The sequence below is a fragment of the Setaria italica genome, chromosome II (assembly GCF_000263155.2).
Source record: "Setaria italica strain Yugu1 chromosome II, Setaria_italica_v2.0, whole genome shotgun sequence".
Lineage (NCBI taxonomy): Eukaryota > Viridiplantae > Streptophyta > Magnoliopsida > Poales > Poaceae > Setaria > Setaria italica.
The window spans coordinates 27,476,366-27,548,454 of record NC_028451.1 but is presented as its reverse complement, the minus strand read 5'-3'; the positions used below and the strand labels follow the sequence as shown (position 1 = coordinate 27,548,454).

The window sequence follows — 72,089 nt, the reverse complement described above, 5'->3', positions numbered from 1 at the left end:
CCTTCGCCGAGTGCCTGGGGCACTCGGCGAACGTTCTGTTTCCGGTAGTGTTATCGGCATTTAACAGAGTGACAATGATAGGGGCAGGCATCCTGGCCAGTTGTGTAACTGGAAGGAAAAGGCGTTATCCAAACAGGTTGTAAATGAGAGCCAGTTTGGATAGCCAACGTATCACTATTCCCTCTAATTAACATAGAACTGGTACAGATAGCATACCAAGCGTAACCATGAACTGGTAGGAGTACCGGTGGCAAAGCTACAAAGAAAAGAATGGTTTCACAACAACATTAGGTTAATTTTAAATGCAGTTCCTATACTTGGTCTAAATGAACGGCAGAAAACCCATTGTATTCATTTGAAGATGAATGCACATTCATTTGAAGGTGAAATGATGCATATTTTGCATTCATTCATGCAATAAGTATGAAGTAACAGATCTTGGAATGTGTAACGCCCGTGGAACTTACCAAACTAAATCACTCGTTAAAATGCATTCCAAAATTCTTTCCGACCGTTGAGCCCCGTTAAATCTTTTCCTTCCCGTCGGATTCGCCGTCCCGGCCCCGACGTCATCAACCCTCTTTTTCCGTTCCCCGTAATTTTCGCGGCGTGCCGTCAAATCCCGCAACTTTCGCCGAACCGCCCCTCCCTTTTCCTCCTCATTTTCCTTCTTCTTTTCCCCCTCTTTTCTCTCTTTTTCCTTCTTTTTCCTTCTTGCCTTTTCTCCCTCTTTCTCCTTCCTGCTGCCGCCCCTTTTCTTCTCTCTGGCATAGGGCGCCTGGCCGCTTGCCGCCAGGGCGCCGCGCACGCGCGCCGGGCCGCGCGCTACGCCGCTTGGCCGTGCCCACGCGCCTGGCCGCGCCACGCCGCGCCGCTCAGCTCGCCACCGCTCGCCCGCGCCGCCTCCTGCCGTGCCGGCCCCACGCCACGAGCGCCTGCTTGCCCACGCGCACGTCCGAGCCGGGTCAACCGCGCCGCGCCGCCAGCTCCGCGCCAAGCCGCCGTCCCATCGCCGCTCCTGTGCACCGGCCCGCCCGCCGGTCACCGCACGCCGCCCCCTCCCAGCGCGCCTCCCCACGCCAGTCACCGCCCCTGTGCCCTCGTCGAACGAGCCGCGCCCCCCACCACGCCATCCACGAGCTGCACTACTCCAGCACGCCACCGGCCGAAGGACCGTCCGCCATCATTGCCCGGCCGCACACCACCCCTCCCGTCGCCTATAAAAGAGGGCCAAGGCCCAGCCATCCTCGTCACCATCTCGCCGTGCCCCAGCTCACCGCCCCTCTCTCCGCCCCTGCGCCACCCGCCGCCGCCGCCAGGAACTCCGCCGCCGCCTCCCTGCCGCCGCTGGCCCCCCTCGCTCCGGCCACCAATCGCCCGAGGTGACCCCTCAAATGGGTTCCCCATCCTCTCCTTCCCCTTCCCCACCGCTCGGCCTCGCCACCGGCAGGCCAAGCTGGCCGGCCCGCCGCCGGCTGTGCGCCTCCCCCCACCTCTGTTCTGAAGCAGAGGAAGGAAGAAGGAAGAAAAGAACTCGATTTTTCGATCTGCCCCTCTATTTTCCTTTATTTACAACCCGGTCCTTCCCCCTCTCTCCAGGGATTCTCACAGCTGAGCCCTTCCACTTTTTAGAATATTTACAAATAGGTCCTCGGTTGTCACAATTCAGTCCTAAACCTTGTTCTAAAGCCCCTAACATCTCTTTAACCCGTCATTTCATGCGCCAAACTTCCTCCAATCAATCCCAAATTCGACCACGGCCTCCTCTCATATATTTCCGCCGAGGCATATCCAAATTTCATGAAAATACCTTTCCTACCTATTTTCCGTTCACATTTCCTGTTCAGAGCTCAACGGGTAAAATCTTATTTCCTTTTTATTTATTGTGTGCTCGTTTGTGTGTGCCGTAGATCGCGGAGTACCCGAGGAGGAGCACGAGGAGGAGTTCGACCGTGAGCCCGAGCCCGAGGACCAGTACCGCGAGCAGGAGCTCCCGGAGGGCTTTGAGAACGGCAAGTCCAACCTTATCCTTTGATGCATATTTAATACCTAGTTTTTCAAACACAACCTATTGGCCTGTTTTCTAAAATGCATATTGTTTTATTGCGAGACATGGTTGGATAGCCACCCCTTGATTGTTGTGATTATTCCTTGTTAACCTATATTTGTCTCTAAATATGAGTTGCTCTGTTTAGATGATAAATACTGCTAGAATGCTTAGGAACTCGTTACTCATATTCAATCATGACTACACTTGCTTCTTCGGAAAATAAATGTGTGAGTGTGTTAAACTGAGAAGATGGGTTTCCGGGTGTAAAGAGAAGTGGTGCTTGGATGAGATGGATGGGCGTTTCTTGTGTGAAATGCCGGGTTGATGAGCTCGTACCTTAGTGGTTGAGCAAAGTTGGGAGATATCCATCTTGTCATGACTAAGGACCGAGTTGATGTGTCATCTTGCCTAATTCAACCATCGTGCAACCACTCGACCGTTGTATGGGCAACGGCTTAGCATAAACCCCACTAGCTAAACTGCTAGGCTTCAGGTGTGCTGGGGAGTGACGGAAGCCCATGGAAAAGGATTAAGCTCTTGGTGACTTAGGTCCCAGTTTCGGCCTCGTGGATGGGTCGTTAACCCCTTGGGTGCTTCCGGGTTGACTAGTCAGTTTTAGCTAAGGTGGGTAATGGCTTTGTTAGGATCCGCATCGGCACTAGGGTGATTCGTGGTGCGGTACCCTACTTGTGGGAAAAGTGTACAACCTCTGCAGAGTTAAAATCTATCTGGGTAGCCGTGTCCACGGCATTGGACGAGTTACGGCTTGGTCACATAACTAGCTTTTGGGGATGGTTGATTTATTCGGTGTGTGTTGAATTTTGGAAGTGTCCGGCAGGTGTGCCATGTGCTATGGCGGACGGGGAGTCCGGTAGCGATAAAACTTGGATCCTTTGTGTAGGGTCAACCCCACTTAATGTTTCGGTTATTAAAATAAAATACTTGTGAAAACTCTTGGAAAATGAACCCTTGCATAAAAATCTAGCTTTGTTGCAAATAAACCATAACCTTATCCTTGTTGTATCCCATGCATATTCTTGTTGTATCCCCCTCCGTGGATGGGGCTGGACTTGTTGAGTACTTTTGTACTCACCCCTGTTTTGTTGCTTCAGAGGAGGATCCGGACTACGTCGCCGAGGACTTCGAGTAGGAGGTCGCGTCTGCACCCAACGCTGCCTGCGGTGTTGGCCCTTTTGCAGGATGCTTCCGCTGACGCATAGTTTCGATTGCAGCCCAGAGTCCGACTGGACTGCAACTTGGATTTGTATTGTTATCGCTTTAGTTTTACTTTGGGTGTGGCTTCTCCGCCCGCTCCTTCGAGAGTTGTACGGTTTCTGAACTATCTATTGAATAAATGTATTATCAGCCTCCTGGGACTGATAATTGGATCACATTTAGTCTCTACTTATGTGGGGACGCTTCAGAATGCATGCAATGTCATCATTTGCTAGTGTAAGCAAGAACAAGAACAACAGCAAGGAACAACATCCCGGTGGACCCATCCATCGTAGAAAGGCTCCCCGCGTCACTCCCTCTCGGGTGGCACGGATGGAAACACAGCCTCGACATCACCAACCCCCTCCCCACTCCTCTACTTTGCCGCCGCTAGAGTGCTCTATCAAAAGCCCATGTGGGCGCAAGGAAGGCAGTGGCGAGGCCATTCCTTGTGATGTGATTTGATGCAACAAATCGATGGCGCCGGTGGGCATAATGACGGCAGTAGCTCGGGCAACATATCTAGTGCTTTGGAGACTGGATCTGGCGCTCCCATGGCCTGTTCTGCGTGGAGAGTCGGCAAGCGGTGTGCGGAAACCGTGGGCTACACGGGCAAGTGAGTGCGGCTGCGTGCAAGGGCTGGGCCGCTTGTAGGCATGGGAACATGTTGTGGCTGTGGGGCACGTGTGAGCACAGTGGTGAGGTGCTGCCGTGCGGACCAGTTCCAGCCACTTTTACACGAAGAGACGAGCTAACATAGTGGCTATGTGCGAGGAGGCGCGGAGGCCATGCACGCGATGAGCGGCTACGCGTGTGATTGCGTGGAGGCCATGCACGTGAGGAGTGGCCGCGCATGTGATGGTGTAGAGGACGTATCCATCAAGGCCAAATGGTGTGAAGGCTGTGTGCGTGAGGCACCATAGTGTGTTTGGTACCCACGGTGGCTGCCTCGTTTTCGTGCAGTTACTGTACGACGGTCGTGGTGCCATGGTGGCAGGTTGGCAACAATAGTGGCATGGGGAGGATGGAGCTATGACAAAGAATCGTGTCATTCCTGGCAAAAGCTTCACCTGGTTTCGAGCTGGGCTGACAGCAACGACATTCTCTAACAACGTAATTCCTCTTTGGGGGCGTTGTTGAGGCACTACCATCCTTCTTGGCAGTTCAACCATTGAAAACCTTGCCTATGATCTCCTAGGAGGGTGGCGGTTATGGCACCTTTTGGCATCACTTTTCCTTCTTGATGGCATCACTTTGGGGGTCTACTTGCGGGTCTGCATGCGTCCTCTCCATCTTGCTAGCGGCTCTTCCTTGACAGCGGTGGTACTCTTGGTCTTTGACACCAACGTGTTCATGCGAGAGGGATAAGTGGATTCTTTTTCTTTCTTGTCCTCTCCATGTGCACTCGCCTGTGCGAACTAGTTGCACACGAAGAGGCAAGCCGACACAGTGGTCGTGCGTGAGAAGGCATGGAGGACATGCGCATAAGGAGTGGCCATACATGTGATGGCGTGGAGGCCGTGTGCATCGAGGCATGGTGGTGTGGAGGCCACGTAGGCACGGTGGCGTGTTTGGTGTCTGTGGTGGCTACCTTGTTTTCGTGCAGCTTTTACACAACGGGTGGTGCCATGCTTGCAGGTTGGCAGCAGCGGTGACCTGAGGGGATGGAGTTACGACAAAGAATGATATCTTTTGTGGCTAAAGCTTCGCCCGGCTTTGAGCCGGGTCGACAGCGGTGGTGTTCTCTAACATTATATTTCTTATTTGGGGGTGTTGTTGAGGTGGTACCATTCTTCTTGGCGGTTCTCCCCTTGAAAACCTTGCCCATGATCTCCTAGGAGGGTGGCGGCGGCGGCGGCGCCTTTTTGGCATCGCTTTTCCTTCTTGATGGCATCATTTTGTTGGGGGTTCTGCTTCCAGCCTCTTCATCTTGCTAGCGGCTCATCCATCGGCGGAGCTACAGGGTATGCTGGGTGGGCCCTAGCATACCCTGGGACCCATCACTTTACCGTGAGAAATCAAGCTGCAAAAATTGATTCTCAGGCCCAGCAGACGATGCAAGGCAAATGATGCCCAGGCCCAGCTTTTGGCCCCCGCTGGTTGTGACTTGCTTGCGTGGATACGACGTGCTGTGTGCGGACTGCTTGCTTTGCTTGTCTCTAGTACAAGATTGGCCCACGATTTGACGCATCAGACCACATCTCGACGATTACAACTTCTCCGCCCGCTAGGACTCCTCCTGTCCTCTCACGGCTCCGCCGCAGCGCCGCCGGCCGCCGCACCAGGCCACCAGGGATAGCGCGTCTGCGCAAGTGCGCAACTGCGTGGGGGATTTTGTGCCCGAAAACTTCTAATGGTCCATAAGGAAAACTTCTCATCGTCCACAAACCACAAGGAGGTTTAAGATGAATCTATCTTCTATTTTTTTTCTTATTTGAAAAGACATATATTCTTAAATATTTTTATTTATTTATGTATGAGTGCTTTTTTTATTTCAGTTCGTGAGTTTATTGAACAGACCGTCAATCCATCAACATTCTTAACTTAATATCGTGTGAGGTTGTGATTTGTAAGTTTTCTATCCGAAAATTTAAAACATGATTCTATCGTTACATGTTTGTTTTGCTATAATGTCTAGTTAGTTATTGTACTTACATTACATAGACATTGTTTTTTCAGAACAGTTGGATTATGAAGAGAGGCGGAGATATTGCATCTCTTTTTCAGAAACATGCAGCAAAGAAGGCAACAGCTGCTTCAAACACTATCCCATCTCCAGTTGAAACTTTTGTGGAAGAACAGAATTAGGAGCATGATAGAGTGGTAGTTGAAGAAATCGCGGATCCTGTGCCCTTGCCTCCGCCACTGCAACCACCCACATCACAGCCGCCGGTTTATGACATCAATCGCCTTCCACATGATCCAGGTGAAAGGCAGCCCATTGAAAGTTATCATGTTAATGATCAAGATGCAATTCGAAGAGCATATATTATTAAAGTCGATTCAAACCTGTTAATCATGATTTTCCATCAAGAAAAATTGGAGGTAGGGATCGCCAATTCAATTATGTATGGATGTATAATCATGAGTGGCTTGAATATAGTATCAAGAAGGATTCTGCGTTTTGCTTTATATGCTACTTGTTCAAGAAGGGTGCTGGGTCAAATACATTTATTGTTGGAGGATGGAATAATTGGAATATAGGAAACAAAGCACTTCTCAAACATAGTGGTTCTATGGCACACAATGCAGCTCAGGAGAGATACATTGGTTTTATAAATCCCAAGGTAGCAATTGATTATCACATTGAGAAGTGGACTGATGAGGATCTTCGTCTTTATAAGAAAAGGTTGACATATTCACTTAGATGTATCAAGTTTCTTTTGCATCAAGGATTGGCATTTCGTGGACATGATGAAAATGAAGAATCTAGCAACAGAGGAAATTTCATTGAACTTTTGAAGTTTCTTGCAGGAAATAGTGATGAAGTGAACAAGTATATCTTGAATAATGCTCCAGGTAATTGCACCTTAACTAGCCCAGAGATACAAAAGCAAATTATTCATTGTTGTGCCATAGAAACTAGAAAGAAAATAATTGAAGAACTTGATGATGAGCCCTATGCAATTTTAGCTGATGAGTCCAGTGACATATCACATAAAGAACAACTAGCTCTTTGTTTACGTTATGTTGATAAACTTGGAAGGCCTTGTGAACACTTTATTGGAGTTGTTCATGTAGATGATACTACCTCTTTGTCACTTAAGGAAGCTATTGAGGGTTTACTTGTTAGTCATGGATTGACTATGACTCAAATTAGAGGTCAAGGTTATGATGGGGCCAGTAATATGAAAGGAGATATTAAAGGGCTAAAAACATTGATTATGCAAGAATCACCTTGTGCGTATTATATTCATTGCTTTGCACATCAACTCCAACTAGTTCTTGTTGCTGTTGCCAAGAGAAATACTGATTGTAAGAGCTTTTTTGATCAAGTATCTATCTTATTGAATATTATTGGAGTTTCTTGCAAGCGTCATGGTATGCTTCGAACTGCTAGGCTTGAGAATATTAAGAAAGCACTTGAGTGTGGTGAACTTGAATCAGGGAGTGGATTAAATCAAGAGATGAGTTTGCCTAGGCCTGGTGAAACTAGATGGGGCTCTCATTACAAAACTATATGCAGCATCATTACAATGTATTCCTCAATCCATGATGTGCTCATTGATCTTGGTGATGATATTTCACATAAGGATGATTGGACAAAGATACATTTTGTGCTTGGAGCATTTGAAACTTTTGAGTTCATTTTCTTTGTGCACTTAATGTTTGTTATTCTTGGATACACAAATGAGTTATCAGAGTGTTTGCAGAGAAGGGATCAAGATATTCTTAATGCAATCTCCCTTGTTAATGTGGCAAAGAACAAAATGCAACAGTTAAGGTCTGATGGTTGGGACCACTTCCTTGAGAGGGTCACTTCTTTTTGCATTAAACATGATGTTGAAGTTCCTGCTATGGATGGTGATTATGTGCCGTATGGAAAATCAGCAAGGTATGCCCGTGCTCGAAACCAAACAAATGATGATCATTTTAGAAGAGAAGTATATATTGGTGTTATTGATCAAATTAGGCAAGAGCTTGATAATCGGTTTGATGAGATCAATATGGAGCTACTTTCGTGTATGTCAGCCTTCAGTCCTTCCAATTCATTTGCTTCGTTTGATGCACAGAAGGTACGCAGATTGGCTGAATTTTATCCTAAGGACTTCTCTAACAATGATTTGCTAAAACTTGAATTACAACTTGATAATTATATTGATGACATGCGACGAGATGATAGCTTCAAGGGTCTAGACAGCATCGTTGATCTCTCAGTTAAACTTGTTCAAACATGGAGGCACAAAGTGTATGATATGGTTTACTTGCTTCTCAAATTGATATTGCTTTTACCAGTGGCAACAGCGAGTGTTGAAAGGGTATTTTCTGCCATGGTTAAAGTGAAAACAAAGTCAAGGAATAAGCTAAGTGACAGTGTTTGGGATGATTGTCTAGTCACATTCATTGAGCGGGATATTTTCTTCCAAGTGAATGAAGAAGATATAATCAAGACATTCATGTCATTCAAAAAGCGGCGGGTAAACAAAGGAGACAAGTAACATTGTAAGTTTCTTTTATGCTATATTTTGAACTATTTATATTGTGATTTGTTATTGTTTCTAGCTTAATCTTTGAATTTATCGAATTGTAAATGGTTTTATCGAATTGCATAAATTTTTTTTTTGGCATACCCTATGATAAAATTCTAGATCCGCCGCTGGGCTCATCCTGGACGGCGGTGGTACTCTTGGTCTTTGGCACCAACGGGTTTGTGCGAGAGGGATACGTGGATTCTTTTTCTTTCTCGTCCTCTCCCTGTGCACTCCTTGCCTATGCTGGAGTCCGGGTGTCCACGATGTTAGTAGTGTGCAGCTGCTCATATGGTTTGGCGCTTCGCTTGTGGCTCCTTTGTGGCTTGACGGTGATCGGTCATGCTTAACGGTAGCAAGTTCAGTGTCTAACTATGTTCCCTTGGCTGGGGTTGTGGCGGTGCTTCTTTCAGTGTGCGCCGTTTTATTTAGTTGTTTTCTGAGTTTCTTTCGGTTGTCTGGTTATGACCTCTAAGGGATATAATCTTGTATTCTACTATATCAATAGAAACACACTTAGCTTGTCAGAGTGTAGTTTGTTAAAAAAACAATAGCAAGGAACAGCTTTCGGCAATCATCAGGGACAATGTACTTCACTTGGGATTCACATCTCTATATTAGCCCCCTGCCCACACATTGGTAATCAAGATTTAGTATCAACAGAGAGCGTTATATTTTCAGTTGAGAGGATATTCCGGCACTGCTCGTTAATTTCGAAAATACAGGGAGCATGTGTGGAGGAAGCAGTGTAACCAACATAGCTACACCCCATGAGAAGATCATGCCATGCGTGCCCCTGCAGCAGGATAAGGGATGAAGGGAAGGAGTCATGACCATGCTGGTAAGCTGATATAATAGCACTAATGTGCGGTACAATAACAACAGAGCTACTGAAAATCTGCAGGTCATATCAAAGAAGAGAAAAACTGCAGATATTTAGATAATCGATCTGAGTTGTCTCGTATGCATTCTGCAATTTCATGCAGTATGAAAATAAAACGGGCTAATATCTCTGTTAACCCAGCATTCATTCAGTCGATCGTTACCTCCAGAACAAGCAAAAGCTCAGTCATCTTAGCATACTTTAACTAAGCCGACGAAGCCACTATAAGAGTCCAGACCAAAGCATCTGATCACCGTGAGTTCTTTTTTCGAATACTGAGATGACGCAGGCAAGCACAATCCCACACATTCTTAAATTCTTTTCTACAAATAGTGCACACCGAATTATTCCTGTCAAGTCATTACCACTGCGAAAGCTCCTGCTTGGCTCCTTCACACCAGCCTCTTCTTTATGTCCGCTCCATCCATTCTTATGTGCGAGGACCAGAGAGGGCCCACCAGCAAGTGGCAGTACAGAGGAAGTGACCGATTTAGCCCTAGCTTGAGTACAGGAATCACAAGGGGTCATGTTCACTCTAATAACTCTTTGTGCATCTTGCTCACGCTTGCAGAGGACATCATATTCATGATACATGTTCGTACACCGCGACCCTGTACCTGCAGCAGGATCCTGCTGGAAAGCTGATTGGCAGCACAAGGGGCGTGTAGTGGCCATTGGGATATGCAGTTTAATACTGTTTTGTTTATATTCTGAATAAAAGAAAAAACACATTCTTTTTTATGCCTGTACTTAGCTTAGCACAACGCTTTGACCAAGCCAGAGCATGTATTCCTGGCGAGTAACATTTCCTTGATCCCAAAATAAATGCTTTTTTAGAAAATTACAGATAAAATAGTAAGGATGCTAAATGTCCTACATGCCTCTAATCATTTATTTAGTTGGCTTTGATAGCCCTTATAAATTTTGGAAGCCATTTAATTTTGCATGCATATGATTAAGTAAGCACCCGCAATTAAAGTGAGGTTTGGTTCGGCTTCCAATGCACTTGTGACTCTTGATATCAAGAGGGTATCCTTTCATGATAAGGTCACTGGAGTTTCATTCTCATTAAATAGAGTTCCATGTCAGCGTTTTTGATAACATGTCAAAGAGTTAATGAAGACATATGTGAAATGAGTTTCATGATGATGAAACCATGTATACACTGTTTCGAACACTGTTTGTGTTCTGCATGTAGCCTAGGAAACAACAATGAACGAAACGATACATTGTATGAAACCATTTCAACTATGAATTAAATGTTTCATTGCTTATGTGGGCATTTTGGGAACATAAACATGAAATCCGTGAGTGAGAATAGCCTAATGAAAGAACGGCTGAGTGAAAACCTATCTACATCATGATAACTGAGACCTCCTTCTAAGCCATCATTAATAAGAGTTCTTATAGCAAGGTAAACGAGCATATTTGGAACCCGTAAATTTACAAGAATCTCGTATGTGACTAGTATTAGATAACATCTTGTCATAGCCAAGGTGCAATCCTTATCCTTGCCGATTTTCTAACCAGCATGAAATAAAATTACCTGGATATGACCCAAAAAAAAGAATTTTCTGTATATAGGTTGTAAATGAGAACCCCTGGTCTTGTAGCCTAATAAACCGGAAAACCAATCCGTTAATGGTTTTGAGGTCCAAACCGTCAAACCCCGGAGCTCACGTAGCGGCTATTCAATCATCTCGATGTTGACATGAACCCACCTCCATCAAAGCGCAGACGCCTTCAATTCTTTCACGCTTCCAACAACCTGCTACTTGAACTTATCATCATCACCTTTCTCTTGACTCGACCGATACCATCTTAAAAAAATATGCTCCTACACCTTCAATTGAACAACGTAAGTTCATCCCATAGCCTCGACGCCCCGCAAGGTCTGCTTGCTTCATCAGTTCAGCCACATTTCACCTTCATAGTACAAGTCAAGAGACAGATCAAAGCACATGTGTGTGGTTTGTTTCCGATTATGGAGACGGCGCACGCAAACCACACCCCTGAATAAGGAGATGGCGCATGCAATCACACCCCCACGTTCTTTTTATCGTATACAGAATAATGCCCATCGAGTTTCTTCCAACCAATTGTTACTGGGGTAGCGTAGCACGAGGACACACACAGTACGGGGCTCCAACAGTCATTGGCAGTATAGAAAAATGGACCGACGATTTACGAAGGTCATGTTCAGTTTATGATCTACAGTACTATATCAGTCCACTGCTGAAAAACTCGACATTTGTCCCGAGACCTAGTACCGGGTCTAACGGCTAGTTCCCTAGGAGCCCCCCGGCCCCCTTTAGTACCGGTTGAAGGCTCCTATAAATCAGGTGCCTTCTTCCTCCTACCCTAGCCATTTCTTCCAACTCGGGCTTCATCCATTAATGGCGAAATAGGGGAGGTGCTTCCGGATTTTTGAACATTTTGTGGAGATTTCACTCATTCAAGTGTTCTAAAGATTAGAAACTTCATCTTCCCTTTATATATGGTTAGTATACTAAGTTTTATGCTTTAGAGCAAGAGTAATTTGTGATTTTCAGAATAAGGTACAATGGAGAATTTTTTTTATTTATATGCATGCGTTATTTAGAGCTCATATTTGTGATTTTTAGAATAAGCTACAATTTTTTTGGATGCTATGTTTCGTATTAGACAAAGAAAATTGATATGAGGTTAGAGGAATAATTTCATAGTTTAGTCCTTCACAAATATGAGCTAAATAAATTATGGGAAAAATATAATTTATTCATATTTTAGTCATTTGCAAATATGAGCAAGATAAATTGTGGTACATAGAGATAATGAGATGAAATAGAGGTATGTAATTAGTCATTTTTAGAAAAAGCTACTATAGAGAAATTTTTCATTTATATGTTATGTTTAGCTAAATAAATTGTGGGAAAAAAATTTGTTCATAGTTTAGTCATTTGCAAATATGAGATAAATAAATTGTGATACATAGAGATGGCTACTGCTGCTAGAGGTAGTGGCGATGGTGGGGGCGATCGTCGTTCCTCTTGAGGTAAGAGGAAAACCATAGTTCGCCATCATGATAAGCCGAAGAAAATGAGCACGTGGAAGAGAGCAATGCTTCGTTATTTGGGAAGATGTCATGAAGATGCTGTTACAGGAGGTCACGAACCTCCTTTTGGTGGTCGTTATGCTCCACCGCTAGTCCCGGGGTTTCAGGTCCACTTAGTACTACTGTCACAGGAGGCATAAATAAACCACAGGATGAGGCTGGATCAGTGAAACCTTCATCTTCGCCGCCCAAGGATGCTTAAAGTCCTCCTAGATACTCCCTCCGTCCCAAATAACTATTCGTTTTGGCTTTTCTAGATACATAGCTTTTACTACGTATCTAGACATATTATATATCTAGGTGCATAGCAAAAGCTATGTATTTAGAAAAGCCAAAACGAATAGTAATTTGGGACCGAGGGAATAATACTCAGTGGATGATTTGTCGTAGTGTATCATTGTTTGGGTCTGAAATTTAAATTTGTGTATTTCTATCTAAACTTTCAGCAACATTTGAGTTTGTCGTAGTGTATCATGTTGTTTGGGTCTGAAATTTAATTTTGTGTATTTCTATCTAAACTTTCAGCAACATTTAAGTTTAGTGAAATTTATATCATGTTTGTTATGTTTCATGTATAATTCTATGGATGATCATAATATTTTTGGTTCGATAATACTTTGTAGATGGATCGATCATGGATGTACAACGCGAACAAATGCTCTATGGAATACATTAATGGCTTGCGTGATTTTCTCAATCTGGCAGAGTCCAACAAGCCGTTGTCTGGTTTCATTTGTTGTCTATGCCAAATTTGCAAAAATGGAAGGATTACTCATCAAGAAAGACTATTCGTGCCCACATATACAGTTCGGGATTCATGCCTAACTATTTCGTTGGACCAAGCACGGGGAAAGAGGAGTTATGATGGAAGATGATGATGATGATGAATATGATGATAACTACATTCCTGATTGGACTCAAGGAGGTGCCTTTGTAGATGCTGCAATGGGCGAGCCTGAAGAAGAGATGGTTGCAAAAGAAGGTCCTACCGATGATCTAGGTCAGGTGTTGCGAATTGCAAAGGAAGACTGCGAGAATATGAAGGAGTCAAAGAAGTTCGAGCGTATGCTAGAAGATCATAAGAACATGTTGTACCTAGATTGCAAATAGGAGCGCAAAAAAGTTGGGTATCACACTGGAAAGGCTGCAATGGAAGGCAAAAATGGATTTTCTGACAACGATTTTGATGATTTAATGAAAATCATAAAGAACATGCTTCCCGAGGGGAACGAATTGCCGTCCTCAATGTACAAAGCAAAAAGGTTGTTTTCCCTCTAGGTTTGGAGATACAAAAGATACATGCATGTCCTAATGATTGTATCCTCTATCGCAGTGTGGAATACAAGAAATTGAAGGTTTGTCCTGTGTGCGAAGCGCTGTGTTATAAGATCAGGTGAGATGAATCCAATGATGTTGAGGGGCAAACTAGCAAGAAGAAAGTTCCTACGAAGGTAACGTGGTATTTTCCTATAGTACCACCCTTGAAGCGTTTGTTCAGAAACAAGGCACATGCAAAGTTGATGCGTTGGTACAAAGAAGAATGTAAGCAAGATGAAATGATCAGACATCGTGCTGATGGGTCCCATGGAGAATAGTTGACAGAGAATTTCCCAAGTTTGAAAAGGATACAAGAAACACACGGTTTGGTTTAAGTACAGATGAATTCAATCCATTCGGTGAGTTCAGTAGTGGTTATAACACTTGGCCTGTGACCTTATATATTTTCAACCTTCTACCCTGGATGTACATGGAGCGGAAGTTCATTATGATGCCTATAATTATCCAAGGCTGGTTGGCAACAATATTGATGTTTACCTAAGACTGTTGGTTGATGAACTTTTACTGTTATGGAAGGAAGATGGTGTACGTGTGTGGGATGAGGACAAAAATGATACTTTTAATCGACAAGCATTGTTGTTCGTAACCATCGATGATGGGCCAGCGCTTGGTAATCTATCCGGACAGATAAACAAGGGATATCAAGCCTGCACACACTGTTTAGATGATACTTGCAGCATGTATTTGAAACACTGTAGGAAGGTCGTGTATACGGGCCATCGTCGATTTCTTCCTACTAAGCACCCGTTAAGAAAGAAAGGGAAGCATTTTGAAAGGGTGGAAAAAAAAACATACTAAGCCCATTCATCGTAATGATAAACGTGTATTTTTTATGATAAATGATGTGATGATAGTCTTTGGCAAGGGCTTTGATAGCCAACCTGTTCCGAACGATGAGGATGGACATGCATCCATGTGGAAGAAGAAATCCATATTTTGGGAGCTACTTTATTAGGAAGTCCTTGAGGTCTGTAATGCAATCGATGTGATGCACCTAACGAAAAATCTTTGCGTGAATGTGCCTGGCTTCCTGGGTACATATGGAAAGACAAAGGATACAATTGAAGCACGTCGGGACCTGAAACGTGTGAAATAACGAAATGACCTACATCCGAAAAAGAGAGATGATAGACATTACTTGCATCCTATCAGTTACACTCTCAATAAGGAAGAGAAGGAAAGCATGTTTAAGTGCTTGAATAGTATCAAGGTTCCATCGTGCTATACCTCGAATATAGAGGGGATAATAAATATTAAAGAGAAGAAATTAATAAACCTAAAGGCCCATGACTGCCACGTCCTGATGACACAATTGCTGCCTGTTGCACTGAGGGGTATTTTACATGAGAATGTGAGAATGGCAATCGTGAAATTATGTGCATTCCTCAACGTGATTTCTCAGAAGGCAATCCATCCAAACAATCTACTAAAGCTACAGAATGACGTGGTGCAATTACTTATCAGCTTTGAGATGGTCTTTCCACCTTCCTTCTTTAATATCATGACCCACCTTCTAGTCCACCTTTTTGAAAAGATTTTTATTCTCGATCTTGTATTTCTACACAATATATTCCCTTTCGAGATGTTTATGGCAGTTCTGAAGAAGTATGTTCGTAATCATGCCCGTCCAGAAGGAATGATCGCAAAACGATATGGAGCAGAGGATGTCATTGAGTTTTGTGTTGACTTTATTAATGACCTGAGTTCGATTGGAGTATCTACATCACACTATGAGAGGAGACTCAAGGGAAAGGGCATACTAGGAGAGGAAAGCTCGTATGGACATCGATGAGAGTACATTTCGTAAAGCACACTTCACGGTCCTACAACAATCATCCCTGGTGGCTCCATATTTGGAGGAGCACAAGACCATTGTACACTCCTCAAACCAGGGGAAGATTGAGGCCTGGATTACATGTCATCACATTGACACTTTCGCCTCTTGGTTGCAGCAAGGACTGATGGGTGATGATACGATTGAAGAGAAACTAGCATGGTTGGCTAGGGGTCCATCTATCTCAGTATCGACATTCCAAGGATACGAGATAAATGGGTACACATTTTAGATGACAACCCAAGACCAAAAGAGCACAAACCAAAATAGTGGTGTCTCTATAGATACAATAGACAACAATAGAAAAAAAAATAGATACCATAGTGTCATTCAGGAGATATGGAAACTTGACTATGGACCTTTGAAAATACTTCTGTTTTGGTGCCAATGGGTAAAACTTACTAAAGGAGGCGTAACGATAGACAAATATGGGATGACAATAGTGGACCTCAACAAGATTGGATATAGAGACGAACCATTCATCGTAACCAATGATGTGACTCAAGTTTTTTATGTGAAGGACATGTCAAGCAAACAAAAATAGAAGGGTGATAATAAGTTAGATGACCAGCCAAAGCGCCACACAGTTCTTCCAGGGAAAAGAAAAATTATTGGAGTTGAGGACAAAACTGACTTTCAGAAGATTATGATCAGTTCGATCATCTTCCTCCATTTCCAGTCAAGGTTGACCCTAGCATCCTGTTAGGAAAAGAAGACGCTCCATATTGCGATCACAACCAAGGGATGTTCATCAAGAGGAAGGTTATTAACGTTCCATTAGATGATGATGTGTAATATATTAGAACCATAATGATGTATTTTGTGGTCAAGTGACAAATTAATGTAATAACATATTGTAATGATATGTAATGTATTCTATGAGTTTATTAACAATACTATTTGCAAAAATCTCGCCCTATTAAACAAGAAATAATTTTTGTATGGTGAAAATATTAAATATTTTGATTTTTAGCACCATTAAAAATTAAACAATAAATTTAGGTACAATTAAACAACTACATGACTAAGTCATGGTAAACATGTTAATAACACAACAAGCACTATTTTCTAAATTCTTGCATGGTCAAAATATCTATTTTTTCTAATTTTAAAGTTAACATAAGTATTATCACTATTATAACCAATTACTAATTTAAAATTAATAACTTTACTATATTTGATATTTTACTACATGTAATATTTTTATAGTGTATATCTGATCAACAGCAAGCTAAAAAATTATTTTTGCAATATTTATGAACGTTACTTAATTTACTACACAATAAATTAATATAATAGCATTTGTAAAAAAAAGATGTTTAGGCGGGAAGCCAGAACAGTGGGCTACAAAGCTCTTTTGTACCAGGTGATAAAAATACCTGGTACTAAAGGGGGCAGTTCGTTTTGGCGCGCTCTGCCCCCTTTAGTACCGGGTGTTAGCTGGACCCGTTACTAAAGGCTAGGTCTTTAGTATCTATGTAAATTGTCACTCGGTACCAAAGGCTTTTAGTACCGGGTCCTCTCTAGCACCGGTACTATGCGGGGGCATATAAGCCCATTGTCTTCCTCGCCCCAACACTTAGACGTTCGTGTCATCAACCCTGATCTGCCGCCACCGCCATGCTGTCCGATCCTCGGCCCCGTTGATGCCGGCGGCCGCGCTCCTCCTCCTCTCCCCACCAGCCGCGTCCTCCCCAGCGGCCGCAATGACGCCGCCCCTCCGCGCGTCGGCCCTCTTCCCCAACAATGTACGCCGTCGTGCCCCTCTGATGGCCCTCCTCCAATCCCCACGATGCCGCCCCTTCGTCGGCCCTCCTCCCCACGATGCCACCACGCCCCGCATCCACTCCGCCGGCGCTCCTCTCTCCCCGGTGGCCGCGCCGCCGCCACCCCTCTAGCAGTCCTCCTTGGCCCAAGGACGCCCGCCCCTCCGCTGGCCCTCCTCCTCCCCGGTGACGCTGACCCTCCTTCCCAACACCACCGCCCCTCCGCCGGACCTCCCCCCGTGATGCTGCCGTGCCCCGACTCGCTACAACGTGCTCCTCCTCCACCAACCTGGCCCGTCCACGCTCCCAGCGCCGCCATCTCTACCGTACCGCCCTTGGCGCCGTCTCTATCACGCCGTCCCCGGCCCCGGCAGCCCCAACCCGTCCACGACCGTACCGTGCCCCGCCGGCACTCCTCCCTGGCGGCCTCCCGAGACAGTGAGCGCGGCCGCAGGCTTGTCGTCTTGTTTGTTGATGTAAGCCCCTAGTCGTGCTGACGTCATTTTTTTTGTTTTTATTTTTTTAATTATAGTTATTTAGGAATAAGTTAAAATAGCTAGAAATTATACAAAATTGTTAAAATAGCTAGAAATTATAGAAAAAATATTAAAATTATTACTATGGAAATGGTGAATATAGAAATTGTGTAATAAAAATTAGAAAATTTATAAATACTACTAGGAAATTAATGTACATTGTTGCCATGCATTGTTTTATTAGTGGAATAGTGGTACAAAATATATAAATGGTGCTATAAATTGTAAACTACCTACTACTTATAATAATTCTTTTATTATGTCACAAATTGAGCTATAGTATAGTTCAATAAATTATAGAAATGTGCATAAAATCTTGAATTAGCTAGAAATTATAGAAAAAGTGTTGGAAAAGCCTATTAATTGTAATTTGATCTATGTACAACATTGACTAGTCATTTATTATAACAAATTATATAAGTATTAGTCATTTTTTATTGTCATTTATTGTAACAAATTGTATAAATATTAGTCATTTATTTTTAAAAAGGTATAAGTTTTACCCATTCTTATTTATAGTCAATTATTGTTACAAATTTATAAATATTAGTCATTAATTCCGTAGTCAATTATTGTTATAAAATGTATAAGTTTTATTTAGTCATTCTTTTTTAGTTGTCATTTAGTAGCAATTCACATTAAATATTATTATAGTCATTTATTATAACAAATTGTACAAGTGTTTTATTGTTTTTTTAGTCATTTATTGTTTGAAAATTGTATAAGTTATTGTCATTCTTAGAATAATTCTTTTTATATTATATTAGTTACAATGGCACGATCCAAGGACGAGCAAGCCCGATTGGACGAGGAATACCTAATGGACTTGATTGCTCAAGGTCGCATGAACGATCCACCAAATGAAGAGGTTGATCACAACCAGGATGACATCTACCTCAACATGTATGGTGATGGCAATGAGGAGCAACCAATTGCCGAGGGTGGCAATGATGGGCAACAAGGCAATATATATCAATATTATACATAAACATGATTTGAATTCTCTACTTATCAAGATTATTAGAAATTAATAGTTCTTTCATTTTTCAGCCATCTGGATCGAGCAGGCCTAAACGGAAACGAGGCCGAAGAAGTTAGAGGACTGTATCATCGTCACGGAACTTAATGAAGAGGGTGAACCAATTGTCCAGATAATGCTAAGACCAAATTGGTGAATCAAGTTGGGTTTCTTGTTAGGGATAACATCCCAATAAGCTTTCAAAATTGGAAAAGCCCAGAAATCAATGAGAGCGTGGTCCCCACAAGCACGATCGCCATAAGAACGGTCCCCAAGCGAGAGAAGGCAATGATATGGGAGCAGATAAAACAAAACTTCACGTTCGAAGGTGTAGATGAAGAAAAAGTGAAAGAATGGGATTTTCGGAAGGGTGCAATTGCTTTGCAGACGTACAAGAAGAATCTGAACAAAGACTACATAAAGAGAGCCTGACACCAGATTTCATGAAGCACCCGAAGTTAAGAGATCATAGAATTCATTTGCGCAGTTCAAGTAGTCGTAAAAGAGCGCTAAGGCAACTAAAACCAACACCGACAATGCTCTTCAGAAAAAATACTTTCACCGTCCTAGGCCAAGTGGTTACAAGAAGGGGATCATCAAATGGCAGAGGATGGAATATGACATAATTGCTAAGGGAATAGTACCGGAGATTCTTGAATGGCCAGACCGAGCAAAGCATTGGTATTATGCTCATGGCGACATGCTCAATCCCGAAGATGGATCATTTGTGTTCGGCCAAGAATTAAGAGAAGTGGCTACGAGGCTTGTTGAGTTAATAAAGGCTACGGCGGAAGGATCTTTCGTGCCTGATCGAGAGAAGGACGAGCTGACTATGGCACTAGGTAATATAGAACATTCTGGACGTTGCCGAGGCAAAGGAGTAATTTCATGGAAGTTTACCTTTTGTGAGCACATTGATACCTATAGAAGTCGTCAAAGAAGTAAGGCTGAACACGCACGACAGCTGCGAGAGTTGCAAGAACACGTAGCTTTGACAGAGGCAAGAATGGAGGAAGCAATCGACCAGCGTGTGGCTCTAGCTCTTAGCAAGCAAGCCAGTGAACAAGCAGCTGCATCATCAGGGGTTAATGTAGACGAAAGCCCTTCTCAGAGTCGAAACAGCATTGCTTCCATGGAAGCCCCAGCTGGAGGATCTTCTGACATGGTTGAGGACAACCAACTCCACCCCATGGATGACATCACTAGGAGGGTCCCTTGTGAGCTTGTTACTCCCGTGAAAAACAAGCTCATCGTGGTGGCTTATGGTGTGGTTGAACAACCGACACAAGGCTAAACAATTCATGGTGTGGAGATTCCAACTCGCAGTTACGCCAAAGTTGGGGTGGACTGAATGGTCGACGGTTGGGATGACCACAAACTAGAGGTACCTGGAGGTGATAGGGAAAAGAATCTAGGAGAAGCCATCCACGGTTGGATTCTATAGCCCAAGCGCTACATAAGGATTCCGCAACCGAATCCCCCTACCATGGGATCATCTCCTCAAGGCTCAAGGGCAAGATCACCTACACCATCTGCCAAGGCACCCTCTCCACTAGCTGACAGGGATCCTAGCATGAGTCCACTAGTTGACAGGGATCCTAGCATGAGTCCACTAGCTAACAGGGATCCTAGCATGAGTCCACGCTTTCCATAGGTTGACAGGGATCCTAACATGAGTCCACCTCCTCCTGTTATGAGCAAGGCTACACGGCAAAAGACGCCCCCAGTTCCGCCTACAAAGAAGAAGTAGAAGAAGTAGAAGGAGAAGCAACCAGAGCCCAAGAAAGCTTATGAGAAGACTGATGTAGAAATCAACGCAGTAGTGGATGTTGAGGTTAAATCTCACTTCGCACCAAAACCTCCCGTGAAGAAAGATCCACCACTTGATAAGGTTAAATTTCGGGCTTTCATTAGAGGCATAGAGTTGGAGAAAAAGAAAAATCTAGAGAAACCACCACTATCTGACTATGACCGCACTATAACAAAAGCTTTTTAGAAGAAGAATAAAAGTGGGTCAAGTATTCCACAGCTCGAAACCCAATCCAACCAATTGATTGCCCTGCTCCAGGTGCTTTCGGAGTTTGGTAAGAACCTGCTTCTATTCGCCAAAGATACAAATCTTACCGCAGTTCAACTTTGAGGGGAGGATCACATCCCAAAGCACCCTGGGGCTAGTAAATGGAAATTTGAGTTAGGGAAAGATCTTATGTGGCCGCAGTTGGTGGACCGTCTTGCAACAAAGATGTACAAATTGCACCAATGGTACATGGAGGCTTCAACCACCGGTTTACTCATGCTAGAAGTTCGGATTGGAGATCAGCATTATTTCCGTGGTGATGCCATTATAAATGTGCCGCTCAAGGAACTTTATTTCATTTACAATCAAGACGCACTCGATAAATCACTCATCAGTTCCTGAGTTCTGTAAGTGTTTAATTTTCTCTAACTTCAAAATCCTCACTCTAGTCATTGTGCGATGTCTTATCTCCTATTCTTTTGTATCATGAAGGATGGAGATTCAAGCTTGCTGGAGGATAGGATTGTATGACGTCGGCTTCATGGACCCGGATGTTATAAACGAGGCAAATGTAAGAGATGAACCAAATCGGACCTTGAAGAATATATATAATTTGTTGGACAAACAACATTATAAGAAGTACATACTTCTGCCGTACAACTTCAAGTGAGCGTGTTTCCCATCTCTTTTATTTTTTGAACTAGCAATTAAAAATAAGACTAAATAGCTTTTCACTATACATATATGTACAACTTCCACTAGATACTCCTTGTTATCATGGTTGTTCGAAGCATTGTCTATGTCCTGGAATCTCTGAGGATACCATGGGCTCGCTTCCATCAACATCACTCAGGTGAATTCAAGGAGCAACTTTATATCCACTCTGAATTCCCAGTATGTATTGAATTTGCACATCTCGTGTTACTTTCTTGAATACAAAAAATATTTCATAACTTCTTTTGCCATATATATAGTGTTTGAGATAGAATCCGGAAAATAATTTATGCGGATACTACGTATGTGAGTTCATCCATAGCTTTGTAGGTCCCAAGCGTATAACTGACCACGAATTCAGAGTAAGTATACAAATTTCTTAACAATAAATTAGTTCGCACATCCATTGATCTAATATAATAACTTTTGCTAATGACATAGATTATGCACATGAAGGAAGAACTCCTCGAGACGGAAAAAATCAGGGCAATCCAAGAACAACTCAGTGGATTTCTTCTGGATGAGGTAGTAAATCCAGCGGGAGAGTTTCATAATGATGGATTAAATCTGCATTACCATCAGGACTCGGGTTTAGAATAGTTGATCCAAAATGTTGAACTTGGAGAGTTGATGCAATGTAATATTATTCATATCTGTGTATGTACAATATGTCTATGTATAATATTATCTCAAATGTAATATTATAGATCAAATACAACTTTATATATATTGTGTATTAGAACTAGTATACGTAAAGGAAATAAATACAAAATACCAATATAGAATAAAGAAATATAAAAGAAAATGAGAAAAGAAACATAAAAGAAAAAGACCGGTACTAAATTGGATCCCATTAGTACTGGTTATTTGAACAAGTACTAAAGGACCCCTTTAGTACTGACTTAGCAATACTGGTTGCACAATCAGTACCAGTACACCTCTTCCGCTTTTCCGAGCAGTGGTCAGACGACAAAAGTGAATACAAATTGGAGGACTAGGGCATCATCACTCATCAGTGGCAGAGCCTTTGCAGATGCAGACCAGAGGATTCCTAGTGGCTATGCACATGATGGTGCCGAGAACAGTGTGAGCAGCCTCCACTCCATGTGCATCTCGCTCACGCGCGCATGCAAAGAACATCACATACATGCGCATACTGCGGCCCTGCACCTACAGCAGGAGTGCAGGATCGTGCTGGAAAGCTGATTTGCTGCTACTACTAAACTAGTGGCACATATCAACAAGCAATCTGAGGAATAATCAGTGCACATAGTTTAGTTTACTATGTAGAGATGACTGAATATGGAGATCTTTTGCAGCACAAGTAGCGGGATACAAGTAATAGTTTTTTGTTTATATTCTGAATAAAAGGGAAAAAACAAACTCCCTTTTCGTCCCTCTACTTGGCACAATGCTTTGACAAGCGAGAACATGTATATATGGGTAGACAATTTATTTTCTGGTAAGATAACAGCAGCTGTAATATTTATACATGAAATTATACATGCACACAACAGGCTAGCTACGATGCGCAAAACATAATCATTAGCGCCAGACCATGAAAAAACGCATCTGGATCTTTCCAATCGGCAAGCACTTTAGGAAAAGGGCACTCACATCACATTACATGAATGGCTATAGCTCCGGGATCAGTAGGAGGACCATTTTTTTTAGAAAAAAAAAACACAAGGTTATTATTCTGGATCCCAAAGCTCAATCCAAACTGTGAAAGTAAGAGGTGGACAGTACAGAAGGCACTAAGCTCCTGTTTGGATCCACCCAACTAAAACTTATAGCTAGCTAAAGTTTGTCTATTCTAAGATCCAATTTGGATCCATTAGCTAAATGATAGTTGTCCTCCTTCCCACTTTAGAAACTTTTTTGAAGGAAGGTGGAGGGTTAATTTGGTCTTTTACCAGTTTAGCTGAGTTTAGCTAGGTTCAACCAACAAAAAGAATCTCTAAACTTTAGCTGGTAAATTTAACCCGCTTAAATTTAGCTGTTGGATCCAAGTATGATCTAAATCCAGACTTAAATCAAGGTACTGAAGCCATGATCATCGAGAGGATCTCCTTTGCTTGGTAAAGCCTTTGACCAATTGTTTTACATATTTTTTCTCGACTAGCAAATATGCTCATGCATTGCTATGGGTGAATGCAAGCTATACGCATATATTGTCACACTATAATGCATGATTAGATCGCATCCAATAACGTATCTATTATGGAAGGTTAGTACGCAATGTGTGCTGGGCGCAACGCAGTAGCTAGGGATTAGGATTTCGCTTTTTGATTTTTTCGGTCCCTGGCAAAAAACACCGAATTTCGTGAAATTTTGGCTGAAATTTGGTCTAAAAAGTTAATCTTTTGACGAAGACAACGAAATTTTGAGCAAAGAGTAATTTCGGTCACCATTGAAAAGATCAAAAATTCATGAAATTTTTGCCAAAATTCTTAACACTGGCAGCAGCCAGCACAAACCTAGCCTCGTGCTTGTCCTGTGATGAGGTTGTGGTCGGCTTGCAGTGCTTGGTGCCTCCAACGTGGACGAGCCCCATGCACATCCTTAAACAGCGATGGGTGTTGGTGGAGAACGACAAGCATCGTGGCTAGCTTGCGGTAGCGGCAACCTTGAGGATAAGAAAATGTATAGGTGGAGATGTTGTCCCCTCCAAGCTAAAAGCCGGTCTCTCATCGAATTCTTTTTTGCATCATGTACGGGATTTTTTTTGTATTTTTTTGATCTGGCAGCACTTGTTGATTTCTTCTCGTTATTCTTCTTCGATCCCTAAAGTAGCTCATTTTCTCTAAAGAATGCTGAAAATATAGGGGACATCATACAAATGATGCATATTTGCTTATGTTGAAAAATAAAGTAGGATCAATTTAGACAATATTGGAGATGACTTTTTCGATATGTCATATATTTTGGAGATTAGAAGAGAAAGCGCAGAAATGGTTCGTGGAACCATGATGTCATCACATGATATGCTGGCGCTCAGCACCATCGGCCAATTTGGCCTATGCAGGTGCTGCGATTCGCTGCTGTCTGCTGATTGGCTTGACTCACGCAGGCCAGCCCAGGCCTGCTATGCAGGAGGCAGCACACGCAACAGCCAGGCCTAGGAGCGGGGAGCGCTTGCCTCACGGGGAATCTGCAGCAGCCATTTTTTTTCAGGGAAACTGTGGAGAACGGTTAAGGATTTCTTCCGTGATTAAGACTGCAGGTTGATTAAGAAAAAAATTAGGGACCTTTTTGCAAAATGATTACGACGGTTGGAAGAAAATACTGCGCTTTAATATTAGGTATAGATATAGATAAAGATAAAGAAGTTTTCTTTCTTAATGCTAGGAATGTGGGGGCTAACAAATTGCTTCCTCCTCCTTTCATGTTGTCCTTCCACAGAGTTGGTGGGGACAAATCTAAAAGAGATCAGCATGCAGCGTAAGCGCGGCGGTATTATATGGAACGTCAAGCATTAACTGGAAGATACAACAAGATCGCAGCGTACGTGAGCAACCAAGCTCCCACTCCATGCGCATCAATGCATCATGGAGTCGGGGAGATCACATACAACTGCTCCAGAGAAGAGAGGATCATGCACGCCCGGCAGGACAAGAGAGGTAGTCAGGACCATGCTTGGAACTTGAAAGAAACTGCACAACAGGGCAAAACTAAACACTACTATAGAAATAACTTTCACAAACGGACTATCACCACGGTTTGATGTCTTTCCACCGCCGATTATGGAGCTGGTTGGGGCAGCACATGGTGGAACCGGCGGTGACACTACTTTTCACCGCCGGTTGGTAGCTGAAATCGGTGGTGAAAAGTATCACTGCTGGTGTGTAGTTAAAGCCAGCGGTGGTGCTCTTTCGGACTTGAAAATTTTATATAGTTCGATTTTGACCGGCTCACGTCCGCGCTCTCTCTGTCCCCTCTTATCCCCTCCCGCCAGTTGGTGACCGCACGTCCTCACCTCTCTCTCTCCCCTCCCATTTCCTCTTCCATCCCCACACCACAGGCCACGTGTCGGTACCCGGTGCCCCTCCCTTCCCTCCCTACCCTGCCGCCCCGCCCCTCCCCTCCTCTCCCTTCCCTCCCCACCCCGCCGCTCCTTTCCTTCACATAGCGCCGTCCCTCCCCTCGACTCGTCTTCATCCGGCGGCATGCCCATCCCCTTCCTCTCTCCAGCGGCGCGCTCTCCCTCCAGCCCTCCCTCAGTTGCCCCTCCCCTCCCCCCTTCGCTCACCCTTTACTCGCGGCAGTCAGGAGCGGCGGCGGGACGAGAACAACGGCAGCACATGGATCCGACGAGGAAGGAGTTGGATCCGACAGATCTGGTGAGGAAGGAGCTGGACCCAGCGGTAGCACGGGTGAGTGCAACACCTCTCTCTCTGGCGGGGCTCTGGCTGTGCGGCTAGGGCTCCAGCACTCGGGGGGGACAGCGGCGGGGCACGACCGAGGCTCCGGTGCTCGGGCGGACGAAGGCAGGTTTAGGGTGCGGCCGGCTGACCAGCGGGTTCAGGTCGTCGGGTGGATTTTTTTAATAAATATCACTATCAGCTCTTGATCCGGTAGTGACGGGGAACCCCATCACCGCCAACCTATTTCCGACGATCACCAAAACCGGCGGTGATGCCGGATTTGGGGCTGGCGATGATTAGGGTTTGTGTACTAGTGGAAATTCAGTAGATCAGACGAGAACATTAAACTATGTAGATCGGATAACCGATCTCAGCTCCGCCTTATCCGTGTTGCCGAATTTGATGAAACACGAGAATGGCATGCATTTTCTCTCTGTCGACCAGCCATCCTTGCTGGTTCGTATCTCCGGCACCAAACCAAAAAGTTCCGTCATATTCTCTCTCCATCTTAATGAAATTGCACATGTTGAGAAAAAAGAAGAAGAAAAGCTCGGTCATCTCAGCTTTCTATGAAAATGACATTTACCTTCTTTTCTAAGGAGAAAGAGAAGATGTACATATATTCTTGCACGATGCTGTATAGAAACAAAACACTGAAGACCGGGTACACACACAGGCTGCGGATCTGAGCTGAGTTATCATGCAGACAGCAGGCATACGAGGCATCCCATGCGTCCACTAGGCACTAGACAATGGAGTACGGAGTAGCATGCATTTACAATACAGCAGAGACATGGCCATCGCCCATCGCCTGGCAAGAGAGATTCAGAGAACCCAGATCGATCTGCTGACTCCGGTCGGCATGGATTAATGATGAGCACGGCCCGACCTGCTCATTAGTTAACCACGCATCGATCGATCTTTTGTCGCTGTGGTAGATCCAATCTCCCATCCTCCAGTGTTATTAGCAACACTAATCAATGAATATTGAATCCAAGTAGGGTCAACTTAGTCGCAGGCATAATCAACCATCACGTGCACGTGCACTTTGCTTAGGCGGCGGCATAACAACCATTTTCTTTTTTCTTTTGAGGATGCATGCAGAAAGAATCAGGTCTTATTTAGTTCACCCCCAAATCCCAACTTTGACACTATGCAAAAAGAAGATTTCCCATCACATCAAACTTGCAGTACATGCATGGAGTACTAAATGTAGACGGAATTAAAAACTAATTGCACAGTTTTGTTGTTCTTTGCGAGACGAATCTTTTGAGCCTGATTAGTCAATATTTAGACAATAATTCATAAATACAAACGAAATGCTACAGTATGCTACAGTGTTGGCACAGTAATTTTGGCACTTCGAAATTGGGCAACTAAACATGACCTCATTTGAGAGAGCGTGATCGGGGTCACTGTCAACTGTCATCGTGGTGCTATCGCCACGACAGTGCATGAAGTGGACGGTAAATATTTCCTTTTTTTGTCTTTGCCTACAAGCGATCGATGCAATGCAATGCATATATGGGTCAAAAACTGGAAACACAAGCAACAGCAACCCTAGCTCGAAGGAACAAACTCCAAGACATGCGTGTCAAAGATGTGCACCACAAGCTTCTTGTTGATAACCTATCAGGATCGTTCCCGGCTGGCCAATAATGCAAGAAGATGCAAGAACCATGGAATATGGATGGCTGTAAATTGAATTCGAATTGTGGTGTGTGGTCGGGAGAAATAAAAGTGCAACACCTCGCACCACGAAGAAAAGTGCTTGGGTGTGTGGTCAGGAGCAAACTTGACAAGGACGCTTTTACCCCGTGAGAAACGATGGTTGCAAACTTGCAACATGCAGTCCATTCCAGTTCCAGGATCTTGACAAGTTGCAACGCGATTCTCTTGGCCAGGAGAGCTGGCAGGTAATCTTGTGTCTCTTCCTATTGTGACCATGTATTTTTGTCGCCGATGTTATGGAAAAGAATAGGATGCTAATACTTGCTGTGCTGCTACAAAAGGTCTCTGTTTAATAGTTCCAACATGCAGTAGCATACAAAGATAGATGTCATAGGCAGACTGCATAAGTCCAGTGTTATGCAATGATTCAGTGACGACAAGTAGAATCAAAGGATTCAAGGACAGACAATAATGCATCCGAGTACAATGAAGGTCAGGTCACTTGATGTGATCTGGCTCACAAACAAACACTTGTTGTTGGCTCGGTGACACTGTGGAGCAATACTGGGCTGGCCCATGTGTTGTTGTCCTGCATGCTGCCTAGGTGGGCCTCGTTTCCCGTGCACCCTGCAGGTGAGGTGCGAATGTGAAATGTCCACAAATCACACACAGAGGTTCATCATCACTTCACCGCACGACACTACCACAGGCCCACAGCACCGGAACTTGCTTTACGAGGGCCTGAACGGAACGGCCGGAAGGAATCTTTGTCCGTTCTATGATAAACAAACACAAAAGGGCACACACAACTTCACGGAGTCCAGGATCTTGTACTTTTGACCGGAAAACCGTGGGGAAAATGCCTTTTTTATTATAACTGCAGATTCTCTTTGTAATTCCTTTTTTTTATTATTTCTGCTTCCAACAGATATGTGATAAAACTGGAAGAAAGATTAGCATGGTATTTGTACGAATTGAGATTTTGGTGATCATACCAGCACCGCACCGGATCATCGTAACTTCAGAGTTAAACGTGTTTGGCTGTTGCAGTGGTTGGTGTTTTTTTTTTAATGACAACCTTTGAGGATCGATTGACCGCTTATATTTATTCTTTATTTAGTGATATAAAATCGGCACCAGCTGGTGCCATTTGGTTTTATTTTTTTTTTGAAAAAAGAATAAGCAATGAGCTCAAGCCCATCACTTGAGAAGTTGAGATGACTTTATAATTTGGTAATTGCGCCGTACGTAATTCACAACACATACAAGCCAGCTGGGCCGTTCGCTTGTGCCACTGCAGGGCTCAGAGTTTAGTAGGCTCTCTGGGCTGCCTTCTCCGTGGCTGCTGCCTGTGTGGTGGTGGGCTGGAACCTGATCGACTCTCAATGGGCCATCTGATTTTAATTTGAAAATAGTAAGATCGGTTAATAGTCAAGTCTATTCGCCAAAGAAAAACAGTAAGTCAAGAAGAGAAAGGGTCCAAAATTTTTCAATTTTGTAAAAACTTCAGCAATTTAAACGCACTATCTCGTCAAATTTAAATGCACTTTCAGATAGATCGACAATGGCAGCGTCCTGTCCACATGTGCACGCCGCAGGGACCTTAAAAAAGGGACAGGAAACGTCAAATGAATGTAGGATTTCTCTCAAAACTAAATCGCAAATTGGGGATGTAGCTCAGATGGTAGAGCGCTCGCTTAGCATGCGAGAGGTACGGGGATCGATACCCCGCATCTCCATTTCTGTTTCCTTTTTTTCTTCTTCTTCTTATTTATTGCCTTTTTTTTTAAAAAAAAAGACATGAGAATGAAATGAAGCTTTGGGCCTTGGTCGGTCGGTGATTGAAGCAGGCCGGCCTGGACCTGTAGCTGGGCCGTTTATTTTGCATGCCGATAGTTTAGCCTAGCCTCGAATGGAGCATTACGAGTGCATGATTGAGTTGTTTAGAAAGCATGGTTGATTTTGGAGTAAAATGCATTGCAGATCCATGACATTTTTAGATCCACAAACTTTTTACACGTAGGCACCTAGCGTTGACGTGGCATGCTTACCAGGCATGTCTTCTCTCTTCCATCTCATTTTCCTCTCTCCTACTGCTCTTTGGCTGGGGCATAACATCGAGCAGGTCATGGGTGAGATGAGCGACGACGGAGACCACCCTGCTCCATCTCACCACTGCCCGAACTAGCCTCGCCTCCATTCACACGCTCTCCTTCCCGGCGGCGGCAGCATCTTCCCCCTCAGAGCTTTACCCTCCTGCCCGCTGCCAAGTACGCTGTTGTGCTCTGCTCCCTTCTCGTCATACACACAATCCATGGCGACCTCTGTGCCATAGCAGCGGGTGGAGAGCCTCCACCGGGATTCACATATTGGCGAGGTCACGATGGGGTGGGAATCGGCAAAATCCATCACACATGACAAGGTAAACACGGCCGGGAAGCTACGCACGACAGATGGGAAAAGAAGAGAGTCAAGCAAAAGGACCGAACCAATGGGCAGTGGCCGTCTTGATTGCTTTCTTGTGGTATGAAATTTCTGTTTGCCGTTTGGGCTGCTTCGAATTGCAGCAATATCCATATATTGATATGTTGGTTGGTGTCTTTCTTCAATCCAATTGCTCCAGTTTGCAGGACGCTCGCTGTAGCAGTCTCGAAACTGGTGGCGCCGCCAGGTGCTAGTGCGTGCGCTGCAGCGAACGAGGCGGAGCTTGATGTCACTTGTCACCATGCCGCGGACCTCAAGGAGCGGCTCCGGCAGACGGCCGCTGAGAGCTTGTTCAGCCTGGCGTGAAGCAATGAGGCCGACGTCGTGGGCCGGGGCTGCACGCCGTGCTCGACACCCTACGCCGCCGTCGCGCTTGACTCCGGCCCGAATTTGTCGCTGCCGTAGATGACACAGAGTCCTGCTGCTTCGTTGAGGCCACGGGCACTAACGCGGGCGTGGCCATGTCGTCCCCAATGAGCAAGTGGACATGCAAGGCATGTAGGGGGAGAAAGGCGTCGGTGTTGCTGCTGCCGTACCAGGCACCTGTGCCTATGCAAGGCGTGCGAGTCCTAGACGCATCTCCCTGCCGCGATTCCACGACAGCAGCGCTGTGCCACCGTATCTGTCGCATGCCAGCTTGCCTGTCAGGTCGCCGAATCTGATCTCGCCCACAACCTGCTCGATGAATTGCCGCAGCAAAAGACCACGGGGGAGAGAGAGGTAAGGGAGAAGATATTCCTGATCAGCATGCCATGTTAGTACTAGATGTCCATGTAGATGAGTATGGACCTACGTGACACAACTAAGTGACACCCTCCTACGAGTTAATGGACTCTTGATTTTATAATCAATTTTTTTCCACCAGCCAAACCTTTAAGGGTTCCCATAAACTTTTAGTTATTCTTCCGGTTCCGGTAGGAGCACAGCCGCCTGAGTCCTGACGACCGACAATAGATTTGCTGCAACTTCAAGGTAACTCACCCGACTGCGCCAGATAGATCGATTAACAACAGTCATGTCTATTCGAAAAAAAAAACAGAGTAATAATAAGTCAAGAAGAGAAAGGGTCGCCAACATCATATGAATTTTCTGAAAACTTTAGCAATCCAAATGCACAATCTCGTCAAATTTAAATACACTGTCAGATAGATCGACCATACTGCTCGGCTGTTCCTGTCCATGTGCACGCCGCGGGGACCTGAAAAAGGGGCAGCTGGAGAGACGTCGAACGCAGCTAATAATCCTGTGTATACATGTACGTGCTTGCCACACAAATGCAGCAAAGGCACGTTAGCTAACTAGCTACCTACGACAGATGCCATCTGATAGATGCTGCTGGCATACATGTTTACTTCTACATCCATGTGCTAAACAAATCTTTGGGCCGGGATTACATCTTTTTCCTTGGTGAACTACACATACTGGTCACTTCTCCTCCTATATATATCATCCCTGCTCGATCTGCTTCACTGCTTGCAATTTGCTCTCTACACTCTGCAAAGGCTTTCGAACCCCATGTACTGATGCCGCTCCATCCTGTGCACTATGTTTGAGATGCCGACCCCACCTGCAGATCACAAAGAGCGACGCATGATTTCCAGATCACAAAGGCACTGCCTGGGACTCTGGGAGCTTGACCAATTCGCAATTAGGGTGAAGAAGATGGCACCATACCGAGAGTGAGCGCGCTGACGAAGATCATGGAAGCCAGGATGAAGATGATGAGCGACGCCCGCCCCAGCCACGCGATCAGCTTCCTCACGCAGTGCTGCCCGACAATGGCCGCCACGAACGCCACGGCGGTGAAGTAAGCAGCTGAAGAGAAATAGATTGTTGCCAAGAAATCTTAGTCCGCGTGCACAAATGTCTATCTTTCGTTGCAACAAGAGACGATTCAGAGGAAAGTATGGACATACCGTAGGGCACCGGGAACCGGTGCAAGAGGTAGTACTCAACGACCGACATGGAAGACGAGAACATCATCGTGAATGTGGCCGTAGCACTTGAAACCTGAAGAAATCATTAGAGCATATAACTTGTCAAATGCTCGCAGAAATAATCCTGCATTTCAAACAGACTCTGAGACGATAGGTTTGCATGTGTACCTGTGGAGGAATGCCGAGCTCCAGGAAGAGTGGCCCCATGATGAAGCCACCTCCCATGCCTAGCAGGCCGCCGATGAGCCCTGCGAGGATGCCGAATAGGCAGTATACGGATAACTGGCGAACTCTCAGCGTGCTCTGTTGTTGTTGGCTTCCCTTTGATGCTAGCACCCTTTTCCCAGTCATCAGCCCGTGCGCTTCGTACATTGTCACTCCTATTGCCACCGGGATCTGCATGCGACCAGCAGAGTGAACCAAATATGTTTTGCAAGGGAATCTTCATGTAAGGAGATTGCAATTCTTCCACCACGTTGTGAAGGGACCTTACATTAATACATTAATACAAATCTTACCTGCAGAGAATTCAAGACCCAATACCACGCGGAGCAAGAAGCAACATAGTTCTGCAAATATCAGGACCAAAAACACACAGAAATATGTTATTACTGAAGAGGGCACAAGAAACAGAGTGGGGAGCATATGCCCCCACTCAATTTCTGACATTACGGGATAACCATTTGATATTCCATTGTGTTTGGAACGCTCACCTTTGTGATCTGAAGCCCAAGGAACGCCACCCACACGAATGCAAGAAGACCAAACTCCTTCCAGTAAACGTTCTTAAGAACTGATGTCTGAAATGTAGGATAGTCGAATGTCCAATCTTTATGATTATTATGGTTTGAAAAAAGATGCAGGTGTTTATGTACATGATGCATGATCTTTATGAGATGCTTACTGCTTTATCTGATGGGATTTTTGCCTCAGTTGCAGGTGCAGCACCTGGTCCTGTAGGGATTGCTGTTGCATTCTCTGCAGGGATGATTGTTGTCATGTGCTCCGGTTCCTGACCTGAAATTTTGTGAAAGAAAATGTAAGGAAGAGCCTTTCCATGTTGTGAAAGATTAACTAATTGCTTTATGGCTCTCTTACATATCTGCTCCTGCCGTTTTACAGCCTCCTGGAAGAGATAAATTAAAGTAGTTCCATTAGTGTGACAGGTGACAGAAATAATGAAAGCTAAAAATATCACTGTTGTTAAAGATGATATTGAAAATTGCCTATGCAAACATTACCCTTTCCTTTATGGTCTCTTTCTTCCATGTCTCAATTCCCTTCAGATAGGCCTTACTTGACGTGCCTGTTATTCAAGAGATGCAACCGACAAAGTCAAATTATTGGCCATTAGATAACGGAAACTTTGATGGTCTCAGCTGTGATTAGATAATCACCTAGGAAAAGGATTATCAGGAGAGCCGTGATGAGCCAGTTGGGGAATATAACATTGAAAATGACGCCAATGCTGACACCAAGCATGAGCATAGGCTGCATGAGCAGGGCGAGATCGTAGTCGATCAGCGGCATGTCCAACGTCGGGTGCTTGAGCTTGAGGTTGTAGTAGACAGTCGAAACGGATCCTCCCATGATCATGCCTGTCCCAAAATTAATGCACAGCATCTTAGAGTATTATAATTTTTTCGAAAGACGAGTATGTTATGTAGTCTAGGTCTCATTAGCATGCCTGCTCATTTTGTAGGTATGGTAGACTAGCAGTACGACTAGACCTAGACTATGCTAATGAGACTGCTGCTTTGTCATTCAGAGGATCAGAGCATGAACACTCTGAGGATATATATATATATATAAAATACTTACACTTGGATATCGCAGTGGATGACTTGGGATCGAAGCCGATGATGAGTGCCAGCATGGGCACGAAGATGCCGCCACCGCCAACGCCGCCGACGCTCCCGCACGCCGCACCGAAGAAGCCGATCAGTGACCCCAGCACAATTCGCCACCCAAGTTCCATTGGCTGTGTGGGGCAAAATCCACCAAACCAAATCAGCATGACATATGCTAGCTAGGACGTCCAAATGGACCATTGTGTGACTCCAAAGCAAATAAACCAAACTAGCAGTAAACTGAACGACGGTAATTAAACGAACTAGACATGGAGTTATCGTCGTCGTTACCGGCCAAACGTGGTGGTACGCCTTGCCATCACCCATCTCCTCCGGCGGCGGCGCCACCACCGCCCCTGCCAGCGAGGTGTTCCGGCCGTCGGCCGCTGCCACGGCGACGACGGCCGCCGCGCACCACGCGACGCTGAGCGCGGCGACGGCGTGCCATTGCTGCGGCCGTCGTCTGATCCCCATTCCTCTGCCGGCGATCACAAGAAGCTCGCAATGCAACGCAGGTCCTCCCAAGGTCTAATAAGCAAGCTAGAGCCTTTTCTTTTCCTTGGTGCGGCAACAACGGCAAGCGAGGGACTCTCCCGAGAACTGGCCGCGACTTTTATAGAGAGCAGGATTGGAGGGGATGCATGCCTCCGGGGGTCACATCTGGCGTGGCGTCTCACCCACACCGCGTAGCGCCTGGAGTCAGGCGTCAGGAGAGAGCCCAACGCGGGACGCGGCCAACTTTATATATATATATATATATATATATATATATATATATATATAATTTATTGTAATCCGAGCTGTGGCAGCACGGCCCGTTGATCTCGATGATCAGGTGTTGGCCGGATCGGAGGCCTAGTTTATTTCAGCACTCCGGCGTACGTGGTTCAGGACGTGGTACGACATGTACCCTCGCATTTTTGAATCTGTTGGGTTCAGCCTGTCGAGGAAGGCGTGCAGGAACTGTTCGCCTTTTCTGCACCTATACATTTTCAACTACCAAGTCCCTCTTTCTACGTGTCCTTCCTGTTGTTTCAGCCTGCAGGAAACTCGGTGGCCATTGCTCGCCTCTATGATTGTCAATTGTGCACGGTAGCAACTAGCAAGTGCCGCAGAGTAAAAGCAACAAGACTGCAAGACCACATTATAATTACGTTTTGTTCCCCAGTCCGGCTTGTGATCTCTGAATTAATCCTGCCTCCTTCCAGCATGCTAACGTTCCCAAGCACTGTTGCCTTGCTGTGTGGGCCCTGGGTGCCGCCGTATTCTTCTAAACCGCAATCCATATACTTCATATACACTTCACATCGTACTTTCTCCGTTAAGAAATGCATCCTGTTAAGATTTGCACTTCACATGCATGGATCACGATGAATGATTGTTAAGTATTAGTGAGTACTTCCAGTTACTTTTTCTTTAATTTTTTTATGACCGTTGATATGAGAAATGTAATTAAAAAATAAATTAAGTTCGTACTGGTACCTGTCCTACTGTTTTAGTACTTTCTTGATACTTTGATACTTTTCTTTAGATACGTCTAAGTACTTCCTATTTTACTACCGTACAATTTCTATGGATGTTTCAATTATTGTAAAAATCCTCTCCAAATAAATATCCAATCAATCCGTTAGAATGGTATATTTTGTGTATTCTACATACGTTCCATCATGCTAATTAAGCAACTATGGTCATCTTGTCCTTGTTGGAGCTTATTATGGGCGATGATCGATATGATTGTGATTCCTAGAGGATCCCGTGGAGGCGTGGATGCTTGGTTACTCTCCGGTTTCTTGCCTAATATAATAACCACATTGCCATAATTCTGCCATTGTAAAATTGGGATTAAACTCGCCTTGCAGTGGTGAACATCAACAAATGAAGAGAAGATCCGGTGCGGTGGTTGTCAGGAATCGTACGTATATCGGAGTGCAGTCCATCTCCGATCCGACCCATTCACAGATAGTTTATTTAATTCAGTGCAGTAATTAGCTGTGTTATCTTTCGTGCACCCCATGATATGGTCGATCAACAACTAGCTATATAGTACCATTTGCGCAATACACACCTAATATAAAATAAATGAACTAACACAGGAACCTCAAAATGAATAGTGCCAACAATATCCTAGGCAAATCTCTAGCTCCGTGCACACAGTAGAGCACAGCTAGCGCAGTACCATTCTGGTTGACTGAGAATTCTTTTTTGGTCCTTCCACATGAACCATGTATTAGCTACAAAACTGGCGCCTACAAGGATTATTATTATTAATTAATTTCTGATATGAGACGAGTACATGTGGCAAAGATTATTGTGTATTTGTGTATCACACGGCTTTGACTGCACGTCTGCACAAAGATCGATTCGACGTACGTATGGAGGGCATAAAATATGTACTCTTTGGCAGGGGCAAGATAAAAAAATGTAGGATTATATGTGTGTATGAATCCTTTTGATGTATGAACGCCTGCGTGCATGCTTCTCGTGCGCTAGATGGATACAAGTATATTTGTTGATGCAACTCTTTGCGTCGACCTTGTGTCGGCTTACAGCAGGAGTATAATTAACGTGGTCGTGTATGCACGTTTATACCACAAAAGTGCAAGACCTTAGTGCAAAAAAAGAAAAGAGCATCATCTATCGATTCTATCCGCCTACTGTACTTTCTACTGAGAAACGCGTTCGTTTGAGAGATTTGCAAAAGATATCCTCCACCAACCCGAAACTAGTTTCTCTGCTCAACACTTATTGTGGACACGCAGTAGTTAGTTGACCGGAGGCCCCGATCTGCTTGGTCAGGACCTGCATTTGCCCTCGGAGCGCTATAGTTGTCCATTCGAGCCGCCCGACCTGGTCCAGCACTGGCCCAGCAAGGCTCATTATTTTTCATGCTGAGCCTAGCCCATCATGACGACAACATTGTGCCATGCTGTGCCGGCCCACAAGCCGCACTAGTGGCCCAAGAATAGGCCCGCAAGACCTTTTTCGTGCCGGGTCAGCCCATAAAGCATGGCTAGCTTCGGGCCCTCACGAGGTACAGCGGGCCCTCACGACCTGCTCCCTGTGCTATGCACCCTTGCAGGCTACATCCGTTGTCTCCTCCTGCGCGCCGCCACCATCGCCCCTCGTGCCGCCATCGCTATCGGGCCCCTCGCCGCCGCTGGCCCCCCGCACCACCACTGCCGCTCCCCACAGCTGGCCACCCGCGCTGCCGCCGCGGAGGATAAGGGCATGGCGGCGAGCGGTGGGGGTAGGGGGCAACGAGGCCAGGGAGGCGGCCGTCGGAGGCTGGAGGGGAGGTGGAGGTTGGAGAGGAAGGGGAGCGAACGAGGTGTTTCAGTCTTTGAGTGGAAGGGGAGGATGGTAGGGAGCCTTGCAGGGAGCGGATTGTGGGTGAGATGGTGTATTGGTGTGGATAAGATTGAGTGGTTAACGGACTATTTCGGGCTGGCACCCTAAAATCGTGCTGGGCCGGACCGCTTGTCGTGCTGGCCCATGCCCAGCACGAGCTACCGGGCTGAGCCAGCACGGGTCCAAAGAAGTTCGTGCCGGGCCAGGCTAGGTTCGGGAAAAAAACGGGCTCTGTGCTGGGCTAATGGGCCATGGGCTACATGAACACCTATACATGGGATCCGGCCGATCTGGGAGCACACATCCTTGCCGTGTGTGAGACGAGGAACTGCATGCATCTCTGCACCGATTAGGTTGCGATTAAAGCTGTGGTTTGGTTTTCTTAAATGGTGTTGGTTAGTTTGGTGGACAATGGGGTGATATATATAATAATTGGGTTTGGTCTGGTTTAGTGAGTGTAATGGTTTGGGCTGGTTGGAATTGATTTGACTAATTGAAAATATTCAATAATGGTAAAATTAGTATGGTTACATGTGTGACCTAGTCAAAAGCCAGATCCTAAAATTTAGATCTCCCGTTCACATCTAAAAATTTTAGTGAAATTGATCGAAATTTAATCGAGATGTCTCAGAATCACAATCAGCCACTTTGTACAGATTGTCATGGCTAGATCTACACGTGGGTCCCACATTGAAAACCGGACCCTAAAACTAAAATCTCGCGTTCACACCTTAAAACTTTAGTGAATTTGACTGAAATTTGTTGGAGATGTCTTAGAATGACAGTTAGCTAATTCGTGCAGATTACAATACCTAGATCTAGACGTGGGTCCATGTCGAAAACCGGACCCTAAACTAAAACCTCACGTTGACACTTAAAATTTTAACGAATTTGACTAAAATTTGTTGGAGATGTCTTAAAATGACAGTTAGCTACTTTCGTACAAATTAGTATTGCTAGGTCTACATGTGGGTTCATGTCGAAAGCTAATCATATGATATACTTCTATATGGAAAATAGGTTTTAAGTACTTAGAACCGGTTTCAGATATGAGTTTGATGCGTGGTTTGTTGTCTTTTACACCACTTAGTTGGTTTGGTTTAGATATATATATATATATATAATAGTAATAGGCTGGTATATGATTTGGTTTGGTTTTGGGACGGTTCTCGTAACATTAGCAGCTAGCCTTAGTTGCGATAGATCACTTGCGGCTTTCAATTCGTTCGCACCCGACTCGAGGATGCCATGGAATTTCACCGACAAGTACGCGAAGGTGCACCACCACTCACCACGCTCGATCGCCATTGCTAGTTTACTACACCAAGCGTACTTATTACGTCCCGCAATCAGAAAGCAAAGCTCAATCATCTTGGAGTAGTTTTGTTCGAATCGGAAAGTAAACCTCAATCATTTCGCAGTAGCGTTGTTTTCCGCACTACTAGAAAAATACTACCCGTCCTGCCAACCATGTTGGTTGGTTCATCCCTGCATCTGCCTGTAAAACCACTCGTCGCTCGTACGTACAGGTAAAATTTAGAGCCCTTAAATGTTATAGGTATGCCATGTTTGCTGGAGCTCGTAGCAATAATAAGTTCCTCAAATGTTACCAATTAGCACGAATACCCTATATATAGAGACTGCTCGTGCTCCCCTATAGCCAGCATAGATATTCTCTTCGGTTGGTAATTTGAATTTCATCTTAGTTTGGAAATTCATATTTTTTCATACGGATTCTGACAAAGAAAAAATTTTACACGGAAATTGTATCCAACACTTTCCAGTTGAAAATTTTAATTCAAAAGTTATTTAGATGTCAAAATGGTCTATCAAAGTACGATGGTCGAAAAATGACCTTTCATCCTCAACAAAAATGTCGGTTGTTTTTGAGCCAGGACTAAAGAAGTTTTAGTCCCGGGTCTAAATTTCTTAGTCTGTGGAGACACCTTTAGTCCCGGTTGGTGTTCCTTTAGTCCTGGTTGGTGTTACAAACCTGGATTAAAGACACCAACCGGGACAGTCCATCCCCTACTCAGTCAGATGTGCTGTATAGGTGAGATGGTAAGGAAGCTACGCGTGAGGCTTGAGGTTGTGGGTTCGAATTCCACACACTGCGCATACGTATATTTCGCATGAAAAATCGCGTGACTTGTAATTTGTGACGTGAGCGTGTGTGTGAGCCTCTTTGGAATTTCTAATATTTTTTGGCGCAAACGTGCGCGTGTGTCGGAGCCTCCTAGGAATTTCCAACATTTTTTTGGCGTAAAATCCTTTAGTCCCGGTTGGTGTGGCTTTAGTCCTCGGTTTGGAAAATCAAGATCTATGAGGTTTTCCAACTGAGTAAAAAATATATATAGTATGGTACGGAGAGACATCGCAAGAGAGGGTCATGGGTTGGAATAATAGAAATTACACATGGGTGTTCCATGTGTGTGGGTACCTTGAGCTAGCCTTTGAGTCTAAAATAAACATTTTTTGTTATTTTTGTTCTGATTATTCGTGCCGGCATGGATACTCACGAGTATCCGTGTTGTTTGTGTACTGCTTGTTACATAACCGCTACAAATGAGAGTTAGGAGCCGACACAGATAAGTAGTGTTGAATGCAACACCTATTGAGTTTTTTTTCTTCTTCACAAATTTTATTAGAGATGGGACGATAGGGGCGGAATCCCAGCCATGTACTCATGAATTTGCTTTGAATCCAATCCAATGTAGTTGGTTGTTTGTTGGCTTCATGATTGCTCTAAATTGATTCTTCTTGTGTATTTGGTGATTTCAAAGCTTTTTCTTAATTTTCTTTTCAATTTTGGTTTCGATTTGGGACATATTTCTTTTTAGGTCTTGTGCTAGGACATGTAAGATTCGTCATCATGATCATCTATGTATCGATCCATCTTCATTCCTCACTTGGAAATATCACAACATTTGACAAGGGGGAACATGCCATACAGGCCTAGGCCATGGGGCCATTTCAAGGGGAGGAGGATTCAGTTGTAAGAGATTGGAATGTGGTTGCCTATCTTGACTCGCCACGGTTATGCGTTGATATATATAGTCACAATGGTACAAGGTTTGAATATTACAAGCTGGAGATATCTAGAGATATCCATGATTTGAACCGATTATAATTCCTCGATTATCTCTAACATGAATCCTAAGGGATAAACCAAATATCTCTAACACCCTTCCTCAATCTAAACCATCTACAATCTTCCTTTTCTCGAGGTTTAGATTGCGCCGAAACTCCTCAAACTTGCGGACAGACAAGGTCTTAGTGAAGCCATCGGCGAGCTGATCATTGGAGGAAATAAATCTGAACTACAATTGCTTATTAGTTACTCTTTCTCTCACAAAGTGAAAGTCAATCACAATATGCTTGGCACGAGCATGAAATACAGGATTGGCAGATAAGTATGTTGCTCCAAGATTGTCACACCATAAGCACCAAACTTGACTAAGACCAATCCTTAATTCGGCCATCAAAGATTCTTGCCAAATAACTTCGGCCGTAGCATTAGCCATAGATTTTTACACTGCCTCAGTACTGAATCTTGCAACTGTTACTTGCTTTCTTGCACTCCACGAAATAAGATTGCTTCCGAAATAAACTGCAAAGCCACCTGTTGATCTTCTATCATCCACACTGCCAGCTCAGTCAGCATTAGAGAATGGACTAAGCAGATGAGAACTCGACCTCTGTATCTTAAAGCCTAGATCAACCGTATATTTCAAGTATCTGAGAATTCTCTTTACTGCTGACCAATGCTCCGTAGTAGCTGAATGCAAAAATTGACAAACTTTATTCACAGAGTAAGCAATATCAGGTCTTGTGAGAGTTAGATATTGAAGAGCTCTCACAATACTCATGTACCTTTTACTGTCTTGAGCTCCAAGCGCCACACCCATGTCTTCAGCTCCAAGCGCCACACCCGCATGCTTCGACAGCTGTTCTGAAGCCGAGAGTGGTGTTGGCGCCTCCTTGCACTTTGTCATCCCAACACATGTCAATATTTCTTGTGTGTATTTACCTTGAGACAAAAGAATACCATCATTAACTTTACTCACTTCAATGCCCAAGAAGTAGTGTAACTCGCCCAAATCCTTGAGCGCTGTTGACGCCGGATTTTGACACGTGTTTGGAATCAGCGTCAAAGAAGGAGAAAGGGGGCCGATGCGGCGGATTAGAAGCTACAGTTGGGAATCAGCCGATTAAAGCTACAGTATTTCAGCCGACTAGCGAAAGAGATCGGTGGAGGCTGGCCGATTGGGAGTCAAAGCGGCTTAGCCAGTTTGAGCCTAAGGTGGGCCAGGGTGAAGATTTGCTGAAAGAAGAGATAGGCCCATGGGAAAATAATAACCAACTCGAATACGAATCGCGTTTGTGAATATTTGTTGTCGTTTAAAATTAGAGATAGATCCTAGTCGGTTAGGAAATCAGTTGTAACAGGCTATAAATAGCTGCCTCGAGAGGCTTGTAAAAAACAATTTATCAATCAATACAACAAATCTACTTTTCCCTCGCACTTTACTTTCAAGTCGGCGACTTCGCCAAAACCTTTTTTCTTTCATGAGTTTATACGGGTTGGCAGGACTGCATCGACACGATCTCTGGCCGATTCTATAAGTTCCACTTATCGAGTAATATCTAAGCTTTAACTTCTAGCGCATCACTATTGTTTCATTTAGATTTATTCACCAGTTATCGATATCAACTAGAATCATAGGTTTTACCTGTTATTTTAGTTTTTATCACCAATTATCCAGTTTGAGGTACGAACTGTCAGCTTTTATTATTTTTTTCCTTTATTATCACATAGCTGATTAGATCTACTCCAAGTGTTGCTTTTGTAGTGTTGTTTATGTTGCTCCAGTAGTTTTCTTTACAATTGCTACGTGAGTATCGACTATTTTATAGCCGGTTATCTCTACAGTAAATTGGCCGATTCGCTGATACGTTTTTCAAGACAGATCGGAACCCTAGCTGATCGAAACCCCCGAAATTTAATATTCTTCTTTCCTTGTCAATCAACAGGTCAGATTGACTGGCACGCCGCGCGAACCGCACCAGGGCAATAACCCGAACAGGAGCTAAGCAGATTCTCCCAGGTTGTGTGTCCGACGCTGAGGGTCGTCGGCCGATTTTCAGCGCCAACACACTTCTGGCACGCCCGGTGGGGCCAAACAAGATCCAACATGTCGAAGGCTGCTGAGATCTCCGAAGATAATATCATCGAAGTCACTGAAGCAGATCTCAAGGATGATCAGAAGGAGGAAGTGGCGAGGGCTATAAAAGAATACAGGAAGACATGCCTACAATCTTTCAATCGTACCAAAAGTGGGGAGACCGTCAAGAAAGCTCCCCTCCCCACTTCCCGCCATATCACCGTCGCCAAGGACTCAGGGAAGATGTCTGAGATGATTCAACAGTCCGTGTATCAGGCTATGATTGACTAGTCCACAGTGATGACCAACACTGTATACAACGCCATCATCAGTTCCTTGGTCAGCGGCGCAGCTCAGGGGTATCAGGGACCAGCTTACGCTCCTCCCATCGTGGCGTCGATCAAAGGCTTCTCAGCAGTGCCAAATGCACCTCACTTGGCTCCTCAGCCGATGCAGATGCAACGTGGAGGGTTCAACACTTCAATGCCCCTAGGGTACAACAGTGCATCATTCTATCAGTCGCAAGCGCCGTCTCATCCTACACCAATTTCCTCCGTACAACCGCCGCTCTCAAACTCGGTGCCATGGGGCATAGCAGCAACAACCACTGGTCTGGATCCGTCAACCAGTTATGGGAAGTCTCCAGTCTAGGTGTTATTCCAATCGGCCACTTGGCCGACAGCCCCGCAATGCCAGCTAGCCACTTCAGAGATCGGCGGAGGGGTAGGCACTCCAGATCCACTCAGAGTTGCGGCGCAGAAAATATTGTACGATGAAACGGAATATGCACTACGTTAGCCGACAGTCCAACCACAATATCCGCAGCACACTCCAGCCTATCACCCGATCGTGGCGCCACAAATCCAACAGCACGGGCCGATTCCTCAGCCGATTGTGCATTCGCAGCAGGTGGATTGGACCGCGAGGATAGCGGAGGTAATTCAAGATCAGTTTGGGTTAAAACAAAACGTATAGACCTACACGTACAAGACGCCTTATCCACCTGCTTACGACTCGTTGTTGTTACCTCATCGATACAAAGTCCTCAACTTCACCAAGTTTTCAGGCCCGGATGACACGTCGACAGTGGAGCACGCTAACAAATTCATTATCCAGTACGGAGAGGCTGCTACACAAGACGCTCTGAGGGTGCGTCTATTCTTGTCTTATCCACCTGCTTACGACTCATTGTTGTTACCTCATCGATACAAAGTCTCTGACTTCACCAAGTTTTCAGGCCTGGATGACACGTCGACAGTGGAGCACGTTAACAGATTCATTATCCAGTGCGGAGAGGCTGCTACACAAGACGCTCTGAGGGTGCGTCTATTCTTGTCTTCTCTGTCCGGGCCGGCCTTCCAATGGTTCACTACACTGCCGCCCAACTCCATTGTTACCTGGGCCGATTTGGAAAAGCAATTCCATAAGTACTTCTACGCGGGGGTCCACAAGATGAAACACTCAGATCTGACCAGCCTCAAGCAAAGAAGCGACGAGTTAGTAACCAGCTACATACAGAGGTTCAGAGAAGTCAAAAACAAGTGCTACACCCTAGTCTTCATTGACACCCAGTTGGCCGATATCGCTTTCCAAGGACTCCTGCTGCATATCAAAGAGAAATATGCTTCCCAAGAATTCAAGAGCTTGAGCCAAATCGTTGATCGGCTGTCTGGCCAAGAGATATGCCCCTTCAACCAACGAAGGAACTTTCAGAAGAAGGTGGCATATGTGGAAGGGTTCAAATCGGAAGAAGAGGCGGAAATCGGCCTGGCAGAGTGGGTAAAAGGAAAAAAGATGATATCATGCCCATTTGGGAAAAAGGAACTAGAAACATTCGGCTTTGACACGTCAAAGGCTGACAAAATCTTTGACTTGCTGCTTCAAGAGGGGCAGATCAAACTTTCGCCTTACCACACGATTTCGTCGACTGAGCAACTCTAAAAGATGAAATATTGCAAGTGGCACAATGCCACGTCCCATGACACAAATGAGTGCAAGATCTTCCGACAGCAGATACAGTCAGCCATTGAGTAAGGAAGACTCAAGTTTGAAGTTCCAGCAAAGCCAGTGAAGCCAATGAAGATCGATCAACATCCCTTCCCTGCTAACATGGTCGACATAGGAAGAAACGCGCTCCAGACCAAAGTGCTGACGTTAGAATCGACCAGAAGGAGTGGCGTGGTGGATCCTAGGAATCAGGCCATGGTCGTAGATGTCAAAGGAAAAGGATGGATGGAAGATGAAGGTGAAGGATCAAAAAGGCCACGTCGGCCTGTCACTTCCCAAGACTTACTCAGCAAGTATCAGTGGCAGCGGGAAGATTCTAGACGCCACGAAGAGATGATGCACCGACACGAAGATCACTAGAGGTGCCTATTTTTCATGCACTGCTGGGAGAATAACCTTAGATTACCATCGCCCGATAACTGCCCTGAATGCAACGGCCAGTATCACAGCGGCTGACCGTTCAAGAGATCACGCTCCAGGGATCGAGGACTAGAGCCAATCAGCAGAAACAGGCACGAGCAAGGAGATCGGCACGTTTCAGTGCGTGATCGGCTGGGGGGTAGAGTTGACCAGCATAATCAGCTGGGGGGCAGGACCAGCGCACATGATTGGCTGGAAGAGATGGCTGATGCTAGAGTCTCAGATGAGAACCCCTTGGGGCAACAACTAGACTGGGAGCGTGCAAAACTGCCGAGCAAACTAGTAAACCCTAGATGGTGCCCAGACGGTTTGACTAAGTCTCAGAAATGGAGGGTCCAATGTTTGCGCCAATGTGAGTAGCAGGAAGAGGAACAAAGGCAGGCAATGGATAAGAAAGGGGACAAGACTCGAGTTTGGCACCCTAGAAGAAAATCCGACGAAGGAGACAACAATCACGATTCGGCAGCCGACGTCAGCATGGTGTTCATCTTGCTGATGGAATTCATGGCTCCCACCGACCGGGATGACGCGATAGAGATAGAGGAGCAAATGGCACAATTGGCTCTGGAGCCAATGACCGCCACTTTTGAGAAATCCAAGGATGAAAAATGCCAGCATCTCAAGGCCCTGTTCCTCAAAGGACACGTCAACGGACGATCAGTCGCCAAGCTGTTGGTAGATGGAGGCATTGCTGTTAACATCATGCCATATGCTATGTTCCGCAAATTGGGCAAAGGTGAAGAGGATCTAACCAAGACAGATATGATGCTCAAGGATTTCGAAGGCAATGTATCTCTGGCCTGGGGGCACTCTGCGTCGACCTCACCATCGGGAGTAAGACCCTACCCACTACTTTCTTTGTTATTAATGGCAAAGGGTCCTATAACATGTTGCTCGGGCGAGATTGAATCCACGCAAACTGTTGCATCCCATCTACAATGCACCAATGCCTCATCCAGTGGGTGGGCGACAACATCGAAGTAGTCACCGCCGATTCCGCCTACAGTGTTGCCACGACCGACGCACAATAGTGGACCTACTATCACGTCAAATGTATATCTGGCAGGGCTTGGGACACCGATTTCCTAAAGGTGTCCAATTTTGGTCTACAGCCGATCCGAGCAATCGGCTCTGAAGAATCAAGTTAAAATGGATCAGTTCGTCCGAGAAGATGGGAAGCTTGGGCACGGGTTTACGTCGGCCGATTCATTGGAGATGGTGGACCTTAGAGACAGCAGCAAGCCAAGGCCGACGTACATTAGTGCTAGGTTAGAACTAGAGTATAAGCGTGAGTTAACAAATCTGTTACGAGAAGCCTAGCCTAGACCGATCCATTGTCAAGCACCGGTTGCCTGTAAAACTAGGGTATCGTCTGTATCAGCAACCCGTGCGGTGTTGTAATCCTAAAATTTTACCTTATATAAAGGCTGAGATTACAAGATTGATTGAAGCAGGGTTTATTCGGTAGTGTCGCTATGCCGAGTGGATTTCCAATATTGTGCCCGTATACAAGAAAAATGGAAAACTACATGTGTGCATTAACTTCAGAAATCTTAATCAGGCTACACCGATGGATGGGTATCCGATGCCGACGGCTGATGTTTTAATAGACGCTGCCGCAGGACACAAAGTCATCAGCTTCATGGATGGTAATGTTGGGTATAATCAGATATTAATGGCCGAAGAAGATATCTCAAAAACGACCTTCAGATGCCCAGGCCACCTCAGTCTGTTCAAGTGAGTGGTAATAACTTTCGGTTTGAAAAATGCCGGAGCTACATATCAACGGGCTATGAATTATATATTCCACAAACTTATTGGTGTCCTGGTGGAGATCTACATCGATGACGTCGTGGTCAAGTCAAAGGAACATCAAGAGCATCTGGCCGATTTGCGAAAAGTACTGGAATGCACGAGGAAGCACGAGTTGAAAATGAATCCTAACAAGTGTGCTTTGATGTTTCGGCCGACCAATTTCTAGGTTTCATGGTCCATGAACGCGGAATTGAAATCAATCAGAAGATTATAGCTGCCATCAACAAGGTTATAGCCCCACAAGATAAGACCAAACTACAGTCTTTAATTGGCAAGGTTAACTTCATCCGGTGTTTCATATCTAACTTGTCCGGGCGCATTCAAGCTTTCACCCCTTTGTTGAAACTGAAACCCGACCTAGAGTTTGTATGGGGTGAAGAACAACATAAACTATTGGACAACATCAAACAGTACTTGGTCTCACCCCCGGTACTGGTTCCTCCACAGGCTGACAAGCCGTTCAAACTATACCTGTCGGCCGATGAGAGAGCTATTGAGGCAGCGCTGGTCCAGGAGTTTGAAGGGAAAGAAAGAGTGATCTATTATGTCAGCAGAAGACTTCTGGACGTCAAAACCAGATATCCTCCGGTAGAACGGTTGTGCCTCTGTCTATATTTTTCTTGTACCAAGCTTAGGCACTATCTGTTATCAGCAGAATTCATGGTTGTGTGCAAAGATGATGTTGTCAAGTACATGTTATCATTGCCGATTTTGAAAGGGAGGATTGAAAAGTGGATTCTGACTCTCTCAGAGTTCGACCTAAGGTATGAATTGGCCAAGGCTGTCAAGGGTCAAGTAATGGCAGATTTCGTAACCCAACACTGTGGACCGGAAGTTGTCGTTGTCGAGCCAACTCTGTGGACACTATACTTCGATGGATCGTCGTGTGGAGCCGGATCAGGAATCGGCATCATCCTCGTATCGCCTCGGAGGGCAAGTTATGATTTCTCTCTGCCGATCGAGGCGTCCGCCACTAATAATCAAGCGGAGTATCAGGCTGTTCTGAAAGGAATTCAATTATTGAGGGAAGTCAAAGCCGACGCGGTGGAAATTTTTGGGGACTCCATGCTCATTGTAGATCAATTAACTGGGAAGTCTGAATGCAAGGATGATATCCTTAGAATTTACTATGAAGATTGCCTCCAGTTATTAAAGGGGTTCAAGTCTGCGAGTGTTCAGCATATTCCCAGGGGTTACAACGAAGAAGCCAACAGGCTCACCCAACACGCTTCCGGGTATCGGCTGATTCAAGGTGCCATGACCCTGGAGCTTGCAGCCGATGATTGGAGAAGGGAGATCGCTGATTACTTAAAAGACCCGTCCAAGAAAGTGGACCGGCGAGTACATTTTCAAGCCACAAAATATGTATTACTTGAAGATGACTTGTTTTATCGGACGATTGATGGAGTACTACTCAAGTGCCTTGGGGTAGAAGAAGCAAAAGTTCTGATGGGAGAGATTCACGCAGGCGTATGTGGAGCTCATCAATCGGCTTACAAGATGAAGTGGATGATTAGAAACAATGGTTATTACTAGCCAACGATACTCGAGGATTGCTTCAAATATTATAAGGGGTGCCAAGATTGTCAGAAATTCAGCAACGTGCAACGTGCACCAGCTTCGGCTATGAATCCAATAATTAAGCCGTGGCCGTTTAGAGGTTGGGGAATCGACCTCATTGGGCAGATTTATTCTCCGTCAAGCAAGGGACACAAGTTCATATTAGTGGCTACTGACTACTTTACCAAATGGGTAGAGGCAGTCCCCCTGAAAATCGTGACGTCTTCCATCATGATTGAATTCGTAAGGGAACACATTATCTATCGGTTTGGTATCCCTCAGACCATTACGACCGATCAGGGGACAATGTTTACTTTAGGGGAGTTTGAGGAATTCACTGCCTATATGGGAGTTAAGTTGTTAAATTCTTCTCCGTATTATGCTCAAGCCAATGGTCAGGCCGAATCATCCAATAAGGGGATAATCAAGTTGATCAAGAGGAAGATAGAGGAGCAACCAAAGAGATGGCACGCGACTTTGTATGAGTCTTTGTGAGCCTACAGGATGGCCTACCACGGCGCTACTAAGGTATCTCCTTATCAATTAGTGTATGGACATGAGGCGGTGCTACCTTGGGAACTGAGAACAGGGTCTAGACGCACGACACTTCAAGATCAGTTGACAGCCGATGATTACTCTCTCCTCATGAAAGGGGAGCTCGACAATTTGGCGGGTCAGCGATTGAGGGCCTTGATCAGTATTGAAGAGAATAAGAAAAGGGTTGCCAGGTGGTATGGAAATTGGTCCTGCCGATAGGGTCTAAGGATCCCAAATACGACAAATCGTCGCCTACATGGGAAGGGCCATATAAAATCGGTTGATGTGCACTGGAAAATGCATACATACTAGAGACCATTGAAGGGGAAAAATTTACATCAGCTTTGAATGGAAGATATTTGAAAAGATACTATCCTAGCATATGGGTAGACACGTAACCGACGATATAGCGTGTCAGGTTGTTATGGCCGATTCCTATTGACTCGTGTTTATATAGCCGATGCAGGGAGGCATTGCCTTGAGGACAAAACCTCTGATCAAGTAGGCCGATTAGTATTTGGTACTGTGATTGGATACATGACCGACATGGTACAAGTCGCCCTTAGACCAAAAGTACCAATACATCCATTGAGTTACAACATGATCAACTACGTTTCAACTGGGCTCTGTTTTTATTGATCTCTCTTTGGACCTGGCCTAGTTCTATTAAGAGACGGGTGCTCTTTTCCTCCATATCCGCCATGGCATCTTCAAGAGCGACCTGGCGAGGTAGCTGATGACTCCTCTCAATTGGTAGCTGAGGTGGTTTCCTGGAGCTGTTGGCTTCGATGTGATCCATGATCTTCTTGATGTGGGCTGGAAGATGGTCTTTAAGTTCCTCACGGTGGGCTTCGATCAGGTCTCTATCCGCCTGCGTCACTCGTTCCTCGGAGTGCATAATCTCGATAGCTCGCTCGAGATCAGGGCTGAGCCGGGTCGGCAGGAAAAACAACGAGCAATCAATCGTCGAAAAGAGTTGGTCATGGGGCGCAAGGGTGATTCCATACCTAATTGACGGAGGAGGAAGAAGACATCTTGGCGCCCGGCTGGAGATCTGAAAATGGTCGAACAGAGTGTGGAAATATGGATGAGATGCGAGTGCCTCTGGAAGCAATGTAGAGACCCCATATTTATAGAAGGAGTAAAGGTAAGGGGCAACGGTTAGTAAAGGAATCTATTCAAAGCAAACGACTGTTGGCCTAAAAGCTATGAAGGAGGAAACGTTCAAGTTCGTATTCACACAACAACGACAAAAGGGGCATTAAATGTTTTTGCAGAGGTATTCAAAAAAATAATTCAATGTTTGATACATTCATCCAAGGAGAGTATTAATGGCTGCGATCTCCAGCTAGCGGATTTGGTCCGCTGGGTTTAGAACCCGTTGGTCATTTTCGGCCGATCCGAGGACCTCTGGCATGTTGCGATGAAGTTGGATAGCCTCATGAGCAAGAGTTTGCCTCTCCTGCTTCAAATTGGCGATGACGGCTGGAAGATCATGGAGCTTCTTCTCTTTAGCGGCGATGGCCTTCGTCACCTGTTCCATCTCCTTGGCAAGTTCCACTCTACGCCGTTTGACACGGTCTATGGTGCCGACGATATCTGGAAGAGAATTTTTAAGTATGCTGATTCGTTGATGTACCTCTTGAGCTCGGTGTTTGTAGGAATCCTCCTCTTCACGTGCCTTTTCCAGCTTGGCATGATTGCCATGTGCCGCAGGGCTCTGAACACTGGGATTTGCATTGACTCGATGTATGCCGTGGGTGCAAAAGCTTCTTCTGCGTCCTTCGAGACTCGGCCTTTTATTTCGCTGAAGATTTGCCGAATCAGCGAGGCGTCTTCTACCAATCAGCCGATGTCATCCTGAAGAAGGGTTCGGATGCTCTGGAGTTTTGCACGTACTTCTTCGGGAATTGAACCTAGAACCACCTTTCAAGAGGCTACTTCTTCATCATCAGAAACGGCGACCGCAAATGAAAAGGGGCTGTTATTGGGCGTATCTTGTTCCTATAAAAGTAAAGAGGAAAAAATGGGTTAGCCAACGGTAGTGGGAAATTGGTTGAATTGGATGCTGAAGGCCCTTACCTGTTTAAAATGAATTTCTTCCGTTTGTGTTGGTGGGATTGCTACCCTTGTCTTAGGAATCCGCACGGTTGGCTCATCAGAAGAGGAGGATTCGACGACGATCGGCGCTGTGCTTGGACCAGCTTCTTGGAAAGTAACAAGAGGAGAGTCTCTGTAAGTATGAAGCAATAGTTAGATCTGATGATGAGTACCAGTTACTTTACCTCTGCGAGTTGTCCGGCCGATGACTGTTGGAAAGGTATAATTGATGTACCCAGAGTGGCCTACATTAGGAATTGGTCAGGTTTGACTAAGGAATGAGAGACTTGAGTAAGATGTATGTTCTTTACCTCAGCTGGAAGGATCGCTGGTTGTTCGGTCTTTGCCTGGGGTGTGGCTGATTGCTGCGGGGTTTGCTCCGGAAGGATTTGCGCAGCCTAACAGAAAATGGAAATCAATACTGATACTGTACTTGGAGAAATGTGAAGCATCTAGAGTTACCTGAACAACTTCTACCAATAAGGATGCAGCTGCCGATCCGGCTTCAGTAGCGGCTTGGGGGTCGACCTCCTGGGCGATCGACAGAGTTGGTGTGGCTAAAGACTCGGTTGGTAGCGCTGCCAATTGATCGGCCGATTCTATGCGAGCACATACCTGAAGGCTTGTTTTCTTCAAAGATGATATCTTCAGTTTCTGCCTCAATCGGCCGGTGACGATGTCTTCAATCGACGGGGCACGAAAGTCGATGATTGGGAATGAAGTGTACGGGTGGCGATTCTCTATCGGCCTTCCACTACAGCTACGCGTTGGAGGGAGCTGGTTTTCAGACTACAAGAAAAGAGGGAAATCAGTGGTAATCTTGTAGCACAAAGGGTACACTGTCAAAACGGCCAGAAGGATTGGTACCTCTGCATTTGGATCAATATTGGCGGGGTCCAGATCGTTACAATATGTTGCAGGAGATGTACAGAAGAGGTGTTGTTTCCACTCATCCCACCATAGCTTGAATTGTTGGACAGCGAAGGGGGCCACTACCCAGTCGGCCAAGTCGACGGTAATGGAATCTGGCGTCAGGCTACACGGCCGGTTGTATTCAAGTCCTTTGGAGAGCTCCTCTCAAAACTTCACGCGGCCGGCAAAATAAATCTTAATTGGCATCTGCCCGAGGCCGAATTGCCGCACTGCCACTGATGGGTTGTAGAATTCATAGGTTGGGGAGTCTTTTTCTAAGAAAAAGTTTACTGGTAGGATCCCAGGCCTGATCAAAATATCCATAAGCTCGTTATCGAAGGAATTGGTGTTTGAATTGAAGCAGTCAGGGTTTTCAAAGAGTGGCTCAGTTCTCTGATATGGGTACCAGCTTGTAGTTTCTTCATTGAAGCCGATATAGAAGCATCTAAAATACTCGGCTGTCTTTGTGGGGGTAAATTTACTACTAGGAAAAGCTGATGTTGCCTCACCAAAAGAAGTGCAACGCTGCCTTAATGTTGGATTATCTTCTGACTCAATATTGGGGAACGTCTTGGTCTCAACTCCTTCCCTGGAGACCTTGCTCATGTATAAGTTAAGCCAGAGGGTGATAAACCACAAGGGACCACCAGGGTTCCCAATCGGCTTTCCAGATGATAGCTTGATAGCGATTTGGTGCATCATATGATAAGCCGATCCTAGCAGGTGTTTTCCCAAAGGGATGGTGGAACCTCTTGCTAGGGCCTCGGCTAGAGCCTGTGTGTTGGAGGAAGGGCCGACTGCTCTGCCACAGAAAAAGTGTTTTTCTAGCCATATCATCAGAAAAGTTGTGTGCTCTCTGTCGCCGATAGGCCCGGTCTTCATATTTTTTATCAATATAGTCTTTCCACCCGCCGATTCCCTTTGTTTTCAAGATGATGGGTTGGTTTGATCAAGAAGTCGAAAGGCGAATCAGGGGAAGAGATGTCAAGACCGGTCAACATCAGGACGTCGGCCAAAGTAGGAGTCATGGGCCCATGTCCAAAGAGGAACACATTGAGGACGTCAGACCAGAAATAAGAGGCTGCCATGACCAAGGGTTCATTCTTCTCCATTTGAGACAGAGATAAGTTTATGCATTGGCCGATTTTTAGTTCATCCCAGAAAACCCTCTTAGAATTGGACATCCTTTGAAACCACTCCTTCCAGCCAAGGGTTTCGTTCGGCCAAGATCTAAATGCGCCTGTCCACTGGCTTAAATCCATGGGTGACTGCTTGAAAGGGATCCTGTGGGTTTCCAGATTGATCAATTCAGTGGGATCTGGACTCCCCGTAGGGCCGAGATTGATGAGGCCGGGTGCGTCAGAAATAGAGATGGTGATTCGCTGCATAAGTTCCTAAGAAAGGTACAAAGAGAGAAATAAGAACAGATCTAAAAAAATGCGCGAAACGGTGAGAAGGGAAAGGTTTCGGGATATTTACCTCTGGGATAAAAGCCGGAATATTTTACCGCGCCATCTACACAAATAATAACCCCAAACTTCCAATGAGAAGATATTACGTGAGAATATTGTGAACACAAAGCTGGGATATTTTACCGCGCCGTCTACACAAAAAAGATATTACGTGAGAATATTGTGAACGGATACTTGAATGTGTGTTTTCCTCCATTAACATTTGATACAAAGCAGATGTCTTATTCTTAACTGATCTTCTATTATCTAACACTGATGTTTCTATTATGTAGGTACTTATCCTGCCTCTGCAAGAGCGAAAAACTCTGTTGATATGAGCTCAGGCTGCTTTCTGTTTATACGTACATATTGAGTTTGTCTATAACGAAACAGTAGAACTAGGTCTGTGAATACTTCTATCAAATGGGGTACCCGTACCCCACGAATTGTGAATGAGCTAAGGGCCTGTTTGGTTTCCTTTGCTTATCTATAAGCAACTTAAAAATAAGCAAATAAGTTGCTTATAACCCAAACACTCTTGCTTATAGAGTTGCTTATAAGTTGCTTATGCATAAGCAAATAAGCAAGTTTTGAGTTGCTTATGGTTGCTTATGGGACACTTTTACACCTCCTACCCTCATTCTCTCTCCTCTCTCCCCTTTCTCTCTCCTCTATCCCGTGTCTCTCTCCTCTATCCCGTCACCACCGAGGCCCATCGCCGGTTCCGCCCGCCGCCGCCGCTACGCCCGCCGCCGTTGCGCCCGCCGCCGGCCGCCTCCGCGCCGCCCGCTGCCCGCCGCCGGCCGCCTCCGCGCCGCCAGCTCGCCGCCCGCCTCCGTGCCGGCCGCCGCCGCTGCGCCCGCCGCCCGCCCGCCTCCGCGCCGGCCGCTCGCCGCCCCGCCTCCGCGCCCCGCCGCTCCCGGCCCGCCTCCGCGCCGCCCGCCTGCGCGCCCCCCCTCCGCGCCAAGGACCAGGAGGTCCAGGACCCGGGTATTGACTAGGGGTAGTGGGAAATAGGATGGCAGGGGTAAATGTGTCAATAGCAGTCTCATTTATTGCAAATAAGCAACCCAAACCAAACACCTAAGACTTATAAATAAGCAACTACAATAAGCAAATAAGCAACTTATAAATAAGCATCCATAACTATTGGATCATGTCTTGGAACTCTAGTACGGTGCATTAACTGATAATCAAATAAAAATCTTTTGATTTTGACTATCAGGACAGGAGGCACCTCAGCACAGGGGACAGTGAAGACTGGCCTGTTTTTATCTAATTCACAATGTAGTTCACAGGTGGGTCAGTTTATATACCACGGTGGTTTTTATTTCTCATCTCGGTGTACGTTGTAATAATCGTTATTTGCCAACACCCCCCTTAACCTTATGCCCCGAGGCCAAGCTAGATATTAACATAGCCAGTGGCAGGGAAAATAAATGACGAATTATGGTCATGTCTACTATGATCCTAAAGCACACAAAATAAAAGAGGGTGCAACTGAAAAAGAACCGGTTCATCCGAATTCCAAAATAAGCTTCATTTACCAACAAGTGCTCATGGTGGCAGCAAAGCAGGTTTATCCAAAACACCATAAATTAACTATGACAAACAGCCCTGAAACTCTACATCTAGTTCACAACCAGTGTAACAGTTAAACTACTTAAGTGTCCTGCTAGTTTCGTGCTGTTGTTTTCCTTCTAGATCAAGATCTGCAAAATACACACAACTTAGATTGACAAATCATTGAGATCAAGTGCTTTTGTAAATTAAACAAACACTGCTTTATAATTCTTCATCAAATGAACATGCACAGAAGTCAGTTTTTTCAGTTAAATACAACAGTCAGTTAGTTAGAAAGAGAAATTCATAATGAATAGGCAATTGAGGGAGTGAAACGTTATACTCTTCTGACTTTTCGACCTGCAAAATTAAAGATCTTGCTGCCCAAGAAAGATTTCAGAAGCAAAAAAGAGTTGAAATTTCTAACAGGATATGAATCACAATGCAACTAGCTCCTGAACAAATCTTTTAAGAAACATGCAAAAGATCTTCCAACCTGAAACATGCCAAACCATATATTTTCATATGTCAATACATTATTCCTAAAGGGATAGTCATCAGCTTCTTCACAAACAAATGTAGTAATACATTATATCCAATGAAGTTATTTACACATCTTGAATCATTAAGGCTATTATATTATTTTACTTCGTAGAAAGGAAAGACCTAAAAGTGCAATAAAAAGATAATATAATGGATCAATCTTTATTCATTTTTCCAGATTACTACCTTGTTAGGTGATTGGTTCATAAGATGTATAAAAATCTCCTGATATCTCCTTGGTGATGGTGAAATAAGGTGGTTGATCTTGTAAGGGACAGTTTCTTTCTCTCTATAATACAAAGATACGCAGCTCTTTTGCATGTTCGAGGAAAAAATATTTGTATATTAATATTTAGCAACTAAAGTAAAATAGAGTAAGAATACCTGCGCTGACCACATCAACAAAGAGCTAGGCACAATCTCTAGCAGAGACCAGGTAATTGCCTGGAAGAATGGAACACATGCAAAATCATATAACCACATCAGTCCCATCTCCAAATCCATATGCATTTGCTATAAGCTTTATTGTAGTATAAAGAAGAGATGCATACCTTTGGCAAACACCTCCACTTCATCTGTTATATTTAATCTCAAATTTATTGTGCGGGTGGAACCTTTGAGCGTGTGGAATACATCAACCTGTATGTATTTAAACAATTCAAATGATAAGGATAGTGGTAAAAGGGAAAAATCGAACAAGAGAAGAAAACTTCAGAAATTTTATAAGAGTAAGTGACAAGAATTGCTATAAGAACGCTTTCTACTCTTGTTCTGGTAACATCATACCCAAAACCTACTTCCTAGAAAAATCAGATATGCTCCTACTAAGGTCATATATGGGGGAGACACATCGTATTGATCATAATAATTCTGGTAGCCCCAATTGTGAAAAAGTTCATGGCAAACGCCCACAAGAGTTATGCACATCATCAAGTCAAAGAAGGTCTACAAGGGCAAAACCAAGAAAGTTGAAGTTCCGGAGGTATTGTCATGAAAAAACAAAACGCAGATGATTCATCTTGTTGGGCTGACCTACTTAAGGATCAAGATATTTATTTGAAAGGTAGGGAAATCGTCATTTGTGATGGTAATAATACCAGATAATGAGAGGCTAACTAGATTGTTGATAAACCTTGGTCAATAATATCCCACTCTTTATGATACATGTCTTTAGTATGAGTGAGTCAATGATATACTAAGCAATGGCAATAAGGTTTTAGGTGATGGTTAACAGGCATGCCAAAATATAAATGGGATCTTGTACTGTTACAAGCTCAACAGGTTACTCTGTCTGTTGCTCCTGATGTTACCACATGGTATTGGGGGAATAAAGAGTAAAATTCATATAGATGATGAGATATTGGTCTACAACTTAAAAATAGATAAACATAAGGAACCTTATAGTGGATATACAAATAAACTGCAGTTGACATCGCACAAATAAACTTACCGGTATCTCTATGTCAAGATGATTCTCACACATGAGCAAAAGGACTTCTCCAACTGATAGAAACAACATAAATGTTTGAGTTAATTTATATCCACACTTCACTCACAAAATAACATATCACCTTTGCAAATACCTACCTCAACAGTAGTGGCAATGCACTCTCTGTTGATGGACACAATGATATCACCAATTATAATGCCTGATTTCTCAGCAACTGATCCAAGGGACACCTATAGTTCAATTTGTCACACACCACTAGATATTTTGTGATGCAAAAAGTAAACATTGTTAAAGAACATAAGGAATAGTAGACAATGATACCTTTGCAACAATTAGACCTGAACTAATGTTACACTTGTGGTATATGTTCTCCACACGAGCTGGATCTAGAAATTTCATTGCTGAAAACTTCATCCTTATATGCAGCCAAGGGACACAACTATAAAAAATTTCCATTTATTAGATTCCAAAAACTACGAACATTATCGCGTAAGCCTTATTAAATAATTTATTTTAGTTAAAATGAAGTTTTTTTTATCTAGATATCTGATGGAAATTGGCCACAACAAGATTAGTCTAGTTTCCTCGAGACATTGTTCATAACTAACATTATACAGCAATAACAACAGAACCAAGAAAAAAGAACTTACTCAAATTTCTTCCACATGTCCAAACACTTCAGAATAATGGAGGAATGGATAAATCCCATTCCTGGAATACTAACCACCCCAAAAACTTGTCCATTAAAGTCAATCACCGGTCCTCCAATACCAAACTAAAACATTTGAAGTGTCAACATTAGAACCATAAGCAGCATAAGTTAATAATGATTTCTGAGACAATCACAATGAAGATTATTTGTACCTGATTAATGATACAACCCATGAACATATAGTGATGTATTTCGTATATAGTTGGGCTGTTGAATTGAACTCTCCCATGATTAATGTTCAGATTCAGATCTTTGTCTCTACCGAGCACGGACACTTCCTGACCATACCTCACCTCACTGTTGAAGCTAGGAATTTTAGCACATGAGTCCACATGAACCTTAAATAGATCAATGTTGAAGTGCTTGTCATAATGGAGCAAACGTGCAGGTACAGTCGTCTCATCTTTATCCAATAGATGGACGCAAACCTGGAAAGATGCATGGATACAAAAAGACATGCATTACATTCTTGGGATATAATCGTAATATCAACACAAATGTGCATTGCTTCCTCTACTTTCTAATGGGAGGTATCTAACCCATAGGCTCACCAATAATAACCCCAAACTACACATTTTACTACTCTAGACGTCAACTGAAATAAGGCCTACATTTCAGCCACGCAGTTTGTATGTGAGCTCAGCTCAGCATTAGGCAGATACTCTCCTGTAGCTAACCACTTGTCTAGAGATGGATACTTTGTGCAGATTAAAAGTGCAGAAGTCAAAACAGTGCCCATTTTACTGTCCTCGTCCCAATCAATGAGAAAGCCAGATGACTGTGCCATCAGTTCACCATTTGTCGATACAATAACTGATTAGAAAACACAAAGCATAGGGGGAAAACACTAAATAGTGCCAATGCAATCTGCTACATACCGACATTGGATGAAAAGCTAAAAATAACTTTGGCTCCTTCAAGAACTATTTCAGTTGCAGACTCACGAACAGCAACCAAATGTTTCGTTACCATACATGAACGAGGCACATATGGATCAATTGTGACCAGCTTGAGTTGGTTCCATGCACATACATGCTCAGCAATATACATCAATTGTGAACAGCTCAATGGCCGGGTCAATTCTGGTTTCTCTTTTGCCGAGACAAGGCCAACGCAGGGGAGAGCTGACCGCAGAGGAGGGATGCCATTCGCCAGTTGAGGCAGAGTCCGCCGCAGCAGCAGCCTCCGTGCTCCTGGCGCCTTTCTTCTCGACCTCTTCATCCGCGCGGCTGTTGTCGGCCGCCGCCCTAGCTCTCTTCCGCTTCCACCTCTCCCTCTCGGATTCCTCCGGGGTGGCTTTAATTTTTTCCTCCTGCCCCGCTGCGATGAAGGCGCCGCTCGGCGAGTCGGTCACCGCGGGCGTCGGGGTGTGCCGCCGCCCTGCCCTAGACCGGGATCCCGAAGCCTCTCCCCCCTCCTCTTGCGTGGCGGTCGGCGCCATGCGGCTTGGCCGATCGCCGCCCGCTGTTCCGCCTCCGTCGCGGCTTGATCGATCGACTCGAGGAACCAGTGGGGAATTTTCGATTTGCTACCCCCGCATGCAACGAACCCATGCATGCTAGCTGGCTCGTTGTTACTGAGATGGGCCGAAGCTCGTAGATTCGTAGAGATTACAGCAACTCCAAGAGTACTCTAAAAAATTCTTCCCCAAAATTATGTATTAGGGGTTCTTCCAAAAAAAATTTCCCCCAAAATATATCAATCCACAGCAGATCGCTAATAAATAGTCCCCAATATTTTAAAACAGGCCACGTCATCGTATTGGGCCCATCGGAAGGGACGCACGAGCGTGCGGAAATCAGGATTGGGGGAGGAATACTAACGCTAAAATATACGCGGTGGTAGGATGTTTTTTAGCGTTGCTAAAAAATTGGGGAAGGTTTGGGTAGACTGTTGGAGTTCGTTTTTTCTCCTTTTTTTCCTAAAAAAAGTATTGGGGGTAAGATTAGCAGCCTCTTGAAGTTGCTCTTAGGGCCCGCATTGAGTTTTACTGGAATGCGGAAAACGCGCCACTTACAGGGTCCATATGCCCGTATGAGTTTTTCAGTACGTGCAGGGTCATCTTCTTTAATCGGTTCGGCCGGCCGGTGCATCGACCTCTCCTGCCCCAAACTATGGCACCCCAAATGGAGCACCCCGAATCGTGAGGTCGGCAGGGCAAATCGAACCCTACACCGTTCTCAAATGGCGCCGGCCAGCCCGCAACGGGCGAGGGGAGAGGGGTCGGGGTACCGATTGGCGAGGAAGAAGCGGCGGAGGCAGCGCACCCCCACACTGCCCACGCGAACGGAGTCACCTCCGCCGTCGCAGCGGGCCAAGAGGAAAAAGCCCAGAGATGGGAAAGGAGCTAGGGCGGCGGTCTCGGGATCAGATCTCACAGAGCATGCCTCCTCCGGGGCCTCGTCTGCTGTCAGCTCCCCCCTCCGTTGGCCCTTGCTCTACCGCACCGTCAAAGGGGAAGATGCCTCCGGCCGGAAGGTCTTCGAACCGTTCATCAAGATGAAACCTAGTCTTGTGGATGCTTATGAAGAGATGAAAATTAAGTACCATGAGAAAAGAGGTGAGCTTTTTTGTTGTCCTTTAGTTCGTTCTCTAATGTTATTGGTGAGTAAATACTTGTCCTTTAGTTCGTTCTCTAATGTTATTGGTGAGTAAATACCATGGTTAATTGGTGATGACATATTAGATCAATAATAAATTTCACAAGTGGTCCTTAACTTGTCTGCGTTCTCACCCCAGTCCCGGTATTCTTAAAATGCATTTTCGGCACCCTAAACTCAGTTTACAGTACCAAGCTTGGTCCAGTCCGCCACATGAGCTCCATTGGTATTCCACTCTGTTAACAGGGGACATGCCCATAGCCGATTCTTGGTTCTCACCTTGAAATGTTCCTGGAAATTTTGGTAGAGGTGCCTGACATAAAACCGATGCTCTGAGCCTCTGACTGTGGGAAGACCCTGCACGTTCAGAAAGCAAGAATAGTATGAAAAGTGACTCACTAATTATCTCTTGATCTTTTTGCTACACCATGTTCTGTGACATCCCTATCCACATTATCCTTGAAAAGATCATCATCAACACACTCTACATCGTTGTCAGCGTCCGAAAAGTCTGCATCATCAGACCACTAACGTTCAGATGCAACTATTGCTTCTTCATGCCACTCATGATCAAAGAACAGAACAACCCTAGCTAGCTAGGTCACTTTCCTTGTCGCTGACGCGTTGCCTCCCAGTCAGTATAGAGAGGAGTCGGGAAGCCCAAATGAGGGTGAGGAAATGTCGGGGGGTTTCCACGTGTTTTACCCCCTATCACGGCATCTTGCGCGTCTCACATGATGGAAATGGCGGTAAATTCCTGGCTAAATCCATGGTGGCATGCCACATCAGTAGGTGGACACGGGTTGGACCAGGTTTGGTACAGCCGTACGGTAAACCGAGTTTGGGATGCTGAAAATTCTTTTTGAGTGTACCGGGACAGGGATGAGAATGCCAGACAAGGTAAAATTTACTCTTAAATCAATGAAACATGCCTCATTTGTAAGTGAGGGCGTGAGGCCAATGGCAGTGTAATTGGTGCCTTTATTTGGATATATATGTTTTAATGTTTTGTGTGTAATTGGCATGTTCATTGAGGACTTCTATTTTTATTTTATTTTTTTACTTAGCATGTCCATATTTGCAGCTCGCCAACTGAAACTAGTTACGCTTCATCGACATGTATCTCGATCTTGCTTGGTAAAACAAGAATTGGTGTCTACCCGCGACGCTGCAACAAAGACAGTGCTAAAAGCAGCTAAAGTTGTTATGGGGCTATCGTCATATGTTGGTATGTGAACACTCCCACCAGCTAGGATTTTGCAGTTTCTTCTTTATTTCAAATCAGCGCATGCATTTGCGGATGGTAGATTATTGACACAGTTTTGCTATGATTTCTGTTTTTTCTAATTAGCATATGTATTTGTAGATGGCAGATAGTTGACACGAGCCACCGGTTTTTTAATTGATTGGAATGATGAGAGTAAAGTCGGTACTTTGTTGACGTCTGCGCACCTAATCCGCCCAAAGTTGTCTCCCTCTGAGGATGAGTGGATAGGTGCAGACGAATATATTCCTGAAGCCGAGGTGAGTTCACTACCTAGTGTATTGCATTTAATCTCTATGTGTTAGTTGGCATCAGCTAAAAGTATACTAAGCAATGTAGCAACGTTATTATCAATGTGTGCGCATTAGATATATTCTCATCTATATCCATGAACTCTCAAAATGCATGTTGTTGTTGTTGGTCCTTGAGTTTAACAGTTGTCAGGTTTAAGCACATTAGACAAAAACCGTCCAGCTTTTATTGAAAGCGAAATTATTGGCTTACTGATTTACAAACATGAGTTCAAAAACTGTTCAGACAGCTACATCTCCACCCAGCGACAACAAAATGCCATATCTGCATACTAAGATCTACTACCTTTACCGTTACACAGACTCAAGAATGTGGCAGCACCCACACATAGCATGCATCTCCCCACCCTTTAGCGCATGATCTCAGATGAAGCAGGCCCACTTGAAGCTTGGCCATCAACTCCTCCTTCCCTAATGTGTCTGCTGGCCTCCTGAGCTTTGTTCATTGCTAGTAACCAGAAGATTTATAAGCTGTTACCTTTGGTGGAGAAATTAGAATGTTTGAGAATGCCCAAGCAACTCCAGCTAGCACACAAATCAGCTCTTGGTTGTACTTCCTCCCTGCTTGGCCTATGATCCTCCATATGTCTCACCCCCAACAAGGATTCTTTCGCAGCCAAGAGAGTTTCTAACCCAGAACCATGTAAACACTGCCACAGGCCATTTAAAAATGAGATGGTCTGTGTCTTCATGCTTTGCACTTCTTGCTGTCCTCCCATGTTTCTTCTCACCAAGTTCACTGCTTTTTTGGATCTTATTGTGAAACATCATATGAAAATTTGTATTTTCAGAGGCACTCCTTGTGTTCCACATGTCTACCATCCTCAAATGAATCACGCCTGAGAAGGTAATGCATCCTCAAATTAATCACACCTTATTAGCCACCCCGGTCAATCCCAAGGTTAAAACTTTGGTAATTATCCTATATATGACACTCAAGAGGCAAATTAGCCTGAATTGCTTGATGAATTTGCATCTTTCAGCTTTGTAATCAGTGTGTGCTGAAGATATATCTGATGAACTGGTTGAAGACTTGTTGGGCAAATTTTTTAAGACTTTCCAAGGAGTGCCCGAAGTTGACGAGTCTGTTCAAGAATTTGACAGCTGGTATAAGCCCAAAGAGGTAACTTGCTTTCCTTTTGAGTACCTGTAATTAGTAGTCGTCATGTTTGCCAACCAGTAATTCCTTATGCAGGAGGATGTCCTTTTGTACTTTTCTCCTCCTCCTCCTCCTGATGCTGATGTTGCAAAAAAATGCGAGATCTGTGTACTACATGCACTTGCCTGATGATCTTTCAGAGCAGGAGGGGGATGATGAGGACTCTAAGCTGCTTGGCGATTCAGATATAGCATCATCTGACTCTAAGTTGTTTGATCATGCTCTTGTGTTGTCTCGAGTTCTTAAAGGTTATCAATTTGGAACCGACACCTTGAAGTGTCCAGCAGAAGATGCTGGTGAAGAAGAGGTTCAGGTTCCAATGCCGAAAAAGAGACGGACTGTGGTGCATAAGCGATCGGTCAGCAAGCATTTGGAGATATTCAAAGTTCCGCCGCCGGTATTTACCTTTGTTGAGGAGCTATTTGCTAGAGTATGAGTACTTATATAGCTTCCTTGAGTAGTCTAATTGACTTCTTTTGTGCTTGCAGGTTGTTGACGACGTGAATGAGGACATTGAGGAGGCCGCGGATGCGACGTACGGAGCTACCGAGACTACTTTTGATACGTAGTCACGATAGCTAAAGACGCGGCTGCCAACATTATTTCTTTGGAGACATCTGCTGAAGCTGTTGAACTTGAAGTTTCGAGTGGCGGAGTGGGCGACCCGTCAGAAGCTGCTATAAGTGGAACTGTGAAAATGCCTGAGGCAGTTTCTGATGCCACCTTGCCCGAAGTCCCTGCTAGCGGTAAGTACACAAGTACTGGTGGTAGTCGCGCGTTCATTGTCTCTGAGCTGGTTCTTTCAGGTCTTGGTGAAAACACTGAGGAGTTGCCACCCATACCGGCTAATGAGCCAGCTCCTAGTGTACAGCCAGCCCCCGTGATGAAGAAACATCGATAAGTTCCTCCTCGATCCGCTAAGTAAGTACTCTATTGTAATGATGTGACTACCAACTTCTATCAGTAGTCGCTTTATTGATATTGAATCGTGTGTGATATCAAGACTTCCGAGGATATTATCTTCGAAGAAACGAACTCGGAACAAGTTGAAAATCCGTTAGGAGCGAACTCTGCTACGGCACCCGTTGTTGATTTGACAATTGAAGAGCCGGCACAAACAGAGGTGCGGTGACTCTCGCAGCCGCCATACTGCGGGATGTAATTTGTTAGCTTGAGGATCCGGCGTTGCCAGCCCCCGAGATTGTTAATGACAGACCTTCTCCCGCAACCAAGGTTGTAGCGGCTACGATAGTGGCGAGCATCGAAGAGGGGGCTGTAGTAGTCTCAAAGGGTGTCGCAACATCTTGGGAAGAAGTTGTGCCAGTTGCTGATCGTGCAGTGGATAAGGATGTTTCAGAGGTTGGAGCTTCCTTTTCTCAACAGCTAATCCTTACACCGAGTGTGAGGGCTAGTGTGGCAGCCGAGGCTCCCGGGTTGGCATAGAAAGTTGAGATTTTTGAAAATCCCCTAGAAGAGCTGCCACCGTTATCACACTTTATGACTTTGCATCAACAGATGATGGTTTATACTCAGGTGAGTTCTTGGAACTACATTTGAGTGCTTAATTACGCAGCCTAGCACCAATTATACTTGTGAAGAGTACTAATTGTTTGATTGTGCGGGATTTATATGAAAGATACCTCAAAAATATACAAATTGTCCAAGAGCAGAGTGAGGCTGTGCGCCATGTGGTGCAGTTAGAAAAAGATATTATTGAGGAGCGCCGCCGCACTGCTGATTTCTTGAAGAAATGTCAAGATGCCGTTGAAACCTTTCAAATTGAAAGACATGATTTTAAAGTGGAGAGGAGCCATCTGGCAACGCGCAACAAGTCTTTGCAGCAGAATCTGGAGGGCGAGTACTTGTACTCGTACCTTGTTGATCATAATTCTATATTCTGTTGATCTCTCTGACCTCATTGTCTTTATTCTTTATAGAGCTAAAGGGTTAGGAAGCCAGACTTAGCAGTCAGGTGCTGGACTGGAGGAATGCTCATAGTCGTGCCGCCGATGAGGTTGAGCAGCTCATGGCTCAGTTGGTGGAGGTGAGGGAAAACTGCGAAAAGAGAGGGGTCGGTGGCGAAACTTTGTTGTTATGTTGGATGAAGCTATGCTTGCTGTCAAACTCATGCGGTTTCTTTGCAGAAGAAAGAGAAAGATCTTAAAAAATTATCTGACACAGTGTAGGCTTTGGTTGATGTGATAGAGCCTCCCAAAGAAGGAGTAGAGTCACGCCCCTTAATTGCGAGATTGAGGGACGCACCAGCCCAGATCACCAATATGGCGAAATCTGTTTGCAAGCAGGTGTTGGCGATTGTAAAGTCCTTTTATCCAAAGGCAAATTTGGTGCTAGTTGCTGATGGTATCACCGAAGATTGTAGCGATGAAACATATACACGGTATTTGGAGGAGCTGGAGCCGGTAGCTGAGCGTGTAGCGGGCGTTATCAATTTAGAGTAGTCTCGGGTTGTTGTATTGACTTGTAATTTTACCGATAGACTTGATGCGTCTGAACAAGTATCTGCTGTTTCTCTTGGGGTGATGACTATTGTATAAATGACTACTTGCTTGCAGATCTCCAATGTGTAGTCTTGCGAGTAGTCTTCCATGTAGGCCCCAATGGCTGCAGATGGTTGTGGAGAGTGCGCATGTGATCATAGTGAATCATTGCATTATTGCCGTAATGTTGCAAGGACACACGAGTGTACTGTGAAGGACTTGGTGGTTTGTGTTCTAAACGGTTCACGTGTGAATTTTAATTCTTTCTTAGGCAGGCTTTCACGTGGATTTTGTCCTTGAGTAGGACAAGTCGAGTTACTGTGGAGTCATGGATGCACTTATTCTGCCTAACCTTCTGGCTATAAATAGTCCCCCAGCTGCTGTTGCTGAGACATGGATCCAAGTATAGGGATGGTTAGCCTTAGGTTGCTTCTCTTTGACAATAGCAAGTTTCCAATGCGCGCCCTGGTGCTAGAAGATTCCTGATAGTGAGGTTTCACATTCCCTCCACAAATTTCCTCGCTAGGAGAGATAACTACGATGCTAGAAGAATCCTCGTAGGAGGATTTGCCGTGTGCTCGGTCTTTTCCCCTACTCTCTGGTAGTAACCCTGCTGGAGCTCACGGGTGAAGGATGATGATCTTCACGGTCTTTATCCAGTTGTTTGGTCGAGAATGGAGGTGTGGTGCCGACTGCTCACTCTCTCTGCAATGTCTCGGGATGAGACTCAAGTACACGATGTGTGCTTGAAGTCCAGTTCTGAGTAGTTGTAGGAGGGAGAGGGTGTTGATGAAGGGCAGCAGAACTAGAGTGCGTGGAGCCCCAGTCTCCGTCTATGCCACAGTCGAGGGGAGGAGAAGGGCACAACTGCCTAGAGCACAGCTTCCTTGCGTGCATTCCTCGCTTCTTGGCGGTTCTTCCTCGTGGACTGCGAGTAGTTGCCAGGCTCAAGTGTATCCTTGTGATATAATAAAAGCCTGGAACTTCTATTGTAACTGCTAGTAGGCAGTTGCTTGCAGTCATTGTTGTGCACTTGTGTTGTACTCTGAACACTCTGACTTCTTAAAATAGGATTATCTGTTGTAATCCAGCAAAGTTGCATGTAAGAAATGAAATGAGTAGTTTTGTGTACTCTTTATCTATCTGTTGCGAAAAACTGATGCTTAAGGAACTGAATAGTTCGTGGAAACTTGTTAGCCAAGAGATAACTCAAATTGTAGGCCACTATATGAATTGTAAGAAACTCGTATAGACTTGTGTCGACAAGTCAAAAAATAGAGTTCTCATGGAGCTGAATAGCTCAAGATGTGGAATTTGGTTGAAACAAGTTGAAGTCAGAGCGCAGAGGCTCGTAGAGCTGATTAGCTCGAGTTGCAGCTGAACCGCCTTTGCGAGCCGCTAGACTTGTTGAGAACAAGTTGAAGTTAGAGCACAGAGGCTCGTAGAGCTGAATAGCTCGAGTTGCAGCTGACTCGCCTTTGCAAGCCGCTAGACTTGTTGAGAATATGTTGAAGTCAGAGCACACAGGCTCGTAGAGCTGAATAGCTCGAGTTGTAGCTGACCCGCCTTTGCGAGCCACTAGTTGTAGGAAAAAATGAGTCGTTGGTAGTAGCCGATAGGAAATTTAATAATCAAAAACCATAGAAGCCGGTGGCCTTAGTACAATGTCATTTAGTCTGCTGACTATAGGTAGTAACAACATAAGTGCTCAATGTTCCAGGAGTTTGTGATTTCTTTGTCAGAGAGTTGTTGTAGCATGTATGATCCTAGTCCTGTGACATTGGACATGATGTAAGGCTCTTCCCATGGTGAGTTGAGTTTGGGGCGGCAATAGTTCGCCAGAGGAAGAAGATTCAACAATAATCAGCTCTCTGGTAATAGCCGATAAAGTGCTTGGGCCAGTCTCCTGGAGGAGGGAGAGAGAAGCATTTGTGAGTATAAAAGGAATATTAGATCTAAATGTGGGTCTTGGTTTTCCTACCTCTGGAGATCGCATTGCTGATGGTTGCTCGAAGGGGACAACCGACGTGTCTGGAGCATACTGTGCCAAGAATCAGCCGATTTTAGTTGAAAATTGGGGAGACTAAGTGAAAAGCACGTTCCTTATCTCAATTAGAAGATTTGCTGGCGGTACAGCTTCTGCTCGGGGATCGGCCAATTGAGGGGCAGTCTCCTCTGGAGTAAGTTGTGCAGCCTGATAAGAAGAGATGAATTTAGTATTGTCAATGCACTTAAAGAAGTTAGAGCAGTGAGATTACCTGTATAACCTCCACCAGGAGAGATGCAACTGCCGACCCAGCTTTTGATGCCGCCTGGGGGTCGATGTCCTGAATCGTCGACAGAACATCTGTTTGGACTGGTGCGGATGAGGGCTCGGCTGACGTCGTGGCCGATTGGTCGGCTGTCTGAGTTATTGCCGATTCGGTATGGGCTCGTACCCTACGGCTCATTTTCTTTATAGTGGATATCTTGAGCTTGTGCTTCAATCGGCCGGTGGCTATATCTTCCATCGATGGGGCATGATAGTCGATAAGAGGCTACATTGGTACGGATGATGGGTCTCTATCGGCCTACTGCTCCGGCTGTGCGTTGGGGGCACTTGGCTATCAACCTGTGCAGAAAAGAGAAGATAGTGATGAAAGCTCTGTGGCATAAAAAGTGAAAGTGAGAAATCAGCCAAGAAAGTTTCGTTACTTCTGCGTTTGGATCGGTGTGAGCAGGGTCCAGCTGATTGCAATATACCGCAAGGAGTCGCACAAAAAAAGTGTTGTTTCCACTCAGCCCACCATAACTTGAATTGTTGAGTAGAAAAAGGTGCTACTAACCAAGTGCTAAGGTCTATAGTGCTGGAGTCTGGTGTCAGATTACATAATCTATTATATTCAAATCCTCTTGAAACTGACTCTCGAAATTTCACTCGGTCGACGAAGTAAATTTCGATGGGTATTTGTCTTAAGCCGAGTTGTCGGGCTGCTACCGATGGGTTGTCGAATTCGTATGTCGGAGAGTCCTTCCTAGAGAAGAAGTTTGCCGGTAGGATTCTAGGTTTGATCAAAATGTCGATAATCCCGTCGTCAAAAGATTTGGTACTCAAGTCAAAGCAATCTGGATTCTCAAAAGTTGGACTTTCTCTCTGGTATGGATACCAACTCGTCATTTCTTCGGTGAAGCCGTTATAAAAACATCTGAAGTATTCGGCTATTCTTGAGGGAGTAAGCTTACTACCTGGGAAAGAGGATACAACTTCTCCAAAAGAGGTGCAACGACGCCTTGCCGATGGGTCAGTTTCTAATTCAATGTTGGGGAAGGTCTTGGTTTCAATCCGTTCTCTAAAGATTTTGCTCATGTATAAATTGTGCCAAAGGTTGATAAACCACCAGGGACCACCAGGGTTCCCGATGGGCTCCTCAGATGATAGCTTCACGGACATTTGATGCATCATATAGTATACTGACCCTAGCAAGTGTTTTCCCAAAGGGATAGTAGCGCCTCTTGCTAGTGCTTCGACTAAAGCTTGCATGTTGGAAGTAGGGCCGACCGATTTGCCATAGAAAAGGTGTTTTCCAACCACATATCAAGAAGGTTATGTGCTCTTTTTCCGTGATGGGCCTGGTATTTATGTTCTTCTCAATGAAGCGTTTCCACATCATTAATGGCTTTTGTTTCCAGCCGGTGAGTGGGTTTGATTAGAAGATCAAAAGGCGTATCGGTGGAGGAGATATCAAGGCTGGTTAGCATCAGAACATCGGCCAAAGTGGGAGTGATCGGTCCGTGGACAAAAAGAAATGCATTGAGGGCGTCAGACTAGAAATAAGATGCCGCGATGAGCAGAGAGTCATTCCTTTCCATATGAGACTAGGATAGATTTATGTAGTGGCCGATTTTCCCCTCATCCCAAAAGACTCTCTTGGAGTTTGACATCCTGGAGAACCACTCTCTCCAGCCGGGGGTTTCATTCGGCCAAGACCAGAAGGTGCCTGTCCAATTGTCCAAATCCATAGTTAATTGTTTAAATGGGATCCTATGAGTTTCCAGGTTAATCAGATCGGTTGAATCAGGATCTCCCATAGGGCCAAGTTTGATGAGTCCAAGGGTGTCGGCTATGGGGGTGGTAATTCTTTGTCTCAGCTCCTGGGAAAATATAAAAAGACTAAGAATAGATCTGGGAATCGCGGAAAGGTAAAAGAAAAAGGGGGGATCAGAAGATTTACCTCCGGAATGAAGGCCATGGTGGCTGTAAGGACTGCCATCGGGATTTGGAAGCCTAGCGCGATTGATGAAGAATGGGAGAAAACCAGAATGCACTGGAATGCACTCGGAGGTAGAACAAGTAGGGGTGCCGGAGTGCGTCGGGAGATTATTCGTCGGAAGGGAAATTTTTTTGCCCGAAGAAGAAGAAGCGGCGAAAGAGATGAGTATTTGAAGGATGGTTCGAGAGAGGGGTAAATACAGAATTTTTACCATGCCGTCTGCGCAAATTTCAAAAAAGGCGGTTGCCCGCAGGTGCTTTGTTCGAAAAAAAATGCAATCATCAAAGCGAAGATTTTGAACCAAAAAGGGGTTTGCTGCATTTATTGTTGCGCTTTCTCCGGAGAGAGGAATCGGAGTTCAGAAAATTTCGGAGCAAAAGATATATTTCACTCCAAAACTGGGGGGCATGTGTTGATGCCGGTTTTTGACACGTGTTAGCGTCGGCGTCAAGAAGAGAAAAGTGGCTGATGCGGATAAGCAAGAAGTTGTGGCTGGGGGAATCCACCGATAGAGCTACAGTGTTTCGGCCGATTAGGTGAGGGAGTCGATGAAGACTGGCCGATTGGGAGCCAGAGTAGCTTGGCCGATGTGGGCCTAAAATGGGCCAAGGCGGTGACCAGATGAAGATGGGGATTGGCCCATAGAAAAGTTGATTAGTGTTTGCCTCGAGCTGTATCTGTATGTAAATATTTGTTATTTTGAATTAGAGATGAAATCATAGTCGGTTAGGAAATCAGTTGTAGCAGGGTATAAATAGGTGCCTCGTAATGCTTGTAAAATAACACAATAATCATTAATACAAATCTACTTTTTCACGTAATTTTACTTTCAAGTTGGCAACTTTGCCAAATACTTTTTCTTTTCACGAGTTCGTGCGAGTTGGCACGGCTGCATCAACATGATCTCCGGTCAATTTGTAAGTTCCGTGTATCGAGTAATACCTTAGCTTTAAGGGTGCATCACTGTTGTTTCATTTAGATTTATTCACCAGTTATCGATATTTGCTAGAATTATAGGTTTTGCCTGTTATTTTAGTTTTTATCACTAGTTATCCAGCTTGAGACACGAACTGTTGGCTTTATCAATATTTTGTTTATTATCACATAGCCGATTAGATCTGTTCCAAGTGTTATCTTTGTACCATTGTTTAGGTTACTCTGGTAGTTTCTTTTACAATTGCTACGTGGTCATCAGCTGTTTCATAGCCGGTCATCTTTACACTAATTCGGTCAATTCGCTGATACATCATTTGAAATAGATTGGAACTTCAGCCGATCAAACCTTTGGAATTTAATATCTTTCTTTCCTTGTCAATCAACAGGTCAAATTGACTGGCACGCCGCGTGAAACGCACCAAGGCGATAACCTGAACAGGAGCTAAGCAGATTCTCCCGAGTCGTGTGTCCGACACAAAGGCCGAAATCATTGTCCGATTTTTGGCATCAACACTAACGATGTCACGTACCTCCTTGTGATACCTTGTAAGCATATAATGACGCTTTCTTGTCGTTGCGATATCCATTGAGCGTATAACCACGACTCATATTGTGTTGCACTACCCTGTACGCATATAACCACGACATATTTCGTTGCGATATGGTTGAAGCATATAACAACGGCATGTACCTCGTTGTGATACCTTGTCAGCATATAACGATGCTTTCTTGTCGTTGCAATATTCGGTGAGCATATAACAATGACACATGATTCATTGCGCTACCCTGTATTTGTAACACGACGACATATTTCATTGGGATATGATTGACGCATATAGCAACGACTAGTATTTCGTTGAGATATCCTGTTAGCATATTGCAACAGCATTTGTCTCCTATTACAACAACATTCTTGCGTTGTATTAACACTTGTTTGCAACAGCGCAATGTCGTTGCAATAGCTACTATAGCAACGACGCCAACCATTGCAATTACCAAAATTGCAACGACAATGGGGGTTGTAATTTCCACTAATTGCTACGACACACGTCGTTGCAACAACTCACTCTTATGCCCACGCCTTCCTGTGTCATTGTAATACCATATTATAACGCAAGTTTAAGCAACGAAATCATTTTTAAGGCAACAATGCAAAATCGTTGTAATAGCTCGCTATTGCAACGAAACAACCCCTATTGCAACGATTTCGTACCGTCGTGCTAGTGACAAAACCTTGTAGTGACCCTATGTATGAACAAAGTAAGTAATCGTTAATGACTTGTGCTATGGAACGAAATAGCCCTTGTAATAGTATATGCAAATAACGTACTATCAAAATGCAAACATTGACCATGACCATGCATGCACACTCAATGCAAATAGCATATTATATGTTTGTCAACAAATAATCATAATTCTCACAATAAACATAGTTCTCTCACAAATGAACATAGTTTTCACAAATAATCATAGTTCTCACAATAAACATAGTTGTCTCACAAATGAACATAATTTTCACAACTAA

At 44.7% G+C, this 72,089-nt stretch overlaps 1 protein-coding gene and 1 non-coding gene across 2 annotated transcripts; one reads left to right on the top strand and one right to left on the bottom strand.

The window, feature by feature from the left end:
* The first annotated feature begins 29,358 nt into the window (after positions 1 to 29,358).
* TRNAA-AGC lies at positions 29,359 to 29,431 on the top strand. Its single transcript has one exon. It is a non-coding gene; the product is annotated as a tRNA-Ala (tRNA).
* A 2,767-nt stretch (positions 29,432 to 32,198) lies between these two features.
* On the bottom strand, positions 32,199 to 34,518 carry LOC101762929 (sulfite exporter TauE/SafE family protein 3). The gene is made up of 10 exons (XM_022824308.1): positions 34,255 to 34,518; positions 33,935 to 34,094; positions 33,511 to 33,711; positions 33,355 to 33,419; positions 33,212 to 33,239; positions 33,018 to 33,130; positions 32,827 to 32,913; positions 32,632 to 32,682; positions 32,282 to 32,509; positions 32,199 to 32,237 (listed from the first exon to the last, which is right to left on the bottom strand). The coding sequence occupies exons 1-10, from the start codon at positions 34,435 to 34,437 to the stop codon at positions 32,199 to 32,201; spliced, it is 1,155 nt and encodes a 384-aa protein (XP_022680043.1). The 5' UTR covers positions 34,438 to 34,518.
* Positions 34,519 to 72,089: the final 37,571 nt, after the last annotated feature.

Excerpts from the sequence above, each read along its gene's own strand:
- LOC101762929 (XM_022824308.1), bottom strand. The coding sequence starts at position 34,437 with ATGGGGATCAGACGACGGCCGCAGCAATGGCACGCCGTCGCCGCGCTC. Across the intron at positions 33,240-33,354 it reads AAGAGACCATAAAGGAAAGG|GAGGCTGTAAAACGGCAGGA; the intron begins GTAATGTTTGCA and ends TATCTCTTCCAG. Across the intron at positions 32,510-32,631 it reads GGGTCTTGAATTCTCTGCAG|ATCCCGGTGGCAATAGGAGT; the intron begins GTAAGATTTGTA and ends GGTCGCATGCAG.